General features: G+C 36.8%; 1 long non-coding RNA gene across 1 annotated transcript; it reads left to right on the top strand.

Annotated features, from left to right (window-relative positions):
* Positions 1-4,373: 4,373 nt before the first annotated feature.
* Positions 4,374-53,992, top strand: LOC129060511 (uncharacterized). Its single transcript, XR_008527298.2, has 4 exons — positions 4,374-4,871; positions 13,439-13,494; positions 51,247-51,384; positions 51,630-53,992. It is a non-coding gene; the product is annotated as an uncharacterized LOC129060511 (long non-coding RNA).
* Positions 53,993-72,089: the final 18,097 nt, after the last annotated feature.

The following is a 72,089-nucleotide window of genomic DNA, read 5'->3' on the forward strand; positions in this document are numbered from 1 at the left end:
ATTCCCATGTGTTGTGGGAGGGACCCGTTGGGAGATAATTGAATCATGGGGGTGGTTTCCCCCATATCGTTCTCATGGCAGTAAGTAAGTCTCATGAGATCTGATAGTTTTATAAGGGGTTTCTACTTTCGCTTCTCTCTCATTCTCTCTTGCTGCAGCCATGTAACAGGAAGGGGAACATCACACACTGGGCCTGTTGTGGGGTGTGGGGAGTAGGGAGGGATAGCATTAGGAGATATACCTAACGTTAAATGACGAGTTAATCGGTGCAGCACACCAACATGGCACATGTATACATATGTAACTAACCTGCACATTGTGCACATGTACCCTAAAACTTAAAGTATAAAAAAAAAAAAGAAGTGTCTTTTTCCTTCTGCCATGATTGTGAGGCCTCCCCAGCCATGTGGAACTGTTAGTCTATTTTTCTTCCCCGTGTTAGGTATGTCTTTATCAGCAGCATGAAAACGAACTAGTATACCTGGTAAATATATTTTTTCTTCCTTGTGGTTTTCTTAATATCATCTTCTTTTCTCTAGCTTAGGTTTGGGGCAGCCAAAAGTTATACACTGATTTTCAACTGCACTGGGGGTTGATCCCCCATGTCGTTCAAAGGTCAACTGTAATTAGTGAAAAAGCAAGCCAGGAACAGAACATTGATGGTTGGAATAAAATTAGATCTTGAATTTAGATATTCTGATCCTAAATCCAATGTTCCTTGCAATAATATAATAATGAAAGTTTTAAAATACTCTTGGGAAGATGAAGTAACATGAACCAGACTTACACCTGAAATGATTTAAAAAATCAGACAAAATATATGCAACAATTATTTTCAGGCATTGAACATCACATAGGGAAGAACAGTGATCCCTGCGAGAGGAGAAACACAGAAAGTGAGAGAACAAGGAGAGACCAGAATACTAGATGAAAGAGAGAAGGAGAGAAAGGGGGTGGTAGAGGAGCGAGAGGGGGAGAGAGGCATTTGCAGAGGATTTCTTTCAAGTCTTCAGTTAAGTACTGATAAATGCATGTGAGGCAGCTACCTAAGGAGACAGAAGGTTCACTCAAAAGAGTTAGAGGAAACAATTTACAGAGATCACAAAGCGTGGGAATAGTTCTCTGTCTAATAAATAAATTGTAATTTTGTAATTAGGAGACATTGGGTAGAGTACACAGAAGCATATTGCCTCTCAGCAGTAGAGCAAAATTAGCTATTGAATAAGTCAAGCTTGTTCCCATCCAAAAGAACATGAGAGTAAGCCTCGAACGGATAAAACTGCTTCCAGATAACTTCAAAACACCCCAGAATAAAAATCAAGAATATTTATAGTAACATTAAAAACATACAGGTTACAAAAATGTAAAATTTACAGTGTTTGACATCTGATCCAAAGTTGCCAGCATGCAAAAAAGCGGAAAAATATGACCCATAATGAAGAGAAAAATCAATCAGTAGAAATAGGCACATAAGGAATACAAATAATAGAACTGACAGACATGCATATTAGAACGGTTATACTTATTATGGCATATATGTAAGAAAGGAAAAAAGAGGTTATGCCTGTTTAGTAGAAATATGAATGATATATTGATTCAAATCAAGCTTCTAGAGATAAAAACTACAATGTCAGAGGTAAAAATATAATTCATGGGAATAACAGCATATTAGATACTACAGACAAAAAAAGAGTATGAGCCATATGTCAGGAACAGCAAATATCTAAACATAAACACAAAAAGAAAAGAGACTAAAACAAAGAAAAGGCACTAAAACATCATTCAAAAATAAAGCTGAAGTAAGGAACTTTTTAGTCATAAAAAAGCTGAAAGGATTAACTATCATTAAACCTGCTCTAGAAGAAATGTGGAAGAAAGTTGTTCAGCATAAGGAAAATTATATTAGATGGAAATACGGAGCCACATAAAGAAATGAAAGTTGTCAGAAATGGTAGATATGTGTATGATGGTTAATTCTATGTATCCACTTGACTGGTTCATGGGGTACCCAGATATATAGATAAACATTATTTCTTTGAGAGTATTTCCAGATGAGATTATTATTTAAATTGGTGCACTCCATAAGGTAGACAACCCTCCCCACTGTGGAAGGGCATTATCCAATCTGTGAAGGGTCTGAATAGAACAAAAGGCAGAGGAACAGGGAATTCATCACTCCTATCTGCCTGTTTGAGCTGGGAAGTTGGTCTTCTCCTGCCCTCAGACTGATATAGCATTGCCTCCCCTGGTTCTCATGCTTTTGGATTCAGACTGAACTATGCCACTTGCTTTCCTGGTTCTCTAGCTTGCTGATGGCAGACTATGGAACTTCTTAGTCTCCACAATTGTGTAAGTCAATTCTCCATAATCATATATATTCTATTGGAGAATCTCTCTCTCTTTCATGTATACATATATGGCATATGGATCTGTTGGTCCTATTACACTATTATTGTCTTACTTATTTATACACACATTATAAACCCCATAATCCATTATTTTTCTTATTTTAAACAGTTAATTATCTTTATATCATCTTAAAATAAAAATTTTCTTTTTATACATATCATATCGGTCAGGGCTTTCTGGAAACAAAATCAATAAAATACAGAATCAACATAATCTCTCTCTCATATATAATCTTTCTCATCTCTCTCATGTGTATATATGAGATATTATATGGATTATATTGATTCTCATATATATATGAGAGAGAAAGAGAGAGATTATATTGATTCTGTATTCTACTGATTTTGTTACCAGAAAACCCTGACCAATATAATATTCCTTAAAAAGAATTTTTTAAAAATTCAAGATGCTATAATTAACTGTTTAAAATAAGGATAATAATGGATTATGGGGTTTATAATGTATGTATCAATAAGTATGATAATAATGGCATAATGGGACCAACAGATCCATATGCCTGCTCTGTAGTAACAGACCAATCACACTGAGAAAGCAGGGTTTACAGGAGAGAAAAAGGTTCATGATCACACGGTACCAAACAAGAAGATGGGAGGAAACATTCAAATCCATTTCCTCGAGGAGTTCTGAGCTGGAGTTTTTAAGGAGATTGTGGATGATAAGGGGCTGGAAAATTGGGGCTGTTGACTGGAAATTGTGAAAGGGATGACATTATGTCTGGAATTGATGGGTTCTTGGTCTCACTGACTTCAGGAATGAAGCCACGGACCCTCGCAGTGAGTGTTACAATTCTTAAAGGCGGCGTGTCCGGAGTTTGTTCTTTCTGATGTTCAGATGTGTTCGGAGTTTTTTCCTTTTGGTGGGTTCGTGGTCTCGCTGGCTCAGGAGTGAAACTGCAGACTTCGACAGTGAGTGTCACAGCTCATAAAGGCAGTATGGACCCAAAAAGTGAATAGTAGTAAGATTTATTGCAAAGTGCAAAAGTACACAGCTTCCACGCCCTGCAAGCAAACCCAGCAGGTTACCACTGCTGGCTCAGGCAGCCTGCTTTTATTTCCTTATCTAGCCCCACCCACATCCTGCTGATTGGTCCATTTTACAGAGAGCTGATTGGTCCATTTTACAGAGAACTGATTGGTCCGTTTTGACAGGGTGCTGATTGGCGTGTTTACAATCCCTGAGCTAGACACAAAAGTTCTCCAAGTCCCCACCAGATTATCCAGATACAGAGTGTTGATTGGTGTATTTACAAACCCTGAGCTAGACACAGAGTGCTGATTGGTGCATTTACAATTCTTGAGCTAGATACAGAGTGCCGACTGGTGCATTCACAATCTCTTAGCTAGCCATAAAGATTCTCCAAGTCCCCACCTGATTAGCTAGACACAGAGCGCTGATTGGTGCATTTACGAACCTTGAGCTAGATACAGAGTGCCAATTGGTGCATTCACAATCCCTTAGATTCTCCATTAGATTCCTTAGATTCATCACAATCCGTTAGATTCTCCCTTAGATTCCCTTAGATTCTCACAATCCCTTAGATTCTCCCTTAGAATCCCATAAAGATTTTCCAAGTCCCCACCAGATTAGCTAGATACAGAGTGCTGATTGGTGCATCCACAAACCCTTGAGCTAGACACAGTGTGCTGATTGGTGCACTCACAATCCCTTAGCTAGACACAAAGGTTCTCCAAGTCACCACTAGACTCTGGAGCCCCGCTGGCCTCACCTAGTGGATCTCGCACCAGGGCCGCAGGTGGAGCTGCCCGCCAGTCCTGCCCCATGCGCCCGCACTCCTCAGCCCTTGGGCGGTGAATGGGACCTGGCACTGTGGAGCAGGAGGCGGCGATAGTCGGGGAGACTCAGGCCGCGCAGGAGCCCATGGCGAGGGCGGGAGGGGGTTAGGGATAGGGGGGAGGGCAGCGATGGGGGCGGGGCGGCGGGGGAGGGAGAATCAGGCATGGCGGGCTGCGGGTCCCGAGCTCGGACCCGCGGGGAAAGCAGCTAAGGCCCGGCGAGAAATTCAGCGCAGCGCCGGTAGGCCAGCACTGCTGGGGGACCCCGTGCACCCTCTGCAGCTGCTGGCCCGGGTGCTAATCCCCTCACTGCCCGGGCCGGCAGGGCCGGCAGGCCGCTCCAAGTGCGGGGACCGCCAAGCCCGCGCCCACCCGGAACTCTAGCTGGCCGGCAAGCCCGGGGCAGCCCTGGTTCCCGCCCGTGCGTCTCCCTCCACACCTCCCCGCAAGCTGAGGGAGCCGGCTCCGGCTTCGGCCAGCCTAGAGAAGGGCTCCCACGGTGCAGCGGCGGGCTGAAGGGCTCCTCAAGCGCGGCCAGAATGGGCGTCAAGGCCGAGGAGACACCGAGAGTGAGCGAGGGCTGAGTGCTGCCAACACGCTGTCACCTCTCAACATCACCACGAATGCATGTGGAAACTGCATTGCTTGGTAAGTCAGTTTCTTGAGACCTTCAGACCAGCTGGTGTAAGTGGGATCCTTCAGACCACCTGGTGTAATTTTTTGGGTAGGTAGGACCTGAAAGAATATCTCAAATGGAAAATTTAACATTTTATAATGTTCAAGTTGTTATTTATGGAGCAGTTAAGAGGAATTATAATCTTGTAACAGGGTCTACGTAATTACAGGACAATAGGCAAACAACTATGAGGAAGAGGGTCAGAGGGTAAGCTAACCTAATGATTAATGCTGAATGTGTTGCAAGTTTGATTTGTTTTTATTTTCCCTCTTGCTTCTTCCCTGCTTAAATTTATAAAGTATATAGGGGTGGTTTCAATAGCACCAAGACGGAGAGGGGCATATGGAAGCACAGTCTTAAACGATCTTTTTCAGATAGAGTGGTGTCATATTACTTAAACATAGGCTGTGGTAAGTTAAAGTGTGTACTAAAATATTAAAGCAACCACTAAAAAGAGAAACTAAATTGTTTTAGGTAATAAGCCAATTAAGGAGATTAAATGGACTCCCCAGTAATACTCAAACCAGAAGAGTACATAAATACAGAACATATGGGAAAATGATAAAACAAATACCAAGATTATAAATTTAAATCTAACCATATATAAACAAATTAAATGTAAATGTTTCCTCCCCCAATTAAAAGGCAGAATAACCACACTAGTTAGATTAAAAAGCAAGATCTATGAATATGCTGACTAAAAGAAACCCGATTTAAATATAAAAACACAAATACATTACTCATAGAAGGATGGAAGATTGTCATTTTAACACTGATTAAAATGTAGCTATATGAATATAAGAAAAAGTGGATTTTTCATGAAAGAATATTACCAGCAATAAGGAGAGTCACTTCATAATGATAAAGGAGTTAATTTTTCAAAAAAGCATAAGCATCCTGATCGAGTTTGGATGTTGTCCCCTCAAAATCATGTTGAATTGTGATCCTCAGTGTGGGAGATGGGACCTGGTGGGAAGTGATTGGATCATGGGGTCAGATTTCTCATGAATGGTTTAGCATCATTCATTTGGTGCTGCCCTCCCAATAGTGAGTGAGTTCTCATAAGCTCTGATTGTTTCTCATAAGCTCTGATTGTTTAAAAGTGTGTGTGGCACCTCCTCACCAGTCTCTTATTGCTCCCACTCTCACCATATGAGACACTGGCTCCTCCTTTGCCTTCTACCATAATTGTAAGCTTCCTGTGGCATCAATGGAAGCCACACCGTGCTTCCTGTACAGCCTCTACATGGATGCTGACACCATGCTTCCTGTACAGCCTGCAGAACTATGAACCAATCAAACCTGTTTTCTTTATAAATTATTCAGCTTCAGGTGTTTCTTTATAGTGATGCAAGAATGGCCTATTATACATCGTGAATGTTTAACTAACAATAGATTTTCAAAATGCGTGAAGCAAAAATAGAGAAAGCTCAAACATTATCACTCTATTGTACTTAATTGACATTTATAAAGTACTTTCCCCAACCATGGCATATATTCAATTTCAGTTGAAACATTTATCAGGGTAGTCAAGTTTTGGACCACAAAATAAATCTTAATAAATTCTAGAAGGGCTGAATTTATACAAAATATGTGTTCAGATCTTAATGGAATAAAATTCAAAATAAATAATAAAAAGATAGCTGAAAAACTGCAAATATGTGAAAACTAAGTGGCACAAGTCTAAGCAATTCATGGGCCAAAGAAGAAATCAAAAGGAAAAACTTAAAATCGCTTTGAACTTAATGAAAATGAGAACAGAAGCTATCAAAAATTATCATTTATAGCTAAGGCAGTGCTTATAGTGCAATTTCCACACCGGGGCCTGTCGTGGGGTGGGGGGAGGGAGGAGGGATAGCATTAGGAGATATACCTAATGTAAATGATGAGTTAATGGGTGCAGCACACCAACATGGCACATGTATACATAGGCAACAAACCTGCATGTTGTGCACATGTACTCTAGAACTTAAAGTATAATAAAAAAAAACAATGAAAAATAAATATATAAAGTCAGAAAAGGACTGAAATTAATGATCTCAACTCCACTTTAAAAAAATTAGAAAAAGAAGGGCAAATTAAAACCCCAAATAAGCAGAAGAAAGACAAGAACAGATATAAGAAATCAGAAAAACAAGATAGATACTTAAAGACTAAATGAAGTCTTTGAAAAGAAACCTCTAGCCAAGTTGATTTGGGGAGGAGGGAAGACATGAAACTAATTTCCAGTATCAGGAATGAGAGAAGAGAAATTAGTACAGAGCCTATAGAGTTTAATAGGCTAATAAGGAATATTGTGGATAGCTTTATACTAATATATTACAAATAGAAGAAGTATAAAAATGTCTTGAAAGATACAAACTGCCAAAGCTTCCTCAAAATAATACATAAAATAGATAACTTTATAGTGCTTTTCCTACTAAACAAATTGAATCTGTAAACAAAGAAAATTCCAGGTAAAAGCAGCTTTAGGGGTGACTTCTGTCAAACATTTAAAGATGAAGCCTATAATATGTTAGCAAGTAACTCAGTAAGAAAATTGGAAAAATATGAATAGACATTTAACCATAAAAGATACACAAATTCAAGATAAGCACATTAAAAGATGGGCAGTATCAGTAGACAGCAGGGAAATGCAAATTAAAACAACAATGAGATATAATTACATACTCACTAGAATGGCTAAAATTAGGAACTTGACCAAAAAAATTTGGGCAAGGATGTGGAACCACTTGTCCTTTTATATTTTCTTACTGAGAATGTAGAAAGGCACAACTATCTTAGAAAACATTTATACACAAACTAATAACATGACTTGGCCATTCCACTCCTAGGTACTTACCCAGGAGTAATGAAAGCATGTTTCCACATAAAGATATGTACACAAATGTTCATACAAATTTTATTTGTACTAGCCTCAGTCTGCAAGCAACCCAAATGCTCATCAGTAGATGAATGATTAAATAGTTATATTCTTGTAATGGTATATGAGTCAGCCACAATAAATAATTTACTTTGTTTGTATGCACCAACATCAATGAATCTCAAAATAATTTTTATGAAATAAGCCAGATAAAAAAGAAGATATACTCTATGATTTCATGTATATAAAATTCTACATAATTTAAAGTAATCTATAGAGACCAAAAACAGATTCGAGATTCCCTGGGGATGGTGGTGAGGAGTAAAGAGGGAGGATGAGTGATTTCAAAGATATACATGTAAACTTTTGGGGGTAATAAATATTTTTGTTACTTTGTTGTGATGGTTTTATTGTGTGTGTGTGCGTGTGTGTGTGTGTGTAAAAACTGATTTTAAAAAGCATGCAATAGGCCGGGCGTGGTGGCTCACGCCTGTAATCCCAGCACTTTGGGAGGCCGAGGCGGGTAGATCATGAGGTCAGGAGATCCAGACCACCCTGGCTAATACGGCGAAACCCTGTCTCTATTAAAAAATACAAAAAAATTAGCCAGGCATGGTGGCGGGCACCTAACTCCAGCTACTGAGGAGGCTGAGGCAGGAGAATGGCATGAACCCAGGAGGCGGAGCTTGCAGTGAGCCGAGATTGCGCCACTGCACTCCAGCCTGGGGGACAGAGCAAGACTCTGTCTCAAAAAAAAAAAAAAAAAAAAAAAAAAGCACGCAATATATATGCAGTTAATTTTATGTCCATTAAGCTGTAAAAACTATTCTCGCCGCTTCCTTGATGAGAATATTAGAAAGGATTAATAATACATTTATGAACTAATGGCTGAAGAATGAACACTATATGACTTAAATTGACACGAGACATAAAATATTACTTATCTTACATGATATTTGCACTTGTCAAACTGAGAGTGATTCAAATGTCCGTAAATAGGTGAAAGATTAAACAATGTATGGCATATTTTTACAATGGTATACTATATCGCTGTAATAAAGAATTAACATTGGTTAAATGTAACAACATGGAATGAATCTCACCATTATGACTACCATCCCCAAATGCATAAGAACATTTGAGTAACAGGGTTTTCAAAAATAGTGAATATTTTAATGATGGTATTTTTGCCAGCCTGCTTCCCACGAAAAGGATGCATTCAATGACATCCCAACAAAGAAAGCTAAACAACCTCTGATTATATCAGAGTGGAATCTTAAATATTATTCAGTATAAGTTAGAGTGATATTAGTGTTTGCATTACTAGAACTGTCCTGTTATATTTAAAGTGAAGAAGATTTTTAAAGTTTAATTCAGTACTGAAAGTTTAAGTGAAATCGATGAGTAGTAATCTGACTAATTTGCCACCAAGTTATTTTGAGAATATATGGTAACTTTTAATATAAGATATATCTTAATTATAGGATACTTGAGGTTATTTTAAGTATTAGATATAAAATAGACTAAAAGAAATAATTTTGTGTTTACCTTCATTTTGAGAGGCTGCCACCTATGTATTTGCCTATCTCTGTGTTTTAATATCTTACCAGCGATATGAATGTATAATAACACCAAGATTTTGCAGCTTTAGAAACATTATTATCATTTCAGGCCTAGTTTTAATCACAAATACTTGAGGACAAATTTCGTATCTAGAAGTGTAGCTTTTCCTTTGTTCTTCATTTCCATAATTGTCTTGGCTACATTTAGATTCTTGTTATTACACAGGATCTTTTGAATTCATTTTTCTAAATACATGAAAAGTACTATTGAGATTTTCCTTTAATTCATTAACAGGTAAAATTTTTATCATGCTGTTGAGTATTCCCATTCACTAACTTATTATATTTCATCATTTATTCATGTTCCTTTAATGTCCTTCAATACAATTTTGTATTTCTTTCATATAGCCCTTGCACATTTGTTGCTGCTGTCATTGAAATTATTTCCTATTTCTTTTCCTGTATGTTTCCAGTTAGAGTAAGTATTAAGATAGATTCCTAAATGAGGTCTGGAGGAAGGAATTAAAGTATCAGCCTTTTTGTAACATACACCTGTTGCATTTTACCTGCTACCTCACATAATGGGGAAGTCACCTGTCCTACAAATGCGCCACTTAGATCTTTTTGCAGCATTTTCACCACCTGATCCAGAGGTGCATTCAGTTCGGTCATGATGGACACCAGCTTCCTCTGCTAAGAAGCTTCTATTTTCATGGCTTTGAATTGAAGGGCTGGATTAGAGATTTCAAAGTTAGTTTCTATATCTAAAAATTAATAATGATTTTATCTTAATACTCTCACATAAAATATTAGTCATTTATAATTACATAATTTATTGTGCAGTTAATGTGGCAACTAAAGTAAATATTACAAATGATCTAACTCTGCCATGTTAGCTTTCAGATGTCCCCCACCGTCTAGATCACAGGCGTCAAGACTGAGACACAGGTTTTAGTCCATCCTTATGGGTTCCGGCTTATGTTGTGGTTTCAGGTTGTCCTTGCTGTCCTCTACTTATATCCATTTTCTCTTTCCAAAACTTTTCTTGTAGACTTTAAGCCTCAGTATCAGACTCTGAATTTACACACACAATTTTATCCATCCATCTATCCATCTATCTATCTATCTATCTATCTATCATCATCATCATCTAACTATCTATCATCTATCAGTCTAGGCTTCAGCCATCTACTTATATCCATTTTCCCTTTCCAAAACTTTTCTTGTAGACTTTAAGCCCCAGTATCAGACTCTGCATTTATACTCACAATTTTATACCTCTGTCTACTCTATCTATCTATCTATCTATCTATCTATCTATCTATCATCTATCTGTCTAGGCTTCAGCCACTTTGAGGAAAGTTTCACTTTTTATAATGGGTTCTTGATCTCATTTCTTGGGTTATAAAACTTTTAATTATATATTCACAATGCCACTATCCATGGAATACTGCCTTAACCATTTCAAAGCCCACGTGTTAATTTAGGCTATATTATACAGATAGAAATCCCTAGGACTGTATGGAACAGAGTAGATTCAAATATAGCAACCTAAACTAAATACATTATTGTTATACTTTAAACTTATGTATTTTATTATGTCCCAGCCACTAATGCATTTTACTCTTTGATGGATTTGTGTACTTAAGTGAGTCATTGGCTTTAGTTACTCCACAATTTGTAAGGCCAAAATGTTTATAATAAAATGTGGTTTTTACTTATATTTTAATATTCCTTTATTCCTTGTGCAAAACCTTGAAATTAGCCCTCACTTTCTTCATTGTTTTGCTAGCAGAGTGTATTATACCTTTTGGCTTGCAGTCTTTGCAATTTAACTTAATGCTTAACACGGTAGAACATGCTTCTGCCAGTTCTGCCCCTAGTATCAGTGTAGATTACTGTGTAAATGAAGGAAGAAACCATGTTATGCATTCAATCTGTGTTTCCAATTATTCATCCTATCATAGGAGTCAGTATTTGTTAATGTTGCCAAAGTACAATTAAGGTGACTAAATTAAGTCAGGAGTTTACAAGGGAGTGATTGTTCTTGGCCTCATTCTCTTCCTCCATTCCGTTTTCAAATATTGGGAATGAATAAACAGTTTTAGGCACAGAAATTAACCAACAAATTAGGACTCTTTTGTTGTAAACCTAGCTAAAGTTAAGTTAAAAATTAAGTATTTCCTCATAAGGGGTGTGTCCTATGTGAGTGTGTCTGAATGCAGGTAGGTGTCGTGAAAATGGAGCTTCTGTTCTGGGAGAACCATTTGCTCTGAGGATCTCACCCACTTCTGCCCAGTTTTGTGCCTATCCTGGAAGGTCTCAGCTGTCAGTACCACTTTTCCATCATGAGAACACCAAGGACGACTGAGCACTGCAGAAGGAAATTTCAGTGTGAATCAAGCCTAGAGAAAGGTTAAGCTGTTTGTCATTAATTTGGATTGACTCAGATACAGCTGTAACGTCCCTGGACTAACTAGACTCCTAACTATCCTCCTTCATGCCTTCCTTTGTTAGAGATAGGAACAGAGAAAGCCTGTCTGGAATTTTTTTACTACCCTACCTGATTTTGTTGGTAATCTTGGTAATATTAATAATTTAAAGAGGTAAGTGTTACTATAATATTTTCTTTTTCTTTTAAGACGTGCACTCTGTTACTAGTTATTTTACCTGGCTGAGAGGAGCACACAAAGACAGCATCAGGAGGAATAGACTCAAATTTCAGATTTTCAACTTTATTTAAACATGTCAATTACTGTTACTCTTTCTAATCTTCTGTTTCCTTGGCTGTGATTGAAAGGCTGGATTAGAAATCTCTAAGTCATTTACTATATATAAAAATTAATAATTCTTTAATCTTAATACTCCCATGTAAAATATTCCTCATTTTAAATTATATAATTTATTATGCAATTAATATAGCAACCAAATTAAATATTAGAAATGAACTTTGCCGTATTAGTTTTCGGATGGCCCAACATCCAAAACTATTTTGCCAGCTCTCAAAACTCTTATCTGCTTTCTTCACATTTATCAATGTTATAACAATGAAACACAGCTCAGAGAGAACATTGGTAGCCTGGAGAAGTATAAAAGGGAGATGGGTTGCATTTTCAATTTTATTAAAATTCTTATTTTCCACTAGCTATATGCTTTTTATTCTTGGCCTAATTTCCTTTTGGCTGTGGGCAACTTTTCATGGGTTTTACAACCTCTTCATAAAACACAACCTATTTCATTATCACATTACATACCTCTATAGGCATGTCATATTTTTCTCAATTTGGAGGTAGAGAAATAAAGGCAAGAACAGTTTTCAAGGTTTTGAACTTTTCATTAAAGTGCAATTTATTGGTTTTTGCTCCTAGTCACATGTTAACCAATATGCATGATATAATATTTCAAACATTTTTATTTACTGATTTACATAAATCACTTATATAGGTAAGAACTTTTTAAGATAATTACCAATCAGTACATTATAACATAATTTTAATTTTGTTTTAATTTTTGTAAATTATATATATGAATTGATACTATATTAACATATCAAGGTAAAAAATTCACTCTTTGTTCTCAGCTGTGCCAAACAAACTAGATTTTATAATCTCCAATCGTTGAAACTCCTCTCTACGGGATGAAAAGAAAACTTATACTTGATGAAGTTCTCTGTTTCCTGGGTTAATAAGTTTCTTTTTAGACTAAAGAGTCTACTTAAAGCTTAAGTTAACTCTTTATCAGAGTTGTCTTTATGCAGTTACTTTTTGGTTGTTTGTTTTTTGCTTTTGTTTTTGAGTTGGAGTCTCATTGTGTTGCTCAGGCTGGAGTGCAGTGGCGCCATCTCGGCTCACTGCAACCTCCATCTCCCAGGTTCGAGCTATTATTCCACTTCAGCCTCCCAAGTAGCTGGGATTACAGGCACGCACCACCACGTGCAGCTAATTTTTGTATTTTTTTTGGGGAGAAACGTGGTTTTGCCATTTTGGCCAGGCTTGTCTTGAACTCCTGACCTAAAGTGATCTACCTGTCTTGGCCTCCCAAAGTGCTGGGATTACAGGCATGAGCCACCATGCCTGGCCTATGCAGTTACCTTTATGTTTATCATTCTCTTTAGGTTATGAGTCTTTGGCGTTTCACCCTTTTTACTGCTGCCTTCAGGATCACGACTGGGTAAGTGAGTGGGCCACTGCTTAAGGCTCTTTTGTGGATGGGGAAGGGGTCTGGGGTTAGCATATTGCTCTTGGGATTTTGGATGCTGGCCTTAGAATTTATTTAGACCTTGCCACGAGAGATGAGGTTCCCCTTCCTCACCATCTGTTGACCAAAGGCCTCTCTCTCAGCTTCTAAAGGCTGCCTTCTCATGTGCTCCCTTCATCTTCAAAACAGCACCAGTGTGCCAAGTTCTTCCCACACTTCAAATCTCTGATGCCTTCTGTCTCCTTCCAAGGTGAAAGCTATTGGCTTTTAAGGGCTTTAATCTGACTGGATCAGGCCCACCTGAAAGTTTCCATATCTCAAGTCAACTGATTTGGGAGTTTACACCAGCAAAATCCCTTTAAAGCAGTAACTAAATTAATATTTGAAAAACTGGAATCATGGAAGTGTCATCTTCAGAATTTTAGCTGTCACAATGTGCCTTCTCATCCCCAAAGAATCATGTCCCTCCTGAAACCAAAATACATTTACCCCTTTCCAAGGTTCTCAAAAGTCTTATTTTATGACAGCATTATTTCAGAGTTACAAATCTCATCTGTACCTTATCAGCTCAAAATTCTAATTATCTCATCACCATCTCATCATCTACATCATCAGAATCAGATGTGGATGAGAGGCTAGCTACCTTCCTTTCTGGCTTGGAGAGAGAATTTGTTTCCAAGTTCATTCAGATTGTTGGTGGGACTTAGTTCTTTGTGGTTGTAGGAGTAAGTCCTGCTTTCTTCCTGGCTCTCCACCAGGGCCTGCACTCTGCTCCTAGAGGCCAGTGTCACAGCATCTGTGAAGTCCCTAGTGCTGTATAATCTAAAATATCCATGCTTGTGGAGCGTTTTCCAACACCAACAACCAAGCACGGGGTGTTCAATAATTCTCTGATTTTCCAAGCACGGGGTGTTCAATAATTCAGTCTGATGCCAACACTACCTACCAGGAGTTATCACAGGCCCCACAGCTTAAGGACTCAGTCCCACAAGACTGCTACCAACTTCAGACACCAGTCACAAGTCCTGGGCCTCCCCAACTTCTAAGTGAGCAGCTATAAATCGGGGATTTCCGTGACCTCCTCCTAAGGTTGAATAATTTGCTGGAATGTCTCACAGAACTCAGGAAGTCAGTTTCTGGGTTAATTATAAAGGATACAAGAACAGTCAAATGGAAGAGACGAATAGGATGAGGTATGGTGGAAAGCACACAGAATTTTCATGCCCTCTTTGGGCACACTGCCCTCCCAGCACCTAGGCGTATTCACCAACTGGAGAGCTCTTCAAACCTCATTGTTCAAGAGTTTCATAGGCTTAATCTGCAGCACCCCCTCCTTTTCCCAAAAGTCAGTAGGTGGGGCTGAAAGTTTTAATACCTAGTTAGTTGGTCTTTCTGGTGACTGGTCCCATCTGAAGCTATCTAGGTACTCCCACCCTAAGTCCGTGCATGAGCATAAACACAGGTGTGAACAAGTGAGGCTCATGAAGAATAATAAAAGAGAGTCCTATCACTCAAGAAATTTCAAGGGTTTTAGGAGGTCTGTGCCAGGAGCTGGGAACAGAAATCAAACACATTTCTTATTGCAATAGGCCCTTCAGATTCATGGTTCCACATTTGGTAATTCAACTAACTTTGGATCCCCAATTTTTCCATCTAATTGTTTTGATCCACAGTTGAGACTTGAACGTCTGTGGATTTTGATATCTGCAGGGGGTCCTGGAACCAATTCTCTATAGACCCGAAGGGCTGACCAATGACAGCACAGTATCTCGTCACATTCAGTTTCTGCGGGTTGGGGCAGGACAACTTTAGCAGCCATTTTGGAGTTCTGCCTACTGCAGTTGGGATGCTTTTCAAGGATTTCTGGAGCCTTTTCTGCCCCCTCCCCACCCCTCACTACTCCTGATTAACCAAGCCTCAATTCTGAATATTCGTGGATTTTCCTATAGATATCTACTAGTTCTGAAAAGCAGGAACTCAGTTCAGATTTGTTTATCCCACCTTATTTTTCTTCTTCTTACAATACACTTAAGTCTGACAGTACAGACTTTTCATTTGCTCCCTCTATTTTATTGTGAGTTTTCTTAAAGTGAAACTCTGCAATTATGTTTGCCAAGTTTGGTTCTTATTACGGTTGTCATAGGACAATTTGGTTCTCGGGAGTAAGATGTTCAAATATGACTATACGCTCACTTTGCTCTGATGTGGGTGAGGGAATCTAATCTCTATATCCGAAATACACAGAACATATATACACGAGACAAATGGAGAGCCATATAATTGAATAAATACTGCTATGAGTAGGTAACAGGAATGGAATATAATACCCCAGGGGAAGAAATGGCTACCATCGTTTATCTAGTACAATAGGTGGGAAGGCAGAGAATACGAACACTGATACTACCGGCTGGCAGGTTAATGTGGTCATGGCTTCAACTTTCACAGTGAAGTAGTAAGCAAACTCTGAGAATGAAGAGGATGGAAGAAGTGAAAAAAAGTTTGTTTGAATTAAACTAGAGAGAAATTAGATGAATATATGCAGGAGTTTTTTGCTGTTGGGTATTATATTAATTGTCCTGTAATGCTTTTACATCTGACTTCGTTTAGCTTATTTTTGACATCTTGTGGTAGAACTTTGAGACAATATATTGTTTTCCAAGAGTTTTTTCAAGTGCTTTGGTGTGCTGAAATAGTATTCTATCAGTTCCAGAAATCAGAGTATTCTCTGTGTTAGGTATTTGCTTTTTTTTTTTTTTTTTTTTTTTTTGAGAGAGAGTCTCGCGCTATCGCCCAGGCTGGAGTGCAGTGGCGCGATCTCAGCTCACTGCAAGCTCCGCCCCCTGGGTTCACGCCATTCTCCTGCCTCAGCCTCCCAAGTAGCTGGGACTACAGGCGCCCGCCAGCACGCCCGGCTAATTTTTTGTATTTTTAGTAGAGACGGGGTTTCACCGTGTTAGCCAGGATGGTCTGGATCTCCTGACCTCGTGATCCGCCCCTCGGCCTCCCAAACTGTTGGAATTACAGGCGTGAGCCACCGTGCCCGGCCAGGTATTTGTTTTTATGCTACAACGTACGTAATTTATTTTTTGTTAAGGACTCTTAGTCACTAGGATTAATTTTTGTTTCTAGCATAGCTTTTTCTTAGGATGTCAGAGCTCTTTGTGACTAAACTCTTAAACATTGTACATAAAGAGGAACCAAATATGTCAAAGGCAAATTAATCACCATATTTATTCCAGCAACAGAGTAATACTGTGATGATAATGGACAAGAAGAAAGAATCTTGCTATCATAAAATAATGCTGTATAAAAATTAGTCCAATCATGGAATTCAACTCATGTATATAAAGTAAAAATCAAGGCATTCAAGTAAATGCTGAACTAAAAGATAATGTTCAAAGCATGTCAGATTCCTAAAAACAGACTTTGGAGAACTAAGTGGTTAGGCATTTAGACACTGTACAGAAATGTTTTCTCTGTCTAGTCTTATTAAGAGAAAGACATTTATAAAAAGAATTTTACAGGTATCTTCATGTTTTATTATTCTCACAATGTAGACACTAAATCTAAATGCTTACTATAATTTTATCAGTAAACTCAAAAGCTGTTGTGAAAACACCATAGATCAATAGTTCAAGCTTAGCAGCACCATTTGAGTGAGAGAGTAAATGTCTATATGTATTTGAAGTTTTGTGTTAAGGAAACTACATACTATATAAAATCTCATTAAACAAATAACATTAAATGAAATAAACCGAATTCTTTCCTTAGATATAACGATGTATTCTGTTATTATAAGTAAATAGCAAATTTCTATGCTATAGCCTTCTTTGCTATATGCATTTCTTTTAATTTTCCCTATGAATTCCAAATTTACCAACATGAACAAATATTATCAACTCCAGTACCCTGTCCATAATTGATTTGCAGCTTCATGTTTTTTCCTTCCCCACATCCCTCTCTCTTTCTCTCTGTTTAGAAAATTATTCTTGCTTTTAGGGGCACAAAGTAGTTTAGTACTGAAGGAAAGCCAGAGATAATTAAAGCACAAATACAGATCCAGTGCGATTATAGACTCCAAGGACTTAGACATTTACAACAAGTAAAGAAAATGCAAACTATTTCTAGAAAGTGGTCTAAATTTAAGTACATTAAAAATCGTATGCATATGGCCGGGTACAGTGGCTCACACCTGTAATCCCAGCACTTTGGGAGGCCGAGGCGGGGGGATCACAAGGTCAGGAGATCCAGACCATCCTGGCTAACATGGTGAAACCCCGTCTCTACTAAAAATACAAAAATTAGCCGGGCGTGGTGGCGGGCGCCTGTAGTCCCAGCAACTTGGGAGGCTGAGGCAAGAGAATGGCATGAACCCGGGAGGGGGAGCTTGCAGTGAGCCGAGATTGTGCCACTGCACTCCAGCCTGGGCGACAGAGCGAGACTCCGTCTCAAAAAAACAAAAAAATCTTATGCATATAATAACAAAACAATTCATGCCACCCCAAGTAATATGTACTTCTGCTAGGCAATATTTTGCTAGTGGTGACTCATAAAGCCCAGAGGCAAGGTGTGCAGGCTACATGATTTAATTACAAGTGTTTTAACAATGTTTGATTTTCCTAAAAATATTTTTAATAAATACTGTTCACCTAGTGATCAAATTGCTATTAGAAATATTTCTGTGTGCATGCATTTAATTTTCTCTATCATGTTTGTCAGCTAAAGTTAAGGATGATTAACTTGTATTGAACTAAGTCAGAGGTTTTAAAATTATTTCTTACAGGTTAAATAAAAGTGTGAGCAACCAGTTCTTCAGAAGGAAATACATATTTTAAATATAAACTAGAAAAATTACAAATATATATAAAGAAAATGAATTTTACTGATGACATATGCATTTATTCTTTTTGTTTTGTTTTCTGTATGACTTTGTACACATTCATAATTACACTGTCATTGTTTGCATGCCATCTTGTTACAAGGCTTAGATATTCTTGCAGGTAAACCCCATGTTTATTGCTCTTCATATTTTTTGATGTGGCATACTTATGGTTTTTAGCATGTAATACACGGATTATAAGACCTATGACACGTACTGACCAATGAATGAAAAACATTTGGGATAGATACAAGAACTAAACGTACTTTGAAAAATACATTTATATTGGAATCACAGCCGTAGAAGGTAGGTTGAAACTCAGGGAATGAACTTACCCAAGCTAATAAATTGTCACCATTCTCTATAGAATTAAAATCGACACGGGGTCTTGATGTAATATCTAAAATGCCCAGAATAAAATAAAAATTCCTTAGTCTAAAAAAATCCACGGAAATATTAACTGACATAGAAAGAACAATCAACACATGCCAACACCAAGATGATGCAGATGCTGAAGATTATCTGATAAAGACATTAAAACAACTTTCCCCAAACTGCTTGAATAACAATCATGCATGTTTTTTAAACACATGCTAAAATAGAAAGTCTCATTAAAAAAGCAGAAGATATAAAAATAAACCAAATGGACAGAAAATACAATAATTGGGGGAAAAAACCTAACTGTAAGGACTAAATGGGAGAATTAAGATGACAGACAAAAGAGTGAGTGAATTTGAAAACAGATTAATAAAAATTATCAAACATGAGTAGAGATTTTTTTTGAAAGGCTAGAAAAAAACCAAATAACCAATAAATGCACAAACAGAGCTAGAAGAACCTTTGGGTCAGTAACACAATGTCCAACATCCATGTTGCTGGAGTTCCAGAAAGAGTGTAGGATTCAAAAGTGTTTGATAAAAATGAAGAATGAAAACTTTTCAAATTTGGCAAAGACATAAAACTATAATCAAATAAGCTGAGTAAACTGCAACAGGATAAATTCAAAATGATCTACATTCAGACACGTAATAATCAAACCACTCAAAACAAAGAAAAAAACTTGGAAGCCCCCAATGGAAAATGACACATTACCTATAAAGGAACACAGATTCTAATGAGTAAAAGTCACATTAAAAGCCATGGACACCAGAAGAAAGTGGTACTCCATTTTTAAAATGCTGGCAGAACTGTTAACCCAGAATGCCATAGCCACTGTAAATCAGGAATATGGGTGAAACAAATATTCTCAGATAAAGGAAACTTAAGAGAAGTTGTATCCAGCAGAAGTGGTCTACAGTAATACTAAAGAGAAGTTTCCAGACAAAAAGGAAATGATTTTGGAAGGAAACTTGGAACATCATTAAGGAAGGACACACAACAGAAATGGCAAATATTGCATGCATATAATAGACTATTCTTATCTTGAGTTCTTTAAAGTGCATGTAATGGTTTCAATGTATGTCAATATGATTTATATGACAATTATAGCATATGGGAGGATAGTAAAGGTACCTATATGATGGCAGTGTTATGTATTAAAATTAAAGTTGTAAAATATCAACTATAGGCTATAAGTATGTACTTTATTATCACTAAAGAAACCATTACAGTTATAAAATAGTCAAAATCACAGTATATAAATTAAAAATGGAATATCAAAAATTTTTTTTATATTTAACCATATCCATTTATTTTTGAACATTAGCTAGTGTGAAAAGTTGGTTTGAAAGAAAACAAATAATAACAAAAATACAAGTCAAACAACTTAAGACAGAAAATGATCATGTAAATGGATAAGAACTAAAATATTACAGTTAGAAACATCATGCTTTTAACCTCTTGAATTAATGAATGAAAAAAAAAGGAACAAAAAGACTACAGAGAGAATAAAGAAGAATTAAATGTTAGACTTAAATATATTGAAAATAACATTAAAAGTAAATGGACTAAAACACTTCACAAATGCAGAGCTTGACAGTACGAATTTTATTAAATATTATTCATCAAAACTGTGAAGTTTTCTACCATTAGTTTTCAATATTTTTTGTCCCTTCTCTTTGTCCTCCTCTTCTGGGATTCCTATTTGATATATGTTAGTACACTTGATGTTCTCCCACAGGTCTCTGAGATTCTATGTATTTATTTCAATCCTTTTTTCCTTTTTTTATATTGGATAATTTCTATTGATCTATATTCAAGGTGATTGATTATTTCTTATGCCACTTTAAATCTGCTATTAAGTCCATTTAGTGAATTTTTTATTTTAGTTTTTATGCGTTTCAACTCCAGAATTTCCATTTGCTTCTTTTTAATAGTTTCTATTGCTTTATTGATAATCTCTATTAGTTAAATCATTGTCACTATATATTTCTTTATTCCTTTAAACTTGGCTTCTTTTAATTATTTAAAAATTATTGTTGTAGCTCTTTGTTTTCCTCAACCTCTCTTTATTCACATAACAATATACATTAGAGATTGCTCAACGTATATTTTTTCTTTCTTTTTCTGTGATTTATGTGTAATTCACATAACACAATTAACAATTTTAAAGTGTATAATTCAGTGGCATTTAGGACATTCATAATGTAGTACAACCACCACCTGTGTCTAGTTTCAGAACATTTTTCTTACACCAAAAGGAAACTCCATACCATTAAGCAGTCCTTCCCTGTGTGATACTGTTTTGCATTGATATAAAATAATAACTAAGGCTGTGTAATTTATAAAGAAAAGAGGTTTACTTGGCTCATGGTTCTGCAGGCTTTGCAAGAAGCATGGCACTGGCATCTGCTTCTGGTGAGGGCCTCAAGAAGCTTCCAATGATGGCAGAAGGTGAAGGGGAAACAGGTGCGCCACATGGCAAGAGGGGGAGCGTAGGAGAAAGGAGAAGAGGTGCTATGTTCATTTCAACAACCAGCTCTTGCATGAATGGAGTGAGAACTCACTCATTACCATGAGGGAGGGCACCAAGCCATTTATGAGGGATCCACCTCCGTAACTCAAATACTTCCCACCAGGTCCAACCTCCAATACTGGGGATTAAATTTCAACATGAGATCTGGAGGGGACAAACATCCAAACTATATCACTCCCAGTTATTCACCCTCCAGCTTCTAACAAGTGGGAATTTGCTTTCTGTCTATAGGTTAGCCAATTCTGTACATTTTGCATAAATATTTGGCTTCTTTCACTTAACACAATTTTTAAAAGTTCATTTATATTGTAATATGTAGCATTTCTTAATTTCTTTTCATGGTGTTGTAGCTCTTTTAAAGTTTTGACTGCTAATCTAACATCTCAGCCCACGCAGTGGCAGTTTCTGCATATTTATCTTTTTTCTGGGGCAGGGGTCACATTTTGCTGTTTATTTGGATAGCTCATAAAATCTTGTTGAAATGTGCATTTTAGAAAATATTTTAGCAACTTTGGATCCTTATTTTTTCTTCCTTGAGCGTTACTGTTTTTGTTATTTTGTTTACTTATTAACCTTAAAAGTAATTTGCCTAGACTGGTCTGTGGACTCTGTCTGCTGTGTTGTACAGTCACTGTATTATTGTTTTGTAAAAAAAATTATTATAGTTATCATTTTACTTAGTTTTCTAGAGGTGTTTACTTCTTTGTGGTCAGCCACTGATGCATTATAATTTGTAATGTGCTGAAACATCTTAAGAAATAAGGTTCCACCCTCTGCTGATATATCAAAATGTGGATGTGAAATGCATTTGAATTTCAGGTAATTTTTCAGCTCACCTCAGTATTTAGTTTCGTTTGGTTCTCTCAGACCTTTACTATGTGTGTACATACCTGCACAGAAAGCCCAAGGCTTGTGAAAGATCATGAGGACCCTCAAAAGTTCTGACAATTTCAAGATCTTGTTAAATTTCTGGCCATTCCTCTATTTTACTGTATCACCTACTGGGGAATGCAATCAGGCTAAGGGAGCTGTTGGCTTTCCCCAGTCATTATCTAATGAATTTGCTACTTGTACTGACAATGCCCCTGAGTGTCAGGGCTCTACCTGCCAGTCCAAATTAAGTCATCCCCCTCTGGCTACTTTGCCTCTGTTGTTCATAACCAGCCACCGCCCTGCAGAATCACCATGCTGTCCAAGTTGCTATGGTGATTGTGGAAGCCTCAGGCATAAATGCCCTAGCTACCCACAGGTCTTACCTGAAGTTTAGCAGTTTTGTTAATTTATTTTCTTTTAGTAAATAAATGCTTCTCGTTGTGTTTCTTGCCTTAAGTCGATTCCTATGTACTTGATACAATTATTTTGAACAATTTTGTCCAGTTTGATAACTGTTTTGAGGGGAGAAAATGCACCAAACTTCTTACTTTTTTCAGAGATGAAAGTCATGTCCTCTTTAATGTTATTTTTGTCTAATATTGAGCTTATTCTCATTAGTAACCGCTTCCAATGGTTGTTATTACTATTTTTTTTTTTTTTTTGTCTTGCTCTGTTGCCCAGGCTGGAGTGCAGTGGCACAATCCTGGCTCACTGCAACCTCCACTTCCCAGGTTCAAGCTCAGCTAAGTTTTTTATTTTTAGTAGAGACGAGGTTTCTCCATGTTGGTCAGGCTGGTCTTGAACTCCTGACCTCAGGTGATCCACCTGCCTCAGCCTCCCAAAGTGCTGGCTGGGATTACAGGCATGAGCCAGCATGCTCAACCTACTATTGTTTTTCTTAATGCTATGAATACAGCCAATGTTAATTTGGGCTTATCCTTATCACTACCAATTATTTTCACCATTGCTTATTTTCTGAATTAATTTTTTATTTCTTTTTCAAGTACAGCCTTTAGAAGTTCCCTCAGGGATGTTTTCAGTCAATTCTCAGCAATCCTGAGATGCTTACTTATGGGCTTTTAAATTTTTATTCAAATATAAATACCTCCACTGAAGGTATCTGCTCCCTGTTTACAAAGCCCTGTTACAGAATCATCTTCCTACTGAAGCACCAACATCATTTTTCTTATGCTCTCAGAAAATCCAGAAGGAGTGAATCAACCGGTCTAGATCAGGGTTCATTACCTGGCAAGCTACAGTTAGAATACACTAGGTAGTGAATGTATTTTGTGTGGGAGGCATAGTGTTCGTATTTTTTAAATTTTATCTTTCATTGCTACATAATATTTGTACATATGTATGGGGTACATATGATATTTTGTTACATGTATAGAATGTGTAATGATCAAGTCAGGCTACATAGGACATGCATCACCAGGAGCATTTATCATTTCTATGTGTTGAGAACATTTTAAGTCCTCATTTCTAGCTATTTTGAAATGTACTCCACATTTAATCTATTATTGAACATTGGAATTTATTCTTTCTATCTGAAAGTATGTTGGTACCGATTATTCAACCTATCTTCATCTCTCCTACCAACACAAATCCATATATTTAACAGCCTGTGATAACTATCATTATACTCTTTACCTACATGAGATCATTTTTTTTAGCTTCCACATATAAGTAAATACATGAGATATTTATCTGTGTCTGCATTACTTCACTTAACATAATAACCTCCAGTTCCATCCATGTTGCTGCAAATGACACGATTTCATTCTTATTTGTGGCTGACTATTATTTCATTGTGTAAATATACCACATTTTCTTTATTCATCCACTGATAAATGTTTAGGTTGATTCTATATCTTTGCTATGGTTAATAGTGCTACAGTAAACATAGGGGGCACATGTATCCCTTTGATGTGCTGTATTAGTCCATTCTCACACAGCTATGAAGAAATACCCGAGACTGGGTAATTTATAAAGGGAAGAGGTTTAATTGACTCACAGTTCAGCATTGCTGGGGAGGCCTCAGGAAACTTAAAATCATGGTGGAAGGCAAAGGAGAAGCAGACACCTTCACAGGGTAGCAGGATGGAGTGAGTGCAAGCAGGGGAAAGGCCAGAAGCTTATAAAACCATCAGATCTCCTGAGAACTCACTCACTATTATGAGAACAGCCTGGGGGTTAATAACCCCCATGATTCAATTGCCTCCAACTGGGTCCCTCCCACGGCACATGGGCATTACGTGGATTACAATACAAGATGAGGCTTGGATGAGGACACAGCCAAACCCTATCATATACTGATTTCTTTTCTTTTGGTTAGATACCCAGTAGTGGCATTGCTGGATCATATGGTAGTTCTATTCTCAGTTGTTTGAGAAACTTTCATACTGTTCTCCATAGTGGCTCTGCTAATTTACATTCATACTAACAGTGTATGAGAGTTCCCTTTTCTCTGCATCCCCATCAGCATTTGCATTTTTTTTTGTAATTTGATAATACAATTCTAACTGGGGCAAGATGATATTTTATTGTGGTTTTGATTTACATTTATCTGATGATTAGCAATATTGAGTGTTTTTTCACATACCTGTTGGGCATTCATATGTCTTCTTTTGATAAGTGTGTTTTTAGATCCTTTTCCCACTTTTAAATAAGATTGTGATTTGCTATTGAGTTGTTTACAAACATATATTCTGGATTTTAGGCCCTTGTAAGATGAATAATTGCAACTATTTTCTCCCATTTAACAGATTACCTCTTCAATCCATTGAGTGAGTGTTTCCTTTGTTGTGCAGAAGATCTTTAGTTTAACGTAGTTGCATTAGTTTATTTTTGTTTTTGTTAATTTTTATATATTTAGAGAGATAGTCATCTAGTTTCATTCTTCTGCGTATCCAGTTTTGCCAGAACTGTTTGTTGAAGAGGATTTTCTTTCCCCAGTGTATGTTCTTGGCATCTTTGTGAAATAGCAGTTGATTTGTGAAATAGCAGTAAATATGAGGGTTTATTTCTGGGTTCTTTAATTTGTTCCACTGGTCTGTGTGTCTATTTTTATAACCAATATCCTGCTCTTTTTGTTATTATGGCCTTGTAGTTTCAGGTAGCATGATGCTTGCAGCTTTATTCTTTTGTTCTCATGATTTCTTTGGCTATTCAGGCTCTTTTTTGGTTCTATACAAATCGTAGGATTGCTTTTTCTGTTTGTGTGAAAAATGTCATTGGTATTTTGATAGGAATTGTGTTGAATCTGTAGATGCTTTGGACAGTACGGTTATTTTAACAATATTAATTATTCTAATCTACGCGCATAGGATGTCTTTCCATTTGTGTTCTCTTCAATTTCTTTCATCAGTGTTGTGTACTTTTCCTTGTAGATAGATGTTTTTCACCTTATTAATTAAATTTATTTCTAGGCATTTTATTTCTTGGTACCTATGGTAAATGTGATTGTCTTCTTGATTTCTCTTTCAGCTGGTTTGTTATTAATGTGTAGAAATACTACTGATTTTTATATGTTGATTTTGTATCCTTCATCTAATCTTTTTTTATCAGATCAAAGAGGTTTTGGCTGAATCTTTAGGTTTCCTAAGTATAAGATTATATTGTCTGTAAAGAGTGACAATTTGATCCCATCTTTTCCACTTTGGATGACTTTTGTTTCTTTCTTTATCCTGGTTGTTCTGGCTCGAACTTCAAGTAATATATTGAATAGGAGTGGTGAAAGTGAGCATCCTTGTCTAGTGTCGATGCGGAGAAGAAAGGCTTTCAGCTATACCCATTTTAGTATGTTAGTTGTGGATTTGTCATATATGGCTTTTATTATTTTGAGGTATGTTCCTTCTATGCTTTGTTTAGCATTTTTGTCAGGAAAGAATGTTTTTATCAAATGCTTTTTCTGTATCTATTGAGACGATCATACGGCTTTTTTTCTTTATTCTGTTGATGTTATGTATCATGTTTGTAGATTTCTGTATGTTGAATCATACTTGCATTCCTGGAATATATCCTACTTGATAGGTGTATTATATTTTTGATGTGCTGTTGGATACAGTTTGCTAGTGTTTCATTTAGGATTTTTGCATCTGTGTTCACCAGGGACATTGGCCTGTAGTTTTTTTTTCTTGTGTCCTTGTTTGATTTTGGCATCAGGGTACTATGAGATTCATATAATAAGTTAGAAAGAATTTCCTTCTCTCCAATATTCTGTGATAGTTTAAGGATAATTTGTATTTCTTCTTTACATGTTTGGTAGAATTTGGCAGTGAAGTGATCTAGTCCTTGGCTTTTCTTTGTTGAGAGAGTTTTTATTACTGATTCTATCTTGTTACTCATTATTGGTCTGTTCATGTTTTTAATTCTTCTGATTCAATCTAGTAGGTTGTATGTGTCCAGGAATTTATCCATTTCTTCTAGGTTTTCTAGTTTGTTAGTGTTTAGTTGTTCGTAGTAGTCTTGATGATCTTTGTATTTTTGTGTATCAGCAGTAATGTCTCCTTTTTAACTTCTAATTTTGTGTATTTGGTTCTTCTCTCTTGTTTTCTTGGTTAGTCCACCTAGTGGTTTTTCAATTTTATATATCTTTTTGATAAACCAAGTTTTCATTTTGTTTATTATATGTATTGTTCCTTTTAGTCTCTGTTTAGTTCTGCTCTGATTTTTTTTTATCCCTTCTACAAATTTGGGGTTTGGTTTTTCTTGCTTTTGTAGTCCCTTGAGGTACATTGTTAGGTTGTTTATTTGAAATATTTCTACCTTTTTGATGTAGGCATTTATTGCTATAAATTTCCCTAGTAGCACCACTTTTTTTTCTGTATCTTGTAGGGTTTGTATATTGTTTCCATTTTTGTTTGTTTCAAAAAAAAGTTTTGATTTTTGTTTTAATTTCTTCACTGACCCGGTGATTGTTCAAGAGCATGTTGCTTAATTTCCATGTATTTGTGGAGTTTTCAAAGTTTCTCATGTTACTGATTTCTTGTTGTATGCTATTGTGGTCTGAGAAGATAACTGAGAGGATTTCGATTTTTAAAAAATTGTTGAGACTTATCTTGCGGTCTAACATATGATATCTCTTGGAGGATGTATCATATGCTGATGAGAAGAATGTGTATTCCTGCATCTGTTGGATGAAATGTTCTGTAAATGTCTGTTTAGATCCATTTAGGCTAATGTGCAGTTTGAATCCAATGTTTGCTGATTTTCTGTCTAATCAATCTATTCCAAGGAGTGGAGTTTTGGAATCCTCAACTACTATCTTGCTGGAGTCTATCTATCCTTTTATATCTATGAATATTTGCTTTATATATCTGAGTACTCCATTGTTAGGTGCATTATGTGGTTTGGATGTGTCCTTACGCAAATCTCACCTTGAATTCCCACGTGTTATGAGAGGGACCCTATGGGAGGCACCATGTGGGAGGTAACTGAATCATGAGGGCAGATCTTTCCCATACTGTTCTCATGATAGTGAATAAGTCTCATGAGATCTGATGGTTTTAAAAAGAGGAGATCCCCTGCACGAGCACTGTCTCTCTCTCTCTCTTTGCCTGCTGCCATCCATGTAAGACATAACTTGCTCTTTCTTGCTTTCTACTATGATTGTGAGGCCTCCCCAGCCATGTGGAACTGTAAGTCCATTGAACCTCTATCTTTGGTAAATAGCCCAGTCTTGGGTATGTCTTTGTCAGCAGTGTGAAAACAGACTAATACAGTGCATATATATTTGGAATTGTTAAATCTTCTTGATGAATTGATTCCTTTATTATTATATAAATACTTTCCTGATATCTTTACTATTTTTGACTTAAAGTGTGTTTTATCTAAGTATATGTATTCTTGCTTGCTTTTGCTTTTCGATTGAGTAGATTGTTTTTTTTTTCCATTCCTGTACTTTCAGTCTGTATGTGTCTTTAGAGGTGAAGTGAGTTTGTTGGACACAGCATATAGTTGGGTCATGTAGCATATAAATTTTAAGTGGAAAGTTTAATTCGTTTACTTTCAAGGTAATTTTGATATGTGAGAATGTATTACTGTCATTTTGTTAATTGTTTTCTTGTTGCTTTGTATATTCCTTGTTTCTTTCTTTCTCTCATCGTTTATGGTTATGGTTTGGTAGTAATAACATTTAAGTTCTTCCTCTTCCATATTGGTATGTTTTCTATACCAGTTAGTTTACACTTTCAAATGTTTTCATGACTGTGAGTATCTCTGTTTAGCTTTCAGATATAGGATTCCCTTGAGCATTTTCTGTAAGGACATTCTAGTGGTAAAAAATTCTCTCGGTTTTTGCTTATCTGGGAATCTTTATTTCTCCTTCTCTTATGATAACTTTGCTGGAAATGGTATTCTTGGTTACCAGTTATTTTCTTTCAGCACTTTTAATATATTATCCCATTCTCTCCTGACCTGTCAAGTTTCTGCTGAGAAATCTGTTGTTAGTTTAATAGGATTTTCTTTATATGTGAGTAGATACTTTTCTCTTGCGGATTTTGCAATTCTCCTTGTCTTTGGTCTTTGACAATTAGACAATAATGTGCCAGGGAGAAGTTCCTTTGGGGTTGTATCTATCTGGGGACACCTGAGTGTCCTGTGTCTGGATGTGTAAGTCTCTTACTAGTCTTGAAAATTTCTCAGGTGTTATTTTTTCAGTTTTTTATGCCATTAAACTTCTTTTCCTTTTCTGGGAGACCCCAAATTTAGATATTTTGTTGCTTTGTCATGTACCATATATCATGTAGGCTTGCTTTCTTTTTTTTTTCATTTTTTAAAAATCTGGGTAGGTTATTTCAAAAGACTTGTCTTCAAGTTCTGAAATTCTTTCTTCTGCTTCATCTAGTCTGTTATGGAAATGTGCAGTTGTATTTTACATTTCATTTATGAAATTCTTTAGTTCAAGGATTGTGTTTTATTTATTCTTTTCAATAATATCTATCTTTTCTTGAATTTGTCATTCATAGTCTGAATTTTCTTTCTGATTTCTTTGTATTGCTTATTTGTGTTCTGTTGTCTCTCACTGAAATTCTTTAATATCATTATTTTGAATTATATCTCAGGTATTCAGTACATTTCTTTTTGTTGGAATCTGTTGTTTGAGAATTATTGTGTTCCTTTGGAGGTGTCATTTTTGTTGTTGTTGCTCTTTTATGTTTCTTGTAGCCCTTCATTGATGTCTGTCCTGAGATGTAACAATTACTTCTTCTAATTTTTTGAATTGGCTTTCATTGGAGAGGAGATTTTCTGGTAGATCTATCTGTGGTTTTATTTGTGTAGGGCACGTTAGCTTTGATTTTGGATCCTGGCAGTAGTGTAGTTTTTATATGATTGCTTTGGCTGTAAACAGTATGAGTGGTGTCTGACTTTTTCAGTGATTTAGCATGCAGATGTTAGTGAAGGCTGAAAGGAGCTTTTGCTGGGAATGAGACACCATGTGGGCCAATCTTCAGGACCCCATGGTGGCAGCAATAGGCCAAGTATGCCTATCCTTGAGCCCCAGTCAATATACATGTACACTGGCACTAGCAGGTCCAGGCAGGACTATCCTTGGGCCTCCAAATGCTTGCTTGAGTGCCAGAAGTGGAAGCAGGTGGTCAGGTAGGTTGGGGAGTCCTTGGACCCCTGAGCAGTGTGTGTGATGTGGGCAGTGATAGTAGTGGTAGTGGGACAAATGCTTGGGCTTTCAGGTGGCAGCTGCTGATGTTAGTGGTGGCTGTGACAAGCCAACCATGTCTGTCCTCAAGCCCCCAGGATAAGCCCCCAGATGCCAACAGTGTTGGATAGGATGGGGCAATCTCCAGGCCTCCCGGCAAGTATGCTTGGGTATCAGTAGCAATTATTTCTGGACTTGTTCTTTGGCTCCCTGGTGATCCGCATGTGTGCCCAGTGACCAATTGGGCGGGTTGATCACTGGACTCCCAGGTAGCAGGCTTGGTCACTGTCCTCAGGCTCCCCAATGGCAAACACAGCTGCAGGCTGTGGTGAGCAGGGCAGGGTGATCCCTAGGCCCTGGTGGTGTGCTTGTGTGGTGGTGGCAGCAAAGGTAGTGAGTGTTGAAATGTTGTCTCTAGGGCATATGCATGTATGTGGCAGCTCTGCTGTTGAGGGGGCAACATTGCTGTTAGTGACAATGGCCCCACAAAGATAAGTTTTAGACTCTGGGGATTATGCATTTAGTTTTCCAGTGGTGACAGTGACTACAGGAGATGGTGAATAGAGTCTGTCCCCAGAGTACTTGGACATGGGTGGCATCCCTGTTGCTGGAGGGAGGCAGGGTTGCTGTTGGTGATAGTGGCCCAAGACGTGTGGGTTTCAGACTCTGGGGAGTATGCTTTTTGGTTCTTTTTGTCCTGGAGACAGCCTCTCTATTGCTCGGCACTGCCCTTCTCCTGGCATGCAGGAAACTATGTGGGCTAGAGTGCTAGGGCCCCTACTGCTCTGCTGGGTCTAATCAGCATCTCACCACTATAGCCCTCCAGGTGGAGGTAGGAGGATGTCAGTGGGGCTTCAGGGATGTGGAGATACACAGGCTCTTGGGCCTCATGTCAGGATGCAATCTGCTGGGGTTTGGGCTCTCAAAATGGCCCTTTGCTGCAATTGTATGGGACTCAGGGATGGTGTGGGACCCAGTGTGAGCTCCCTCTCTGGAGCAATACCATCATGCAGACTACAGGGAAATCCCTATGCCAGTCTCAGAGATTACAGGGGTTGAGGGACTCTCCTGCAGCTAGGACTACAGAAGTCTGCAGTGAGAATGTGAACCACTGCGGATCTCTTCTTGCCCTCTCCTTGCACTGGGGAGCCTCTATGGGCTTCCAGCCCATTGCAACTGGGCTGTCCCCATCACCTCCCTCTTCCCAGGTATCTCAAGTATTTCCTGCCTTTTCTCTGCTGAATCCAGTACTGTCTCTTAGATGTTCTATTCAAAGTGTGATTATCTACTCAGTATTTTGGCTCTTCTTTGTGGAGGGGTTGAGTGTCCTGTGCCCCCAGTTAGTCATCTTGGAAGACCTTCAACATTATTTATAAATATATTTAAGTACTTAAAATACTGAAATTTAAAGCACTCTACAGACCTAATAACCAGGCAAATTCATACATTGACATAATTTGCTAGGTGTCTGCAGTAATCAGATTTCATGCCAGTTAGATTAGGCTGGGGTTTCTTAATAGTGATTCAGCTCATACCTTTATGGGGCATTTAGAAAGCATGTAAGAGGGTATGGTGTTAATAATAGTTGAAGATTGGGGATGTTAGATGTTCTGCAATGTAGGCAGCACTTCTGATTAGCAAAATCTTGCTTCTTTAACTGTAGAGATAACTTCTCTACAGTTATCTCTACAAAGGTGAGAAATATATATATGTTTGAGGTGAAAATTTAGCTCCATAGTAAAAATCAACATAAGAAATAGTTTTTGTATTGTTTTTATATACATTTGTAGGAGTGCAAATGTTGTATAAATTGAGAAAAGAGGTACTTTGTTTTGCTTAGTACTAAAATTTGATTACCATTTTGACAAATTATGAAAACAATGACATTCTAATTCACGAATTTTAAATGGCCAATGCAATATGCCTATAACAGACTGTACTTGTAGCTATAGCACTGGGGAGATTACACATAAGTAAAATCATCTGACTATTTCATTATATGTTTTAGTGTACTTATGCTCAAACATTAAAATGATCTACATATTATTTGATTATAAATCAATTTCCTTTTATTTCACCTTTATTATACAGTAACACCACTATAATGAATTAAAAATTTATATGTAAGTAGCTTTTTATCATTTATGAATTCATTTCAGAATAACAACTAGAGTGTTATATTTCTTGTAGTAAAAATGTGCATTATGTTTAAATAGGTTGTGAATCATGGCATAGACCTTCTTATATGTGTTTGTTTCAGTTTGTTTCCCAGATTTCTTACAATTTTGAAGAGGATTTTGTGGATGGGTTGGAGATCAGACTAAAATATTAACAAAGGAATTATAATTTTTCCATTAGGCAGTGGATCCATACATTTAAATGAACTAAGGCCTAACCCACTTTGTATAGGAAGGATGAGAAAAATGACCTTGTTGTTTTTTATTGAAAAACCTACAACCAAAAGCAAACATACAAACAAGACCCCAATTAATTTATCAGTAGCTTATTTTAGTGGAATTACTGATACTAGGGTAGAGGTTAAAAATACCGAATATTAGTCATATTCCTTTCATAGGTCAAGTAGCAAATAGATATATGTAATAATTTCTATACAATTTGAATATAAATTTGATAAAATAAAACATCCAGTTTAGATAAAACTCTAAAACAAAACATCATTAACTTAAACCTCATTTCTTATAAAATTTTTAACCAAATGGATCCTGAAATTAAATGTAAAATTTTAAACTATATGAAACCATTGGAAAAAACAAAATATGGGAAAAGCTTTGGGACCCAGGGTTATGTAATGAAGTTTTAGAAGTAATACTAATTCGTTGAAGAAAAATTGATAAATTGCATATCATCCTGATTTAAAAAAACCCTTTTGGTCTTTGAAAGACTGTAAAGAGGATGAAAAGAAAAGCCACAGAATGGACAAGTCACGATACCAAATGCTGGTAAGGATGCATAGAAACTGGATCGTTCATACATTGCTGGTGAAAATTCCAGCCATGTTGTCAGCCCCTCTAGAAAAACATTAGGCAGATACTTATAAAACGAAATATCTACATAGCCAGGGCCAAGACTAAGGTCAGGTAAGTGAGGCACTCACCTCTGGTAAATGATTTAAGGAAGGGTGCCAAACATCAGTAATTAAGATAAATGGCACTTTAATGCAGTATTTTAAAAAATAAAAATTAATGCAAAAAACCCACGATGAACAAACTTCTAAATTTTAAATGAAGATAGGATTATATGATCCAGCAAATACACTCCTGGAAATTATCCCGGAAAAATGAAAACATGTTCACACAAAACCTGTTCATGAATGTTCACAGCGGCTATGGTCCCAAACTGATATTACAACACAAATGGCCTTCAGAAAGATAAAGGGTTAAACATATTGTGGTACATCTACACAATGGAAACACTATGTAGTAATAAAAAAGGACAAACTGCCAGTGCACATTACAAGTTGGGTGAATTTCAAAGACATTATGCTGAGTGAAGAAAGCCAATCAAGTGTTTGAAGGTTTTGATTTTTTTTTTATAACGAATACCCCTTCAGTGATTAGAAGAGACACAAGATGGAAATAAATATTTTATTAATTACAGGTTCTGGGAGTGAATGACATGCCTGAAGGTCACATGGAGGTTGGTCAATGAAAAAAGAGAGGGAGGGAACCACAGGCCGTGCCTTTACTGGGGCCCAGGACATGATCTCAATAGGTTTCCCGTGGGAAGCTTTAATTGATGGGTTTAAAGCAAGCAGGCACAACTTTTAGGAGGTCACCTATGACTGAGAGGTGGTCATTGTGGCATATCTGCACAGTTCATATGGGGTATGAGGGTTAGCAGGGCCAGTCAAGTAAGTTGTAACTAGCTGTCTCATGGGAAGGTAGTCACTAGGAGGCGGTTGTATAAGACAAATATTTGGACCCACCACACTGGGGACCTGGGGGAGGAGTAGAGCTGGAAACTGTCAAGGGTGACTAGGCCCTGCTTGTGGTTTGAGAAAGTTAAACCTACATTCACAATGGTGGCTGACACAACATAAAATTATACGAATTCACTATATAAAAAGTGACATAGCAGCCAAATTCTGAAGGTTGCCCAAGAAAAGGAAGAAATTTAGTAACAAAAGAGATACCATGTTTTTCTTGCATATATTTGCAAGAATATATTAATTTGTTATTAAAAAATTACTAGTGTATTGGCCCCTCCTCTAGTTCTTAGCATGACAACAGAATCATATGAAGATGTTTTTCCTTCCTAAAGCATATTTACTATTAAAAATTGAGTGCATTAGGCTATTTGAATACAAATTACTGAAATTAAAATAAGACATTGCTTTCAAAAAATTTGTATGCTATGTGATTCCATTTATAGAAAATTCTTGAAATAAAATCATAGAGATGGAGAGAAGTTCAGTAGTTGCTAGGGATAAGAGAGGGTGGCTATAAAGGGGTAGCACATGAGAGCTCCTTTGCAGTGATGGAACAGTGTAATATTTTTATTTTCATGGTGGTTACACAAGCACATACACGTGATAAAATTGTATAGAACTATACACACTCACAAAGAGTGCATGTAAAAACTGGTGAAATGTGAATAAAGTCTGTCGTTTAGTTATCAGCATTGACTCAATGCCAATTTCTGGTTTTGACATAATACTATTAATATAATTATACATGTTGTTAACATTAGGGGAAGCTGGGTGAAGATTAACAGGACTCTATTATTTTTGCAACTTTTAGTGAGTCAATGATTATTTCAAAATAAATAATTTAAAAAGAATAGAAGGATAGTTTCTTAATAAACGTATCTCGACTGGTTACATCATCAATGTGGAAGCACCCCTAAATAGTTCTGCCTAATGTGGATCCTATTTAGTAGACTTTAAAAAGAGCTATTCTATTTTATAAATATACTCTGTATTGCTTCGGATGGTATGTTTCCTTCCACAGTGCTGCGTGTTTTCAGGGCTCTTGTAAAGAACTCTTTCACCTCTGAGTGAATGCACTACATTAACCAAATTTGGAGTCAGAGGAAAGCTCTGCTCACAGCATGCCTCAGCAGCTTTGCCTCACTGGAAGGAACTGTGGGTCGCGCCCGTGAGAGTTGGGTGTTTTGAGTCAGTGTAATGGTGAACACTGAGCGATCAACACAGGAGAAAAGGAGATGACCCCAAATCTGAAAGAGTAAACATGACCAATTACATTTAAAAAGATACTAAAATGCTTGCAAGATAGTGAAGATGTTTGAATTATAAATTGGCATCATTAAGACACACCAAAAGATTTGAAGAAAACTTTCACTATTTTAGTGTCTTTGTTAGAATTATGAAGGCTGCAGAGAAGTTCTTTTTCTTATGCTTTAGTAGCATGTTAAAGGTACTTTCATTCACTGCTGTAGTCATTCATAATTTAGTTCATATTTTAACAACTGCAAGAAAGACATCTTCAGGTGAACTTGCATTGTCTTCAATATGAATTTTAGAAAGTAGTGTTAGCAGCATGAGAATTATACCCAAAATAAAATTTCTTTAAAAATGACAGGTTTATTAAAATAAGGCCAATTATAGCTCTTTGTATAGTTATAACAAAAATAAATGTATTTTATGTATGATTGCATAAATTTCCCCAGGATTGTAAAAGTTTTGCAAATGGCATCTCCTCACTCTAGTTTTCAGATGGTGGTAATTAGAGAAGATAATTATTTAGGAAATTTCTGTGTCATTATGAGTAGAATTAGATAAACAAATCATAGTTTCTTTTTGGGAATAAAGATAGGAGAATTCTAAGGACAATTCTTCTAGCATCAGAAATGGTACTATTATGTCCTGCCACAGTTTTTTAGCCTTCTCCAAAAATTGATCACCCTTCAATGGTTTGCTCAACATTTAATTAGTTAGATGAACTGAGAAACACATTATCTATCACTGAAAGTTTTATTCCTGTTCAAATAAGAAATTTTTTACTATAAATTTTCTGAATAGCTTCTCAGGAGGAATTTTAAGATCGATCTGTCTATCATCTATCAATCAATCTATCTACCTTATCTAATCACACACATTCGCAATCTTCATCTGCCCCTAGTACACCACCACTGCACCATCCTTTCTGTTTCTTTATTTCTCAGGCTGTCAGCTGCTTGGAAATGACAATTTAAAAGGCAGTCATCTGGCCAGTGCATTCTGTATTACATACGTTCGAGTATGATTCAATTTATATTTGCCAGTTGTGCAGGATGTCATGTATGGAAAGCTTATTAACTATATCCCATTTCCAGTATATTCCACTGATACAAATTTGCGTACTGGGAAACTGCTAGTAAATTAATCCTTAATTTTGTCTTCTTTCTGCCCTTGGTTGTTTTTCTTTATTCTGTTTATACTATGAAATTGTTTATTGTGTGGGAAGTAGAGAGAATAAGAGCATGAAGAAGCTGTGTAGATGGCTGCATAGCTGGTTACTTGGCTGTACCAAATTGGTGTTATTTATAGGGACTCTAGAAGTTCAGAATTATACTATGCCAAGCTGCCAGCAAGCCTAATTCTCAAGAAACTCTAAGCAGTCTTGTCTAGCCAGTTACTAAGGATGCAGTTACTAGGAGAGGTGTAGAGCTGGAAACTATCAAGGGTGACTGGGTCCGGTTTCTGGTGTAAGAAAGTTAAACCTATACTCACAATGGGGACTGAGACAACATAAATCATGTGATAAGAAGTTATTGTATCACATCAGAACTATTACTTCCTTCATAGTTCTTCCAGGGGAGACAAAAACCATTGCTTCCGAGCATTCCATCTTTCACTCTGGAATAAGCAAAATAATGACAGAGTAGAAAACTTATGTATTTAAATATATTATATCCAAACCCATTTCTTTTTCACTGAAGGTCCACCATTTCTAATGCTCAACAAGTTTTTTTATCAGAGCCTGAGGTCACCAGAACCCCTGGAATAGTATAATTATAAAAGGTTTAAGAAGTAACAGAGAGCTGGGCATGGTGGCTCTCGCCTGTAATCCCAGCACTTTGGGAGGCCGAGGCGGGCAGATCACGAGGTCAGGAGATCAAGACCATCCTGGCTAACACGGTGAAACCCCATTTCTACTAAAAATACAAAAAATTAGCCAGGCGTGGTGGCGGGCACCTGTGGTCCCAGATACTCAGGAGGCTGAGGCCAGAGAATGGCATGAACCCGGGAGGCGGAGGTTGCAGTGAGCCGAGATTGCGCCACTGCACTCCAGTCTGGATGACAGAGAGAGACTCCATCTCAAAGAAAAAAAAAAAAAGGAAGTAACAGGGGTTGCTATCTGAATTTAACTGTTAATGATGGCAAGAAAGGAGTGCAGGGTGTAAAGAAAAGACTGCCCCAGGGATTATAATTTAGCAACTGAGCAGTTGCCTTATTACTATTTTAAGTGTTTAATGCCACTAAGTTTGAGTCATGTGTGTCTACTCTGAACACGAATTGACTATTTAACAAGCATCTCACTTGATAGATGTATATGTAAAATTAGGCAAAGTGAAAAGAGCTAAGGAATGATTGTTCTAACACTTTCTAATGGTAGAACATCTATAATGGCACTTCATTTTATTTTGTGTTGAAGACATAGTGTAGATAAGAAAGAAGAAAAAGAAAATGTCTTCAAGACATCTTGGATGACTAAACCAATAGTGAGGGTAGAAATTAAATATATATACATGTACATATATTTTTGTATGTTTAATGAATATTCATCATTTATGAAATTAAAAGCAACTGACAGTTTCAGGTTTTAATAGTTTATAACATATTCTTTTGTCAGTATTCAAAACTTTTATCAATTTATATGAGTGTACTTGTGTGTGTGTGTATGTGCCAGGCAGCTGTTAAGCAACTGCAGAATTTTTAGTGATCCCTAAAACATACTTTACATGAGAAAAATGTTTTTCCTTTAGGGGAAGAAATACAATTAAAATCAATTTTATTCCTGCATTCTCCTTGGACTTATAATATTTTAGTTGTCTTCCTTTTTATTAAAAAACCTGAATTTTTATCAGCTGAAAAAATTGGAGCATAGAAATATTTTATGCAATATTTGAATTGCTAATTAAGTGTGGGATTTATTTTAGGACCGTAGTTTCTGAATCAGTGGAAATAACAGCTGTGACTGTTCATGTGGCGCATTTGAGACTCCATACTCTTAGGCAAAACGCGTAGAGTATAAAATAGACTGTCTCTAATATGGGACACTAGAATTCATTATACATTTCTTTTTACACTGAGAAAAACTGACTGAGGTTCTTATCTGCTGTTAATGTTCATCTCAAGACACTTCCCTCCCTGCCACCCCAGCTCTGCTATGTAGGAGAGTTTTATAAAAAGAGCAATCGACTTCCTAAGTATTTTCTTCAACTTTAACCCTGTAGAAACTGATTTAAAACCTGAAAGCAATTCTACAGGAAAATATAAAATTGTTTGTAATGTGATCTGCATTTTAAAATGGTGTGTATTTTTCAGGAAACATCTAGAAAATTATAAGTCTGCCTTACATTTACATAAAACAGGCAGTAAATAGGACAAAGTCATGTAATCTGCAAAAGACATTCATTTGATTCTACTTTTACCACTATGTGTTCATGGGAATACCTTAAACTCTGTCTTAGTTTGGCCTTATCTGCAAAAATAGGAATAATAATAACTAAAATACAGAAGATTTTCTAAGGAATAAATAAGATGATGTCTCTGGACGTGATTTTTAAAAGCTTTATTGTGATAGAAGTTACATACATAAAGTCCATCAGTTTTAAGTTCACAATTCAATGATTATTTATATATTTACAGAATTGTGCAAACACCACCTCAATCTCATGTTTAATTAAACAATTGCTGTGGTTGTCACAATTGTGAGATGGCTCTCCATGCCTACTGGCCCTTGATGATTCAATCAAGCGACTAATCTAGGGACAGCCCTACATCAGCTGACCTTAGGATATGAACATTATCTGAGCAGGCCTCATATGAAAACACAGGTCCTTTAACAGCGCAGTTTTCTCTGGCTGGTGACTGAGGAAGTAGTTAGAGAGATTCCAAGTATGAGAGGGGCTTGACCTGACTGATTTCTCCATTGCTGAAGTGGAGGGGCTCCTGGGACAAGGGACAGGCAGTGGCTTCTATGAGCTGAGAGTGGTCCCTAGCCCATGGCCAGAAAGAAAATGGAGACCTCAGTCCCTAAAATAAGAATTGAAGTTCAAGTACTTTTGTGGGGGAAGATGTGGGGTGTGCCAGCAGAGGATTGGAGGTTTAGTAGCCGCTAACAGGTGCTTTTTCAAATCTAGCTACAACAGGGGGCCCCTGGAACTTAGTTTCTTAGAGGCAACCTGAGGCCAGGGCAAAAGTCTTAGGACCAAGTCTTAGGACTCTCCCATCCAAGAGGAGAGAAGACTGGGGTACTGTTACAACAACTCCAGTAAGCCATTCATTGAGGACTGTTCCCTGACAGTAGTAATAAGCTGGCGCTTCTGGTGTCTCCTGCCCATAAGCAAAGTATTGTTCCAGGGCTTTGAAGAATGAAAACAAACAAACAAACAAACAAACAGTATTTAGAGAGATGCCAGAATTGGCAGTGAGAAGTCAGAAGGGGTACATAAAGGTCTCAGGAATGATGAGATATTGACAGATTCTATTACAGGTGCATTATATTTTTTTCCATTTTCAGTTTTTTAAAAAATGTAAGCTATGTCCTGTAGTTTTGAGCCATTGTTTTCTTTCTCCCACTCTAACTCCTCCTTCTGGTGAGGTGTTCCTGTTAAGTTGTTTTAGGGCTTGGATCCAAGGAAACCGTGTTTGGACATTTGACCAAGAGAAAATCTTGCCTGATTATCAGGCATCCAGTGTATGTTTACTGGACTCTTTTCCTGAAAAATTTATTTTGTTTTCTGGTGTATTCGCTTGTATCTCCAACATTTGCATTGCTTTCTGATTATTCTTGCTTTATTTTTCTCACCATTGTAGGCTTCCTGGTTACTGGATGAATCTGGAATTCTTTGATTCTTTGATGTTAGTTAATATTAACCCATGGTTTGCCATGTTCTATTTTTTTCTCTTGATGCACTTTTCCCACCTCTGATTAGTCTTGGATATATAACGAGTTTCACTTTACCTGCAGCCACTAGAGTAAATGGGTAACAGGAGGGATCTTTGCTTATCAGGCTGGTAACAGGAGGGATCTTTGCTTATCAGGCTCAAACCTTTCTGGTTTGAGGTGTGAAGCAGAATCTTATCAATCGTTTCCTTCCACACATATAACTAGTTGAGTTTCAGACTAGGTGAGCTTCACCGTAAGTATTTTATTTACTGTCAAAATAACTATTAAAATACCCCATTTGGTTTGCATACATATGATAGAGAAATATTTAAAAGAAAGAAAAACAAATGATTCCACTGGAAATATGGTTTTTGTATAATAATCAAAATTCAAATTATGTGTCATTCTAAAGGTGAAAGGTGAAAAACCTGTTGTCTTCAACAAATAGGGAGAGTTTGAAAACAGAGGTATGATAAAGCACATTTATTGTAGCATTGTTTGCAATAGTGAACATAGTAAAAATTGGAAAATTTAAGCTAATATAGACATGGATAATTAAATTTTCTTAACAAACAGAAGATTTATTCATTACAACCTGTTTCAATCTCTAAAAAGTCATGTTTAAATGCAAAATGCATGTTGCACAATGAACATTTGCAAATTCCTCTTCTGGTTCTCAACTGTATTAGTGTGTTCTCTTGCTGCTATAGGGACATACCCGAGACTGAGTAATTTATAAAGGAAAGAGGTTTAATTGACTCACAGTTCCAAAGGGCTGGGGAGGTCTCAGGAAACTTACAATCATAGCAGAAGGGGAAGCAAACATGTCCTTCTTCACAAGGCAGCAGGAGAGAGAAAGATGAGAGCCAAACAAAGGGGGAAGCCCCTTATAGAACCATCAGATCATGTGAAAACTCCCTCATTACCATGAGAATAGCATGCGGGAAACCATCCCCGTGATTCAGTTACCTCCCACTGGGTCCCTCCCACAGCATGTGGGGATTATGAGAACTACAATTCAAGATGAGACTTGGGTGGGGACACAGTCAAACCATATCATCGACCGTGCTTATTAAATTCTTGCTGCCACTTTTTGATTCTTTTCTTGAACTCATCACTCATGGCCTGTCTTAGCTCTGCATTTGCTGTTACCTCTCTCTAGGAGACTTCTCCACAGCTGCTGTGCTGTCTCTTTTCTGTACATTATTCAAATCTTTGTTCATCAGTCTAAATGTTTTAGCATGTCCCACTCCAACACTCTTTATTTCCTTATCTGTCTCTTTTTTTTTTTTTTTTGAGACAGGAACTCTCTCTATTGCCTAGGGTAGAGTGCAGTGGTGTGATAATAGCTCACTGCAGCCTCAAACTCTTGGTCTCAAGAGATCTTCCTGCCTCAGCCACCTGAGTAGCTGAGACTACAGGCACGTACCACCATGTCCAGCTAATTTTCTAATTTTTTGTAGAAACAAGGTCTCTCACTATGTTGTCCAGGCTGCTCTCAAACTTCTGAGCTCAAGTGATCCTCCCACCTTTACTTTCCAAAGTGCTTATCCTTTTTAAAAAGCAATTATCACTTCCTCATAGCATGTTGTAAATTTATGTGTTTTTGTTCCTCAACTATAATATAAGTCTAAAAATGCAAACTTTATATTGTTTTTCACTGTAAATTCAATTCCTGGATTATTGTTTAGCACACAGAAAGTGCCACAAACAAGGTTGTTTAACTAAATGAATGAGTATCTATATTTTAATGTCATTTATAAAAAAATTAAAAGATTATTTCCACATATGAATTCATATGTATGAATGACACAGGCTTCCATAAGAGACTGAAAAATAAAATTCCTCATCGCAAAGAATGAAAGAAATGACATAGGGAGGGGTACTCATGTATTGACTCCCTAACTAATGTGCTTTCAATTTAAAAAATCTGAAGTAGATTTGCCAGATGCCTGGATTGGCTAAAGCAGGGTGATAGGTATTCTTGTGTTCATTTTATTAGTCTTTAGATTTTGGGGTGCTTGGAATAATTCAAAATTAAAGCAATTAAATAAAAGACTTCAAGAGAATCAGAGATTGGCTATGGTAAATTGCTGACTTTTTTTTTCCTCATCTTGCTTTAAATTAACCTTTTTATTGCCTTAGTGATGAAAGAGTACATTTAGTTTTATGTGAAAGTGAGCTATAGTGAAGATACGGGAATAAAAGAAAGGAAAGTGCTTACACAAAATTAAACTGTTGACCTTAAAGCACCAGTAAAGTACATTTTCTGGCAACAGCATTTTCTCTTTTAAAGTGGAAGTCACTACCTATATAGAGAAGTAAAACAGAAAAAAAAAAATGGAAGGTTTTACCCTTTCCCCCCGAAATTGGAAGAGGTATTTTGTAAATTCTGGTGATGGTTAATTAAATAAGCAATATAGTCAGTTTTATTAATTTTTAATTAAGACAGCAGGAAAATGTTACATTATGGTTATATAGTTACGTGTTGCTCAGATTTCATTCAGAAGTCTGTGAAAATTGCTTTAGTCGTAATGTTAAACTAAACAAAATTTCTCCTGATTAAACTTCTATGTTTGCATTTCTTTGCTTTAAGCCTTGTGGAAAACTAAAAAGAAAAAAAACGTTTAGACAATGTCTCTTGGAAATCAGAGACTGAAGCAAAGTTAACATTCTCAGGCTTTAGTGGGGGCAATCCCAGGGCTCTATGTGTGAGGGAAGGAGGGAAAACAATTATAAGCAAATGTGATTTGGGATTTGGTGTATTACCAAGACAAACAGCCTTAGGAGTCACAGAACTAGTTGCTCAGTCATGTGGAATGTCCCCAGGAGAGGGCTCCTGGAACAGTTTGTCCATGGTATGGAGGAAGGAAGAATTTATATGTCAGACACTTACCATATTCTGACTTGCACTGGTCAAAATTTGCACAAAAAGTGTTAACTCCTTTGCACTCACTGGCTTTGCTGTCTGGTCCAGGGGGCAGCAATAGGCAAGCCAGAGCTTCTGGAGTTCCAACTGGGTCCAACCTGGGCCCTGGACTCCTGATGCCTTTGCTGCAGCATGTGCGATGGCGTCCTGTGGCAGTGCGGTCTTCATGACTAGGAGGGCTGAGATACTCTGAGGCATCAGATAATGAGGAGATGGTGAGGAGCAAGAGGATGGATAGTGATGGCCAGGGCTCTTTGAGCAAGAACGTGAAGCTCGGGGGACAGCTGGATCCAAGAAAACCTACCAGGTCACAAAAACTGTGATGGATCTTAAAGAAGTTGAGAGACTTAAAAAATGTTAATGGACAGGATTTACCTTAGCTTAAAACTTAAATATGTGGTAATTTCCCTGTGAAAGCAGACTGTTATTTTGTTTAATTGGGTTACTGCATAATGAAAAAAGAAAAAAAACTAGGAGAGATATTAATCTTGTTGCTGAAACCAAACACTTTAAGCCAAAAAAAAAAAATAGCTTGTCAAATGAATTTTTTAGTGAAGAAGATTTGGATTAGGCTGGGGTTCCATTGTAACTGACCTAGTAGATTACAATTAGTTTCCAGAAGGATTCTGGTAGGGCTGTTTGAAAGACTCATGCAAATTACACTTAATTTCTGCAGTGTGAGGTAAGGAAGCTTCTTTCTGAGGAAATGAATTTCTTTTTTTTTCTTTTTTCTCACAAAGATCTAGAAATCCTTTCTCTACATCCTCTGGAACCACTTCTGGTGTATCTTGGGAAAATATCCAGGACTATCTGCTAAGAGATATCATCCAAATGAACTGACTAAGCCAAAAACTTAAGCTCCGTATTGGCATTTTGTCATTGACAGGCTCCCTGAGATGATCTACTCTATATGTTTTTTTCTACAAAGCTTCAATTGTAATATTTTGTAATGGGGTTAGAATCACATTTTTCAGAATAATTGGAAGAATACCTAGAGAATTTTAAATACAGAAAGGCAAATGGCTGAGTGCATAGGCTTTGGGGTTCTAGTTCCACCTCACTGGCTGAGTGACTTTGTGCAAATTTCCTTCTCTCTTAGCAGTTGAGGAGTAGGAAGAGAATTATATTTAACTCAGATTTATTGTGAAAATTAAATGAGATGATTTATATATAGTGACATACATAAGTCCTTGATATAAGTTGATTTTCTCTACTAAACAATCCTTTCCACAAATTCTTAGTGTCTTGGGTTAATCTTGACCAGGTTTAATCTTTTATTTCATATTACTTTTCACAGAAGCATAGGCTGCCATGACAGGGAGGGAGTTTTGTGTAAATTGGTTCATCCATTATTTTATTAAAACGTTTCCTGAATGTTTCTTATATTACATCATTACATTTTTGATAAGTGGTCATCTAGTCTCTGAATATTTCTTATGGCAATGAGCTCACTAACTTTTATTGCTGCCTATTGGGCAATGTTTCTTTTATTCTACTAAGTACAATTGCTATATGTCTCTAATGTGAATTATATTATAATTTCATGGTCATAGTAGTTAACTACATTATATTTTGGCTGACTTCTTCATGAGCAATTCCCACTGACGTTTGAAAAATAAATTTTTCTTGATGGCAATGATAAAGAGAAAGAAATAAAACTAATTCATATAGTAATTAGTTTTTGATTCTATACCATTAGTATTTTCAAATTTTTAATGCCTGGAGTTGAGAATAGGGCTTCATAATTGTATTATAAGTTCTAATTCTAATTTGCAAATATCCTGCAAAATTTGGGAAATTATTCTTAGATCAACTCTACCACCAACAATAAAAACAGAACCTGCCATATTGAACCTTCGTCAAAAAAGAAACCTTTTTCTTCTGACCTCAAAAGTCCAGAATATATTGCTTTGATTGTTCCTATTCAGTATCTACAATAGGAAGATAAAATATCACCTTCCTTCCCGTATCAAATAGAATTAGGCAAAATAACTTGAAGGAATGCCTCTCTTCACATTATCACATTTTTCAGCTTGCATTACCCATTCAGTATGGAAATGTGTGGTATATTTTTCTTCTAATAGAGGGTAAGCACTGACAGCCCATTGTACTGAAGGCTACGTTATTAATGATTGCTATGAGGGCTGGAGAGAAAGGAAAGGAATCTTTTACATATAAATGAAATAAACTTCCTGCTCTTTCAATCACCAGCAGGTACAGAATTCTCTATCCGGAGGCCTGAAATGTGTAATTGATTCTGATAGGAATTAATTGCAAGAATAGCATACATGCAGAAAATGCTTCAACTTTTCTAATGGTTTATCTCAAAGCCTTGCTTCTGATTATGTATCTTAAAAAATATACCACTCACAGAGGAAGAAAAAGAAAAGAAATGGGACTGAATTCTGAAAGTAACTATAAGGTTTTCTAAGTACCCAGATTAACACAAAGAGAAATTGAAACATTATACTAATGATTGGACTGGTATTGTCAGTAATAAGCAGATCTGCCTATTTACAAATGACAGCCTCTAGCAGCATACTTTAAAGCATATGCATCTTATTTATTACAATTAGAGTAGATTGGGAGGATTATTGTGTGCATAATTATTTTCTTTTCTTATAAAGAATTAATTTAAAAGACCCCTGATATGGTTTAGCTCTGTGTCACCACCCAAATCTCATCAAAAATTGTAATCCTGACGTGTTGAGGAAGGAACCTGGTGGCAGGTGATTGGATCATGGGGTGGTTCCCCCATGCTTTTCTCCTGATAGTGAGTTCTCACAAGCATTGATGGTTTTAAAGTGTGGCCCTTCCTCTCTCTCTCTCTCTTTCTCTCTCTCTCTCTCTCTCCTGCTACCATGTAGGAGACACCTTGCTTCCCCTTTGCCTTCTGCCATGATTGTGTTTCCTGTGGCCTCCCTAGACATGCAGAACTTTGAGTCAGTTGAACTTTTTTGTTTATAAATTACACAGTCTCAGGTAGTATCTTTATAGCAGTGTGAGAATGGACTAATACAGCACCCAAAATGTTATTGGGTAGCGTTTCCGATGCATACATGAGGGAAACTCATGAATAATAATAGCCTTGTTTTCATCTCAGTATCTCCCTCTACTAGTCCTATGAAATCAAAGAAGTTTCTCAACTCGGAGTCACTCTATTATTTTTTTGTGAAATAAAGAGAGCCTACGTGCTGCTTATATCCCTGGGCTTTTGAGATCAGATGACTTCACATATGTTAAAATACTTTGGTGTTGAAAATAAACCTAGATAATGTTAAAAGGATTTTATGTAATTGAATGTTTGACTCAAAGCAGCTAGACTTTTGGAATTTGATCACCTGGAAGTATTATTAAAATTTAAATATTTTAAAATGAATTTTTCTACCAGATTAATATTATATTGCTATAACTAGACAAAATGAGTATTAATATAGCTTGAATATGTGTTCCCACCAAATCTCATGTTGAAATGTAATCTCCAATGTTGGAGGTAGGACCTGCTTGGGCCATAAGGCTACTTGGTGCTGTCCTCATGATAGTGAGTGAGTTGTCATGAGGTCTGGTTGTTTAAATGTGTTGTACCTCCCCCCAGTTCCCTTTATTTCTCCTGCTTTTGTCATGTGATGTACCTGCTCCTACTTCACCTTCTGCCATGAGTAAAAGGCCTCCCGAGAAGTTGAGAAGGTGCAGTGACATTCTTACACAGCCTGCAGAATTATAAGCCAATTAAACTTCTTTTCTTTATAAATTACCCAGCCTAAGTATTTCTTTATATCAATTCTAGAATGGCCTAACACAGAAAATTGGTACCAGATGGAGAGTCTTAATGACAAAGGTATCTGAAAATGTGGAAGTGACTTGGAACTGGGTAACAGATAGAGGTTGGTAGAGTTTTGAGGTCTCAGAAGAAGACAGAAAGATGAGGGGGAAATTTGGAATTTCTTAGAGACTGGTTAAATGGTTGTGACCAAAATGCTGATAGTGACATTGATAGTGACATAGATAGATTATGAGGTCTCAGATGGAAATGAGGAACTTATTGGGAACTAGAGCAAAGGTCACGCATGTTACACCTTAGCAAATAACTTAGCTGCATTTTGTTCATGACCTAGGAATCTGCGGAAGTTTGAACTTCAGAGCAATGATCTAAGGTATCTAGTGGAAGAAATTTCTAAGTCACAGTGTTCAAGATATGGCCTGGCTGCTTCTAACAGCCTATACTCAGAGGCAGGGGCAAAGAAATGGCTTAAAGTTGGAAATTATGCTTACACAGGAAGCAGAGCATAAAAGTTTGGAAAATCTTCAGCCTGACCATATGGTAAAGAAGGAAATGCTTTTTCAGGAGAGGATTTCTAGCAGGCTGCTAGATAAATTTGTATAAATAAAAAGCAGCCCAATCCTGATAGCCAAGACAATGGGAAAAGGCCTGAAAGTCATTTCGGAGATCTTTGAGGCAGCCCCTCCCATCACAGGCCCAGAGATCCAGGAGGACTGAATTGTTTTGGGGCTGAGGACTGAATTGTTTTGGGGCCCAGGCCTGGGGCACTGCTGTCCTGCACCATCCCAGGAGTTTTCTCCTTGCATCCTGGCAACTCTGGCTCCAGCCTCAGGCCAAAGGGGCCCATGTACAGCTCGGGCTGCTGCTTCAGAATGTACAAGCCATAAGCCACATGGTGTTATGCTTTTAGGTGCACAAAGTGAAGGAGTCTTGCCAGTTTCTGCCTAGATTTCAGAGGATGTATAAGAAAGCCTGGGTGCCCAGGCAGAAACCTGCTGTAGGGGCAGAATCCTCACAGAAAACCTCTACTAAGGCATTGTGGAGGAAAAATGTGGGATTGAGGGCACTGCCTAGTAGAGCTGTCAGAAGGAGGCCAGCCCCTTCCAGTACCCAGAATAGTAGATCTACTGGAAGCTTTCACTGTGTGCCTTGAAAAGCCACAGACACTCAACAACCTGTGAGAGCAGCCATGGGTACTGAACCCTGCAGGGACACAGAAGCAAGAGCTGCCCAAGGTCTTGGGAAGCCACCCCTTGAATCAGTGTGCTCTAATGTGGGACATGAAGTTAAAGGAGATTATTTTGGAGCTTTAAGATCAAATGACTGCCCTGATGGCTGTAGGACTTCCTTGGGTCCTGTTGCTCCTTTCTTTTAGCCGATTTCTCCCTTTTGGAATGGAAATGTTTGCCCAATGCCTGTAATCCCATTGGATCTTGAAAATAAATAACTTGTTTAATTTTATGGGCTTATAGGTGAAAGGAGCTCATCTCCAGATGAGACTTTGGTCTTTTGGGAGACTGTTGAGAAGGCATGATTGTATTTTGCAACATGAGAAGGATATGAGATTTAGGGGGCCAGGGATGGAATGATGTTGTTTGAATATGTATCCCCACCAATCTCATGTTGAATTGTAATCCCGAACGCCAGAGGTGGCACCGGGTGGGAGGTGTTTGGGTCATGAGGGCAGATCCTTCATGGCTTGGTGGTGTCGTTGTGATAGTGAGTGAGTTTTTGTGAAATCTGGTTAAGTGTATGGCACCCCCCACTCAACTCCCTCTCTTTCTCCTGCTTTTGTCATGTGATGTGCCTATTCTTGCTTTACCTTCTCCCATGAATAAAAGCTCCCTAAGGCCTCCCCAGAAGCTGAGCAGGTACCAGCGCCATGCTTGCACAGCCTGCAGAACCACGAGCCAATTAAATCTCTTGTCTTTATAAATTACCCAGCCTCAGATATTCCTTTATAGCAATGCTAGAATGGCCTAACACAATTATATCTCTAAGTACATAGCAAGTTATGTATATTAAAATATACCTACATTTTTAGGTTTTATTCATCTGTGACATTTAGTAACTTCTTTTACCACCCACTTTCCTATATGGTGTCTTAAAACAATTTATTTTTATATCGAGTTTATTTAAAATTATTGAAAAGTCTAGAAAAACTGCTTAATATATTGCAAATTGTTCAAGATATACATTACTTGCTTAATTTCCATATCAATCTTATGAGATAAAATATGTTAATAATGTAGTTTATAGATTATGATACCATGGATATCTTTATTCTGGCCAAGAAAAGAAACAGTATATACTATTTGTTAAACATAAGATACACAGAATTTATATAAGATATGGGGAGATAAAATTTAATTTCTACTTTAAAGAAAGAATAAGATATTGTATATAATGTTTGATTTCTTCAGATAATATGTACCATATAATCATAAAAGTATTTGAAAAATAAATTAACATAATGGTATTGGAAAAGGAGTTAAGATATCTAAATATGATTCAATAATGCTGAAACAACAATGGTAAAACAAGAGAATTTTCTGTACAACTCTATGTTGAGAATAAATAAATATGTGATAAATATATGCTGAGAGTATCTTTCAGATATTAAACATAGACAAAATAGTTCTGATTACAGCATGATGAGAAATAAAAAGGGTGGACATGAATATTCCAAGGCAATAGCCTTAGTTTCCTTTTGAGCATTTCTGAAAGGAGAAAGTTCAGAATTAAACACTAATTAACTAATTTTAAGTAAATGAAGAGCATAAGACATAGAATAGATTATCTCCCTCGATCCCCTCTACCTTTATATTCCTATATTTCAGATAGGGGCAATGGTCATTAGTTTACAAGGAGTTAATGCAAAGACTAAAAAAAAAAAGAATGTAAAAAAAGCCATAACCAGAAAATTACTAGAAGATTTTTATTGGCAGGTGACTAGGCTTCTATAATTTTCTTTACAATAAATTTGTGCAAAATTTCTTTCTGCATGCTTGAGGCCAAGAGTGAGAACAATCATCAAATATAGTAAACAGCTCTTACCTAGAAACATTTTGTGTATGTGAAATGTGGATGATAGTGCTGCCTGTCAGAACTTGAATTTGTATCTTAAATTGGGGGACATTTTAATTTTTAGCCTTGAGTAAATATTAATATAACTTGGTAAGAATAGACTAGTTTTACAACAATAAAATAATTATAACAACTATATAACAGTTTCCAGTGATAATTTATCTTTTTGTTACCATTTTTCTTTTTTTTGGCTAGCAAATAGAACTCAATTTTAAATTTCTTTTTCCTGCAATTTTTTCAAGTAACTCAAAGTTTTCTGATATTGTTCAACTAAAGGTAAACATTTTTGTATAATTTCAAAAAACGTTTTCTTTCCAGACACTCTATAAATGGGCTATATCCTCTTATAGTCCCAGGGCAAAATAAAGTATGGGAACTGCTTTGTTGAGTAACTCTGAGACCCATGTAATTACTGCAGAAAACTCTTTAGCCAACCTAGTGTTCTGTCCCTTTAAGAGGATTGCAGAGAGAAGTTGGTTAAACTGGACAGCCAACTGAAGTGGCAGAGTAGACCAGAAGCAAGGGAGGAATAGCAAGATGGGAAAATGGAAGAGGCAGAGAGAATCTCAAGGTCCAGCATTTTTATGTGGTTTGCAAAGTGCTCAGCTTTGATGTCTTCAGTGGAATACCAAAACTATGCCCCAAACTTCTTTTGAAGTTTGGCTCGATAGTTTCACAATTTATTCTTTTGCTGCGCTGATTTCATGCCTCATCGCCTATGTTTTACCTGGACAGTTTAGTAAAACCTTTTTTGTTTTTTGAGACAGTTGATTATCACCACAGTAGTTCCTCCTTATCCATGGTTTCACTTTCTATAATTTCACTTACCCACAGTCAACTGCAGTATAAAACTATTAAGTGGACAATCCTAGGAATAAACAATTCATGAATTTTAAATTGCACACTGCTTTGAGTAGTGAGATGAAATCTCCCACCTGCTGTCTGGGACATGAATCATTCTTTTGTTTGGTGTATCCACACTGAAGATGCTATTCACCCATTGGGCATCAACATTGTCTGTTCCTGACATCCACCCACCAACATCTTCATGGTTGGATAATTCAGGATCACCTAAAGCAGATGATGCTCCTTCCGACATATCATCAGAAGGTCAATAGTAGCCTAACACCATGTCACCTCACTTCATCTCATTATGTAGGCATTGTATCATCTCACCTCATCACAAGAAGAAGGGTGATTACGATACAATAAAATCTTTTGAGAACTCAGTCACATAACATTTATTACAGTATATTGTTATAATTGTTCTATTTTATTATTAGTTTTTGTTGTTAGTCTGTTACTGTGCTTAACTTATAAGTTAAACTTTATCATAAGCATGTATGTATATAATGTTTGTATGTATTTAAAAAGCATAGTGTATATAGGATTCAATTATAGTCATGGTTTCAGGCATGCATTGTGGTTATTGGAACATATCCCCCAGAAAAGGAGGGGGGACTACTGTATAATTTTATGTAATTAATATTTTATTTATTTATTTATTTATTTATTTGTTGTGACAGGGTTTCAGTCTGTAGCCCAGCTCAGAGTACAGTGGCACAACTATAGTTCACTGCAGGCTTGAACTCCTGGGCTCAAGCAGTCCTTTTTCTTCAGCCTTCCAAGTAGCTGAGACTACAGGCACAGACCGCCACACCCAGGTAAGTTTGTTGTTGTTGTTGTTTAAGAAATGAGCTCTCTCTATGATACCCAGGGTGGTCTTGAACTCCTGGCCTTAACAATCCTCCCACCTCAACCTCCCAAAGTTCTGGGATTAACAGATGTGAGCTACCATGACTGGCCCAGTAGTATATTCTTAAATGTTAACTTTGCCCTGGTTTGGAAATTTAGTTCTTTACCTGACCCTGAAGCCCTGGCTTCATCTCTCTTCTCTTTCTGTTAACAGAGAATGAAAGGAATTTGCAATTTAAGAACAATACGCTACCAGCTCTGATCTCTGCTATTATGCCTGTGGCAGGTTCAGATTTACTAAACTGAATACCACTTTAGGCCTAGCAAAGTGCTATAAATGTATCCTGGTGATTTACCTCCTAACTCACGCAACACAATCTGGTGGTGAAGAGCTTGATTTCTGCGCTCAGCTTGATCTGTGTGAATAGTAAGGAGTTCTTAAAATTTTTTATCCTAAAGTGCTTTACAACCCATAATCCTGTGTTTGACCATTTACTCTCATCATCTCTTCACTCCTTTTTGCTTCATATTATTGAATTATAAAAATTACCTTGGCCTGTTGCTTTACAAATGTTTTCAAGTTACATAATGAGCTCTGGTTATTTCTTTTCTGTGCTAGATTATAAATTCCTTGAAAATAGGAACTATTTCCTCTTTTCATTGAATATTACCAAATAGATTCTAGGACAGTTTATGAACTCTTAAACTTTGAATCAATACATTTTCGTTTAGTTAAAGAAATGAACCTCATTACTGTGGTTCCTAAATTACTCACAAGTTTAAATTTAAAAGTTTATTATTTGTGATATGGTTTTCCTTTTAAAAAGAAAAAACTCAAATATGTACATGGAATAAGCAGTTAATGAATTCTCTAGTTCTGCTAAATGTTATATATAACATAAGAGTTATTTCAATTTTAAATACTGATGCTCTCTGTGGGTGTATTGTGATATTCTATCTTGTTTGGCCATTCCAAAGGAGTTAGAACAGTCAGAAGTGTGTTTTTGTGTTTGACTGTCTCCATTGTATTTCATACTTACTTTCAAATACATCTAATTGGAGCGTGCAAGTTTGTACCTTCTTTGATCCTTACTTACCTATGACATTGTGCTAAGTCTTATCTTAAGCCTAGCAGAGTGAATGGCAGGCTGAATAGTGCCACAACAGCTATTTCTTTTCCTTCTGAAATATTGATGATCACAGAGCTTAATGCTGTGCTTAGCCTTGAACTGTGATCACAGCCTCATCCAACTGAAGCTTAATGGGGCTAAGGGCTTATTGACTAATAGGAAAGGCGTGTGTAATAACCCATTGACAGGGTTTAAGTTTCTAAGAATAGTATTACAAAAGCAAATTATTAATATCATTTTGGAAAATTAACCCAGAGAGATGTCCAAGATGACTTCTTTTCCTTTGGAAGAAATGTGGATGTGCAATAATAAAAGAATGCTGCACTCAAACAAATCAGAAATGATTTATGTGCAAACCAAAACAATTAACACTGAAACGAGCAACTTTATTCAAATGCTGGTAAATTTTAGAAGGGAGAGAAAAACCTAAAACAGACAACAGCCAGTCCAGCATAGCTGCCAACACTAAAATGCTGCTCAGCCAGCATCAAACTAGTAGTGAGAAGTGGAGGAGTATATTAAGTTGAGCAAATACTGAAGAAAGTGCCTGCAGAAGGTGAACACAGTTTATTCAACTCTTACTACTCCCTTTTCCTTCCCCACCTACTAATTTACTCTTTTGGATGTTTAACAGATATTTGTTGGATGAATAGTTTAAAAAGCATACTCCTGAGTTGCTCTGTACTTCAGTAACTTTAGTACTAACTGTTGTTTACTTTATTTGGAATAGGATTATATGGAGGTAAAGACAAACTTCCAGTTATAAAATACAGTGTGAAAGAAAACCTTTATTTGTATTATTTAAGCCATATAAAATACTGCACAGACACACATATGCTTTTTTTCTGTTTCTATTTTCACATCTACTTTGTATAACATGAGCATGGCTCACATGTGTTTTCAAGACATCTATCATTTTAGTTTTTTAGACTATTCTGTTTTGATATTTATCCCTGATTCCTATGTTTACTTACATACTGTGGAACATGGAGAACAACTTAAAACAAAGGAAATGCCTTTGCAGGAGATTTCCTTTACCTCGAAGAAGTTTTGTAAGCCTTTTGACAAGGTTAGTGTCAAAGAAGAATTTATCAGTTAGAAAATAATTTTAGTGGACAATATAGAGGCCACTGAAGAGCCTGAAGTAGAGAGTCGGGAGTATTGAATTTTATGACTGAGGTACATACGTGCCATTATAGAGGCTAATTCTGCACTATAGATGTCATGAAAATATATCGCCATTAATCTCCTGACGTGAATTTTACAAAAAGACCTTGGGAAGATGCATGAAAGCACAAAACAGGGAAACGTGCCTCAGTTTTCTTGGATTACAGTTCCCTGGAAGGATTAGAGACTTATTTCACTCGATGGCCTCTTTTAACAGCACATTTGCAAAGGAAAAAAACCAAAAAACAAAAAAAGACAAAAAAATAGAAATTGAAAAAAATTTCTAATACCAATCTTACCATTGTATTAAGTTATCCAATTTTAATGTTGAGAAAGATCTTTTTTTTTAATGGCAGGTTTATTTCTTCATTCCAGTGATGAAATTTATTCTGTCATATCTTAAACAAATGGATAGTTGGCAGCTCAGAGCTGGTGGTAAGAACACACATGTCACTTTGAGTGGGGCAATTTGGAGTTTAAGTCTTAGCTCTGTTGTTTAAACCTTTTTGAGTCTCCCTGTTCTTATGAGTAAGCATTCTGAAAAATGTAATAGAGTAATTAAAGAAATCCTGTAAGGGTACTAGGTTAGCAATACATTGATGTTCTTTTTTAAACTGTCAATTAAAATAGTCTTTTCTTTCGGAAAAAGAAAATAGCTCAGCAAAAGACTGCTGTTCTATACATTTCACTATTTTTTGAAATCCTGTTGTATTATAAAGAATTACTCCTCCTCATTCACTTCATGACTTCTTTTAAATATTAAGAGGCAGCCATTAATCCTTGTTTTATTGTCTCTAGATGAAACACTTGTAGGGGCCAAAGGAAAACTTCCCTTTAGCCCTTGGAAGTTTTGCTGAAAAATCAGAAAACCTGGCTTCATCAATTCAGATTCTATCTACAGATGCAATTTTCCCCCACAAAGACAGCTTTGTAGGGCTACTTCTGTTTGCAGAGCTTCTGAACAGCCATCTCAAAATGTCAAAAAAGTATATTTTATGATAAAAGATTTTGATTTCCTTTACTCACAAACAACCCCTACCCCCAAAACCCACCACTGCCACCACTAACAATAAAAACCGTGTTTCTCAAGCATTCCTCACAGTCTTTAAATCCTTCTAACTCCTCCATATGCATTTAAATAGTAAAATTCACATCCTGACTCAGAGACACAGAAGAATGGAAGAATAATTTTGACATAGAATGCTTCAGAGGTGTCATTTTACAGAAATAGCAAATCATGTGGAGGGTGGGATGCTGAGAGATTGCTGAAAAGTTATCTGGGAACTAGATTGAAACAGGTGTCAAGTACCATGCTAATTTATTTAAGTTTGATTTTTTTTTAATGGAGGTGGTATTGATGTTTTTCTAAAGAGGGAAATGATGTATCTGAATTTGTGTTTTTTGCATGAGCTATGCTAAGGGGTAGAGAGCAGAACAGATTGGAGGTGGAGGTTGTAGGCCACAGAGTAACCACGAGTTAAGAAGTTTCTGCAATAGTCTGTATAAGAGTGATGGGGTCTGACCAGGAGCGTGACAGTGAGCATGGGAGAAGAAGAGGCAAGAGAATTACAAGAGGGAGGAGAGGAGAGGGAAAGTTAATAATTTTCTTATTTGAGCAGGTGAACAACTGGAGATATTTTTAAAATTGTCTTTTTAATTTTTATATGTACATAGTAGGTTAATATATTGTATTAGTACATTCTCATGCTGCTAATAAAGACATATCCAAGACTGGGTAATTTACAAAGGAAAGAGATTTAATGGACTCACAGCTCCTCATAGAGCTGAGGAAGCCTCACAATCATGGCAAAAGGTGAAGGAAGAGCAAAGGCACGTCTTACAGGGCCGCAGGCAAGAGGGCATGGGCAGGGGAACTCCCCTTTATGAAACCATCAGATCTCATGAGACTTATTCACTATCACTCAAACACCACGGGAAAAACGCTCCCTCATGATTCAATTCCTTCCCACCGGGCCCCTCCCATGACCCGTGGGGATTATTACAATTCAAGGTAAGATTTGGGTGGGAACACAGAGCCAAACTATATCATATATTTATGGGAAACATGAGATATTTTGATACAGACATATAGTATCGAATAATAATAATTACATCGGGGTAAATGAGGTATCCACCACCTTAAGCATAAGTCATTTGTGTTATAAACATTCAGATTGTACTCCCTCTGTTATTCTAAAATGTACAACAAATTATTGCTGACTGTAGTCACCTTGTTTTGCTATCAAATGCTAGACCTTGTTCATTCTATGTAACTGTATTTTTATACCCATTAACCATTCCCACTTTCCTCCCCCCACTCCCCACTACCCTTCCTACCCTCTGGTAACTGACATTCTACTTTCTATCTTAATGGGGGATTCTAATTACAATTGCATTAGGGTGATTAGAGACTAGGGGAAGAGTAGGGTGGGTAAGTGAGCAGAGGGTGGTAACATAACTTAGAGACAGTTTCTGTTTGAAATGCCTATGGAACATCATGGCACAACATTTTTTATCAAATGCTTTACTGAAATAATGAAAACTATATCTATTCAATTTTTATTAATTTATTTGGAAATATTTTAATTTCAATATTTACTTCATTTGAGGAAAAAATATCACGTAGCATTTATCATGTATTCTGGAGTTCAGATAAAAGGTCAGAGAAGCAGTGTTGATGGAGCTAGGAGTCCCTAAGGGTCCAGTCTCTTGTGATACTTCCTCCTAGATGCATTTGGTTCTCACAGAAACAAAAATGTCTAAGGTACAGATATTAAAGCATATTCACACATTATATCATTACTTATTTCTACATGGCTAAATCAATATTATTTTCTGTGTCTTTGTGATGATAATAAATTATCAACATTTGAATAATAAATTTTGAAGCATATTGGCATATATATTCATATATAATCCTTGCAAAATCTTTTGAACAAATCAAAACAAGGCAAGAAAATGCCATTGCTTGTTAAACAAAATATAGAAATAGATAAAAGAAAGGCTAGATACATTTTCTAGGTTACTGAAATATATATATACATGTATATATGTGTATATATGTATATATATGTATATATGTATATATGTGTATATATGTATATATGTGTATATATGTGTATATATGTATATACACATATATACACACACACACACACATATATATACACACATATATATATGCAAAACTTGAATATGCACCTGGTTCTCCAGATTAAATTTAGTGCTATTCTTAAATTATGAAAAGGAAGAGTTAATAGATGCACAGAACTTTGAAAGGGAAAACAAAAATCTCCACCATAATAATCAGCAAGATTCTTATACTGCCACGATCACTGCAGATGGCAACGTGGAGTGAGAAGACCACAGCAGCTAGGTGGAGCTGGGTTCTGATGGAAACAATCACAGGAGAAAATCATCACCATAGCATTGGTGAGACTTACCAATTCCTGGTAAATTTTACTGCTGAATTACAATATTATGAAGATGTCTCATACTAAGGACTTTTTCTAAGGACTCATGGGAGGCAAAAGTGTATTTAGTTAGAATTGACAATTGATGAACCAATTTACAATGCAGACATAATTACAGGACAACACATTCAGGGTTAAGGTCCCAATGTGTAAAGAGGAAAATAGAGATTATAAATAAGGCACTCTGGCTGACAGAATAGACAGACTAACAGAACAGACTAGAGAGGCCAGAATAGACTCACATAAATACAATCAAATAATCTTTGACAATGAAGAAAAGACAGTATAATGGAAAAAATAGAATCTTTTCAACAAATGGTGCAAAACAACTGGACATCCACATCCCAAAATAAAAATTAAAATCTAGACACAGATCCTATACCTTCACAAAAATTAACTCAAAATGGATCATAAACCTAAATATAAAACAAAAAGCTATAAAACTCCTAGAAGATAGCATAGAACAACAATCTAGATTACTTGGGTATAGTGATGGCATTTTTAGATTCAACACCAAAGATCTGATAATCCATAAAAAACATAATTGAGATGGTTTCATTTAAAATAAGTACTTCTGCTCTGCAAAAGATACTATCAAGAGAAAGAGAAGACAAGTCACAGCTTTGGAGAAGATATTTGCAAAAGACTTATCTGATGAAGGACTATTATCCCAAATATATAAAGAGCTCTTAAGACTCAGCAATAAAATATATTTAAAAATAGGCAAAATATCTGAGTAGAGCCCTCACCAAAGAAGATGTCCAGAAGGCATATAAGCATATAAAAGGATGTTCAATATCATATGTCGTTAGGAAAATGCAAATTAAAGCAACAATTACACACCTCTTAGAATGCCCAAAATCCAAAACATTGACAACACCAAGAGTTCACAAGGATCTAAAGCAACAAGAACTCTTTCGTTGCTGGTGGAAATGCAAAATGGTACAGCCACTTTGGAAGACAATTTGGCAGTTTCTTACAAAACTAAACACACTGTTACTATACAACCAACCAGTCAGTCTCCTTCGTATTTACTCAAATGAATTAAAAACTTATTTTTATACAAAAACCTGCACATTAATGTTTATAGCAGCTTTATTTATAATTGCCCAAACTCGGAAGCAACCAAGATGTCCTTCAGCAGATGAATGAATAACTAAACTGGTACATCTTAACAAAGGACTACTATTCAGGATTAAAAAGAAATAAAAAGACATGGAAGATACAAATGCATATTACTAGGTGAAAGAAGCCAATTTGAAAAGGCTCCATACTGTAGGATTCCAGCTATATCACATTCGGAGAAGATCAAATTATGTAGAGAGTAAAAGGATCATTGGCTGCTAGGGAAAGGACGGATAGGTGGAGTGAGGGGATTTTTAGGGCAGTGAAATTATTTTGCATGATACTACAATAATGGACACATGTCATTATATATTTGTCAAAATCCATAAAATATATACCAGGAGTGAATCCAAATGTAACCGTGGGTTTGAGTGATGATACAGTTTGGATATTTGTCCCCTCCAAATCTCATGTTGAAATATGATCCCCAATGCTGGAGGTGGGGTGCATCATGGGGTGAATCCCTCATGAAGGGCTTGGTGCCATCCCTGAGGTAATGAGTGAGTTCTCTATTTATTCATGTGAGAGCTGGTTGTTTAAAAGAGCCTGTCCACTCTCTTGCTCACTCTCTTGTCATGTGACATGCCTGCTCCCTCTTCACCTCCCATCACGATTGTAAGCTTCCCGAAGCCCTCACTAAAAGCAGAAGCTGACTCTGTGCTTCTTGTACAGCCTGCAGAACTGTAAGCCACAGTAAACTTTTCTTCATAAATTACCTAGCCTCAGGTATTCATTTACAGCAACACAAAACAGACTAACAGAAGTGATAATGATATGTCAGTGAAGGTTCACCAGTTATAACAAATGGACCACTCTGGTGCAAGATGCTGATAGAGGAGTGAGTTGTGCCTTTGTGGGGGCAGGCTGTATGTGGAACATCTCTGTACCTTCCTTTCAATTTTGCTGTGAACTTAAAACTGCTCTAAAAAATAATATCTATCTGAAAAAATAAGGCACTCTGGATTATTTGCTGAAACCAGTGAAGCCTCTTATCTTAAAACTTTGTGATGGGATTACTGAAAAATTAAGTATTTCTCCTCCCTCAATCTACACTCCTTCATTCAAGCAGTTGGTTAGCCATTTGCCTCTGGACTAGGGAAAGGAATTCAGTAACATGGAAATTAGAAATATTCTGCAAATATTATTGTCTTTTGTTCCAAAAGCCTAAGCCCCAAGAAGAAATGGTATTTGGAATTGGGGCAGAGAAAAATTGCTTTTAGAAATTTTAGAAACACGTTTTAGAAACACGTTTTAGAAACACGAGGTGGAAAAATTGGCTAGAAAAAACAAAGTCCCTTCCCCACCTTCCCTTAGTCTCTTCTCTAATATGATTGGAAACAGACGCAGTAAAGAGAAAGTGATGAGAAAAGGAAACGGAGCGGACAGACACAGTGGTATGCTGGATCCAGCTTAAACCAACTCTCATGAGCTAAATTTGCACATTTGTGGGTTCAATTACTTTATATTGGGAGCTTGAAAATGACTATGGTCTATGGTGGGAGTATTTACACCACAGAAATTGAAAAAGGCTACAAATGAGAGCTCTGTGTGTGTGTGTGTGTGTGTGTGTGTGTGTGTGTTGGTTTACTAGTAACATCCTCTTGTTTTTAGTGAGGTGGTTTATTTCTACACATTCTTTCCAGCAGCCCACTGAGGAACTAACAAGACCAATATGACTTTGAAGAGTATTTCAGCTGTGTTCCCATGCCCAGCATGGTGTAGGATGCAGCATGAAAAGGTGCTGGACTCGAAGCCATGTTTAGGTGGTGGTTTATGTTCATGTTGGCTTAGGATGGATAACTTGACCTGCTGGCCTCCTATCCCTTCGTGCCTTGAGAGTATATATGCTACTCCAGACCCTGACAAAACCTGACATTAGATATCAGGACAAACATTTTCTCCTCCAAAGACTAAGATTATTGTCATACTAACCCAGTGAAATAGTGGTTCAAAATTAAGTTGAAATAATAGAACAGAACCTTAAATTTAGTTCACATCCAAGTCTGTTAACTGAGAGGCATGCCTGCTATGCCTCCTACTAGTTTATAGATTAAGGAAATTTAGAGAAGCAATTTTTAGATAAATTTTAAAAAAACTATTGTATGTTAATTGTAGAATAACCATAGAGAATTGTAGTAAAAATATTATCTGAACTCTAACAGATGTATTCAGTGATTATAGCTGTAGATTTGGAGTATTAAGAGCTTGTTTCGGGTGAGTCCAAGGGCACATACAACTATATTTTTAAAGTTAACATGAATATTGATTTATTGATGCTACATAATAATATAGAAAATTATGAAGGTTAAGTTATCTCCAATGTAGAGAGGCATGCTTTCTCCATCTCTTCTTAAAGCCGTCCCTTTCTAATATGTGTGGCATATCTCTGGGACTATACAGAAGTATACTCCATTTCAGGTAAAGTTATGCATCTGAATTTCAACCAATAAATATCAAATGATTGAAAGATGAAGAATGAATGGACAAACCATCTCTAACTCCAAAAAGACTAGTGAGAGGGCTGTTACAGACTCAATAAAGTCAAATTAGAAGAATGTGAGAAAAGAATGGACTCTCACTAAAAAACGATGAGCATATAAAGTAATGCATATGTTAATTAACTTGATTTAACCATTCCACCACGTATACATATTTCAAAACAACATGTTGTACATGATAAATATATACAATTTTGTTTGTCAGTAGAAAAATAGATAAATAAGAAATTTTAATAGAGAATAGACTCACATAGTTATAACTTTTGTGGTTAGAACACTTAATATCCACACTGCTAGCATTTTTTAATAATATATCATTGTTAACTATAGTCATCATGCTGCACAATAAGCCTCTAGAACTTATTCTTCCTATCTAACTGTAATTATGTGTATTTTGACCAATATCTCTCCCTGACCCTTAACCACCCCAGGCTCTAGTAGCCACCATTCTATAATCTAATTCTGTAAGATGAACTTTTTTAGATTCTACAAATGAGTGAGATTATGCAGTATTTTTCTTACACTTGAAAACATTGTTGTATATGATAAACATATATCATTTTATATGTTAATTAAAATAAATTTGAAAAAAGAATAGATGCTACAGAAATATTTAAGTGATATTTGTCTCTCAGCATGTTTTTTGAACTTTCAATAATGCTATGGTTTGGATGTTTGTCCCCTTCAAAACTCGTGTTGAAATTTGATCCCTAAGATTGGAGGTGGGGCTTTGTGGGTGGTGTTTGGGTCATGGCGGTGAATAGATTAAGGCCCTCGTTTGGGGGTGAGTGAGTTCTAACTCTATGGTTCCCAAGAGAGCTGGTTGTTAAAAAGAGCCTGACATCCTCCCCACCCCCACCACCTCTTGAGTCCTCTCTTGTCACGTGATCTCTGCACATGCTAACTCCCTTTCAATTTCCACCACCAACAAGCCTGAGGTCCTCACCAGATGCATAATCTCGAACTTTTCCAGACATCAGAATCATGAGTCAAATAAACCTTATTTCTTTACAAATTACCCAGTTTCAGGCATCCTTTTATAACAATACAAAACAAACTAAGACAAATCACATATTAATAATAAGATACCCAGAGATTTTTCTTCTTTAAAAGAATAAAACTGTCTTATTCACTGTGTAGTTTCTGCATTTAAGAGTAACATGTCAGGTGCCTTTCCACCAGGATGCCTATTTAAACCTCAATGGTATAAGAATCATAAGCAACTGAATGAAAGACCTTCACTCCAAGAAGGGATCTACCTTTTACCTTTCATCAGGTCACTATCTAACATTAGATATCTCTCCTTTTAACAAGCAAAAATATCCAGCTTTATTTAGGCCTCATAGAAAAAAAGATTTAAAGTCAGCTAATGAAATGTGAAATTATATATTTTTGTTAAAGGGGCAGTAGAGAAAAGGAGTAGGATAAAAGCCAGATGCTGGTTTGTGACCTCTAAACATATTCTGAGCAAATGAATATCCCAATTACAAGTAATATTACTGTCATGGATTATATGTGAAATTATAGCAGATAAACTTTCAGATATTCATATTTCTGTATGTGTGCTATGTGACTTTTTGTGTCTATAGAGCATGCATGCACACATGCACCGTTGTCTTGGAATAAGTTACAAAGCCAAGCATAGGTTCTTGTAGAAGGATTCCCTACACTGATTCTCCTCAGAAAGGCAAATGGTTGTAGAATACTAAAAACCGTATGCAAAACGGAAAGGAAAGAAGCCTTCTAATGATATTTAAATTGTAATTATAAATAGAAAATCGATTTCCTAAAGTGATCTGGTGGGTTTTAAACATATTTATTCACTCTCAGTGACTTTTACATTGAATGTTCTCAGTTTATAAATCAAAAGATCATTTTTAGTTGCCAGTATTGTAAATTCCACCTGCAATCTATTAATCAAGCTATGTTCCTTTTCTCTGACATCATCAGCAGTAATAAAGATTCTGCAAATGGAACTCAGCTGACAGTTTTGTAGTTGATGTATGAGACAAAAAGAATCCAGCTTGTTTTTTCATAACTGCATTGGTTCAGCAGGAGGTAATGGTGTTAAAAACTTGCTTTCTATTACTGAGGTAAGTAGATATTGGGCCAAGACACCTAGGGAGAGAAAAGAGTGTTGAGTGAATCTTGGCAAAATTCACCATCTGGCATCAGCTATCCTTACCGTTTGCTTCAGTTTATGTGGTCCCCTGACCATTAAGTTGTATTTTGTTTCATTATAATAAAAGTGCAGATGGAAAGGCTGATAGGCAAAACAAAATCACAGGATTCCTCTCCAATGTGTAGATTCATAACTCTTTATAATGGATTGTCACTTCTTTATTGTAATTGTATAATCAACCGACACAAAATGTTCATTACATGGCTCAGGAGAGTGGCCCAACCCAAATTCCCATGGAATGTCTAAAAGGCAAGAATGTGTTATAAAAGAAAGGCAGGTAAAATGTGTACAGTTTTGGAAAATAGAATCACAGACTATTTTTAGGAAGCATCCAATTCAACCTCTAAATTACAGATATAAATAAAATAAGACTGTTAGATGTCCCAAATTCAAAAGCTGGGTAGTGAGAACGTATCTGAATCTGAATTTTAAGACTTTTTTCCAATATTAATTTCATCACACATTGTTTTCATGTAAACCTGAATTTTAATCCTTACTGCACCATTTATTAGCTTTGCACTGTGAGCAATGTTTTTTTTTTCCTCAGAGTTAATTTCCTCCTGTCTCAAATGAAAATAGCAATATATAAATATAAAATTCATAAGGCTATGTTGAGGGTTACATAAGACTGCTTATTCAAAGTGCCAAGAATAATTCCTAAGACACCTTAGGTGCCAAATGAAGGTACTATAATTAGTATACATCACCATTGTGATGGTTAATTTTATGTGTCAACTTGGCACGGCTATATTGCCCAGTTCTTCGGTCAAACACCAATCTAGATGTTACTCTGAAGATGTTTTGTAGAAGTAATTAACAATTACAATCAGTTGACTTTAAGCAAAAGGGATTACCCCTGACAATGTGGGTGAGCCTCATCCACTCAGTTGAAAACTTTAAAAGACAATTCTGAAATTTCCAGGAGAGGAAGCATTTCTGTCTCAAGACTGTTACTTAGTCATCTTTTCTGAGTTCATAGTCCAATACCCTGCCCTCCAGATTTTGGATGTGAATTTGCTAGCCAACTCCTGAATCACATGAACCAACTCCTTAAGATAAATCTTAATTCTTCTCTTCTCTCTCTCCCCCTACCCCCAATTATTTGTTTCTCTGAAGAACCTTGACTGATACAATTACAAAAATAATTTTTAAAAGAAGGAAGCTAACGTCCCCTCACCCCAACATTTTATTAATCTGAGTACAATGTCTGACTCTGTACTCCCCCGACATGCTTTGATGATTTTAACCTTACTTCAATATACAAAATATCAGAGTTTTATCAGGCATGGCCATTGCCGATCTTAACTGATGCTCTTCATTTGCAGATCAATAAACAATATCACCACTCTTCTTAGAGAAAGAATTTCTCAGAGAGAGAACTCAGCCAGGTCTCCTAACTAGTTATTCAGTAGGTTACCACTTTCAAAACATACCGTTTATTGCTTAGATTACTTAATGACTTGAAGTGGCAATTTGAGTATATACTATGTAGAATGCATCTTCTATATTTTAGCAAATGGGATGACATAATATTTTCATACCCTTTAAACATCTGGATTATTTTGAACTCATGATAAACAGGAATAATTTTAAATAAGAATAGATAATTTAAAGAATGAAAAGCAACTGCACTGGTTACCATTGTCACAGTTGTTTTTATCTCTCTTGCCTCTGTTATTGTCTTTCCTGAGAAAAAAAATGCTGACCACTAATGCTATTTCTGGATACTGACATTTGTGATAGTGAAGAGATTTACAAAAATGAGTTGTTTTCACTTTATATTTATCTTTTAAAATATTGTAGTCGTTTATCCTCATGGACTTACTTTAAAATATGGCATATTTAGGAGTTGGAGATATTTTAGATTGGGGTACAGCATGAATTTGAGTTAGTAATCTTTACAAAGAAAAAAAGGCTATATTAAATTTACAAATAGTTTGAAACCTGTGCTCCACTACAGTCAGAGAATTGCCTCATCCATCCATGAGCAGAACCCTTTCTGAGGCTGCCAAAATTTATCTAGGATGAGAGGCATTTATCCAGAAGAGAGGCATCCCTTCTCTTGACCTTTGAGTTAGTGTCAGAGGAGGCCTAGAAGAGAACCGGAACTTTCACTACCACCCCAGCCTAATTGTAAGGAGGCCATATCTCCTTCTGTCCCTTTCTTCTCTCTTCCCTGTCCCCTGTGTTTCAGTAGACGCCAAGTGAGGACAGTAATGTGAAGTATTCCTACTCTTCCCAGCCAAGGGTGTATCAGCAGAAACCAAGTGGGAGCCTGTACTTCTATTCCCATCTAGAAGGAAGGAGATGGCATGACTCCCTCCTTCAGTAGAAGTGTCAGAAGAAGCCAGCTAACACCAGCTTAAGATTCTCATAGCATAAAGCCCCTGATTATTAAGATGATAGGGCTATGGTCATACAGCGGGTGTTGGAAAGAGTATCATTGTCCAAGCAATTCACGTGCAGCATCCCCAGCCTCGGAAAGGCATGGCAAGCAGGGTTTCAATAACTTTCAGAGATGAAGTCTTCATCCCACCTCAGGGAAGACACTGTGGCCAGCCCCAGGTAGGTACAGCTGAGGATAAGGAACATTTATGTCCAAACATCCAGGCATCAGTCTGAAATCACCCATCATACCAAGAACCAAGAATATCTCAGCTGGAATGGAAAAAGCTAGTCAATAGACACCAGCACTGAGATGACAGTAATGTTTAAATTATTTGACAAAGAAGTTAAAGCAGCAGTTATAAGATGCTTCAATGAGCAATTATGAATATGCTTGAAACAAATGAGAACAATAGCAAGTCTTGGCAAAAATAAAAATAGTCATGATAAAGTAGAAAATAAAAATGAAAAATAACCAAATGAAAATTTTATTACTGAAAAAATGCAATAACTGAAATTTTCATAAACGTAATGGATGGATTCAGAAGCAGAATGGAGGGGACAAAATCAAAATAGGAGAGTAGAAATTACCCAATCCTAACAACCACATGAAAGTGACTGAAAATAAAAAAGAAAAGAAAACGCCGGGCGCAGTGGCTCACGCCTGTAATCCCAGCACTTTGGGAGGCCGAGGAGGGCGGATCACGAGGTCAGGAGATCAAGACCATCCTGGCCAACATGGTGAAACCCTGTCTCTACTAAACATACAAAAATTAGCTGGGTGTGGTTGTGGGCGCCTGTAATCCCAGCTACTTGAAAGGCTAAGGCAGGAGAATCGCTTGAACTTGGAGGCTGCAGTGAGCCAAGATCACACCACTGCACTCCAGCCTGGTGACAGAGTGAGACTCAATCTCAAAAAAGAAGAAAAGAAAAGAAAGGATCTTCAGGGACCTGTGGGAAAATGAAAAATATCATCAGAGTCTAGAAGGAGAGGAGAAAAAGGGCAGGGCTGCAAAAACACTCAATGAAGTAATGGTTTCTCAAAAGACATAAACTTAAAGATTCGAGGAGCCAAGCAAACTTCAAATAAGATAAATCCTAAGAAATACACATCAGGATCCATCATAGTCAAACTGCTGAAAACAAAAGCTAAAGAAGAAATCTAGAATATATAAAGAACATTCAAAACTCAACAGGAAACAAAACAAAAAATCCAATTAGAAAATGGACAAAGGCACAAAGAGACACTTCTCCAAACTCTTGAAAGCAGCAAGATGGAAATAACACCTTACTTATAAGAAAAAAAATTAAAATTACTGATGAGTTTTCATCCCAAACTATAGAGGCCAGAAAGAAGTGACACACTATTTTCTTCAACTTTATCCTGGACACTTCAAAGTGCCATAGGAACATCAGGCAAGGAGGGCAATAACAGCTGAACAGGTGCTATTGACCCTGATTATTAGAATGATAGACCTATGGTTATACAGTGGGTGCAGGAAAGAAGATAATTGTCCAAACAATTCAGGTGCAGCATCACCAGCCTGAGAAAGGCATGACAAGCAGGGGGTCAGTAACTCTCAGAGATAAGGTCTTTTTCCCACCTCAGGGAAGACACCATGGCCAGCCCCAGGTAGGTACAGCTGAGGGTAAGGAACGTGCATCTACAAAGCTGTAGGTTAGGTCAGGGGTGGATATGCTTATCAAGGTGAAAAGAAAGTCATAGGAATTAGATGAAGAAGGGAAGTAAGGGTTAGAATGATGGATTTCCAAAGCTTGAGACTAGACTAGATTTTAGTTTTTGTAATGATTGTTTGTTGTTTTTTCTCTGCTATGTTCTGGTCATACAGGGTTGAAAGAACAGGTTCTATACTGAATGATGAACTAAGAAATAGTTCTACCAGTAAAGTGAAAGGGGGCAATGCAGGAGGAATGGCAAAGATCACAACGAAGAGAGTAGTGCCTGGAAGCAGAAAGAAGGCTGCACTGAGAGGAGGAGTCACATATATTGGCAGGTGGTCTCTCTCTGTCTCTGTCAGGGACTGTGAACCCTCCCATTTGCCATTAATTGCCTTTGCTGCTTAGGTTTGTTTGTGAATTTGGGGTCTTGGTGAAAACATACATAATTTAACTCCAGTATTTTTCTATTCAGACTTAGGAACTGATTCAATTATGGTCAGGTTCTATGATGAACAATAATTATTGAAACCAATCCATTAGTGTAAAAAAGAAAAGGAAGGAGGAAAGAAAAGGAAAGAGATAAGAAGAAAGTGGAGAACAACAAGAGGAGAGAGGGAAAAGAGAGGAATGGAGAAAGAAATAGAGGGAAGGAAAGAAAGAGGAAAAAATCTGAGAGAGTAAAGATATAGAAAAAAAATTTCCATATAGAGGAACTGAGATAATGTATTAGTGTGTTCTCACACTGCTGATAAAGACATACCTGAGACTGGGTAATTTATAAAGGAAAAGAGATTTAATGGACTCACAGTTCCATGTGGCTGGGGAGGCCTCACAATCATGGCAGAAGGCAAAAGGCACATCTTACGTGGCAGCAGACAAGAGAGAATGAAAAACTAAGTGAAAGGGGAAACCCCTTATAAAATCATCAGATCTCATAAGACTTATTCACTACCACAAGAACAGTATGGGGAAAACAGCCCCCATGATTCAGTTATCTCCAGCTGGGTCCATCCCACAACAAGGAATTATGGGAGCTACAATTCAAAATGAAATTTGGGTAGAGACACAGCCAAACCATATCAGATGACAAGTATTTTTATCATTGAATCCTTAAACATCTATTTCTGTGAACATTTAATACCCAATCTGAATAATCAGAAAAAAGCACAATCCTACTACATATACCAGCATCTCAGGGATATTGTGGGTTTGGTTCCAGGCCACCATAAATAAAACAAACAGCACAATAAGGTGAATCACACATTTTTTTTTATTTCCCTGTACATATAAAAGTTATGTTTACAAGATACTGTAAGTGTGCAATAGCATTACATCTAAATATATATATATGTATATATAGTAGTTTTAAAATACTTTATTGCTAATAAATGCAAAGAATAATCAGAGCCTTCAACAAGTCATAATGTTTTGGCTGGTGGAGGGATGATCTTGCCCTGACATGGATGGCTGGCTGCTCACTAATCAGATTGGAGTGACTATGGCAAATAAGATAACAATAAAGTTTTCTGCATAAATTGAGTCTTCATTTCGTGAAAGATTTATCTGTAGTATGTGATGCTATTTGATAGCATTTTACTCATAGTAGAACTTATTTCAAAATTGGGGTCAATCCTCTTAAACCCTGCTGGTGCTTTATTAATTAGATTTATGTAATATTTTAAATCTTTTGTTGTCATTTCGACAGTGTTCATAGCATCTTCATCAAAAGTAGATTCCATCTCAGTAAACCACTTTCTTTGCTCATCCATAAGAAGCAACTCCTCACTGTGAAAGTTTGATCATGAGATTGTGGCATTCAGTCATACCTTCAGACTCCACTTCTAATTCTTGTCATTAATGAGGATTGGAATCAACTTCTTTCAACCTCCTATTGATGTTGATATTCTGACCTCCTCCCATTAATCACAAATGTTCCTAATGGAATCTAGAAAGATTTATCCTTCCCAGAAGTTTTCAATTTACTTTGCCTGGATCCATCAGAAGAATCGCTGTTGATGGAGCTATAGCCTTATCAATGTATTTCTTAAATAATAAGATATGAAAATCAAAATTACTCCTTGGTCTGTGTGCTGTGGAATAGATGTTGTGTTAACAGGCATGAAAACAACATTAATATTCTTGTACATCTCCATCAGAGCTCTTGGGTGAATAGGTGTCTTGTCAATGAGCAGTAATATTTCAAAAGGAATCTTCTTTTTGAGCATGAGGTCTCAACAGTGGGCTTAAAATATTTGATCCAATTATAGAGCATAGGCAGAGTAGATTGACCATGAATCTTAAGGTCACGAGAATTTTCAGAATGGTAAATGAGCACTGGGTCTTCAACTTAAAGTCACCAGCTGCATTATGCCCTAATGAGAGTCTGCTTGTCTTTGACGATTCAAAGCCAGGCATTGACTTCTCTTCTCTAGCTATGAAAGTCCTAGATGGCATTATTTTTTAAATAGAAGGCTCTTTTGCCTACATTGAAATCTATTGTTTCGTGTAGCCACCTTTATCAGTGATCTTACTAGATATTCTGGATAACTTGCTGCAGCTTCTTCACCAGCACTTGATGCTTTACCTTGCACTTTTATGTTATAGAGATGGCTTCTTACCTTAAATCTTATGAATCGACTTCTACTAGCTTCAGACTTTTCCTGTGCAGCTTTCTCAGCTCTCTCAGCCTTCATAGAATTGAAAAGAGGGGCTTTCTCTGGATTAGCCTTTGGATTAAGGGAACGATTTGGCTGATTTGATCTTCTATCCAGACCATTAAAACTTTCTCCATATCAGCAGTAAGGTTATTTCACTGTTAGGCAAAAAAGGCCTAGTTTTTGGCCTGTCTCAGCTTTCAAGGTACTTTCCTCACTAAGCTTAATCATTTCTGGTTTTTTTTTTTTTAGCTTTTTTTTTTATTATATTGTAAGTTCTAGGGTACATGTGCACAACGTGCAGGTTTGTTACATATGTATACATGTGCCATATTGGTGTGCTGCACCCATTAACTTGTCATTTAACATTAGGTATATCTCCTAATGCTATCCGTCCCCCCTCCTCCCACCCCACAACAGGCCCCGGTGTGTGATGTTTCCCTTCCTGTGTCCATGTGTTCTCATTGTTCAATTCTCACCTATGAGTGAGAACATGTGGTGTTTGGTTTTTTGTCCTTGCAATAGTTTGCTGAGAATGATGGTTTCCAATTTCATCCATGTCCCTACAAAGGACATGAACTCATCCTTTTTTATGGCTGCATAGTATTCCATGGTGTATATGTGCCACATTTTCTTAATCCAGTCTATCATTGTTGGACATTTGGGTTGGTTCCAAGTCTTTGCTATTGTGAATAGTGCCACAATAAACGTATGTGTGCATGTGTCTTTATAGCAGCATGATTTATAGTCCTTTGGATATATACCCAGTAATGGGATGGCTGGGTCAAATGGTATTTCTAGTTCTAGATCCCTGAGGAATCGCCACACTGACTTCCACAATGGTTGAACTAGTTTACAGTCCCACCAGCAGTGTAATGAACTCAAACAAATTTACAAGAAAAAAACAATCCCATCAAAAAGTGGGCAAAGGACATGAACAGACACTTCTCAAAAGAAGACATTTATGCAGCCAAAAAACACAAGAAAAAATGCTCACCATCACTGGCCATCAGAGAAATGCAAATCAAAACCACAATGACGTACCATCTCACACCAGTTAGAATGGCAATCACTAAAAAGTCAGGAATCATTTCTAGTTTTTGATTCAAAGTGAGAGAAGTGTGATTCTTCCTTTCACTTGAGCACTTAGAGGCTGTTGTAGTGTTATTAGTTGGCCTAATTTCAATATTGTTGCATCTCAGAGAATAGGAAGTCCTGAGGAGAAGGAGAGATGAGGGAATGACTGATTGGTGGAGCAGTCCAACCCACACAACATTTATCCATTAATTTTGCTATTTTATATGGGTGCAGTTTGGGCACCCCAAAGCAATTACAATGGTAACATCAAAGATCACTGGTCACAGATTATCATAACAGATATAATATTAATGGAAAAGTATAAAATATGGTGAGAATAACCAACATGTAATACACAGACCTGACACAAATGCAGGCTATTGGAAAAATGGCACCGTTAGACTTGCTGGAGGCAGGGTTGTCATAAACCTTCAATTTGTAAAATACACAGTATCTGTGAAGTGCAATAAAACTAAGCTCAATAAAATGAGGTGTGCCCATAGATCATTTCATAAAGATTTCTGAGTGAATACTGTGGCTAAACTTACATAGAGAAAACAATCTTGGCTTTGACATCCATCTGACCTACTATCCAGCTGCCAGAGAGAAACTAGATATTATTATACATTGATTATTAGACATTGATGATTACAAAGGTTAAGGAGGTATGCGTTACTTAGTTCTACCAAGAGTCTTTCACATCTACAAGGAGAGATTATGCCGTGTTGCTAATTTTGAAGTCTTTCCCCAAAGAAAATGAAGCTAATATAAAATAAACTGAGAAAATACTTAGACAGAATTTTCTGTACAGTTAACAGACATGTTACATTCTGTAATGATGGGACCTTGACAAAAACGTTTTAGAGGCGTGGAAAGGTTGAGGAAGAGTTCACTGTATGTCTAATCATTGCCTAATTTGAATCTAGAAGCACTCGAAGGCAAAGATAACATGACAAGCAGCTGAAGGTCAGGAGGCCAAGTGCATGTGCCAAACACACCTTCACTTACAAAGGATCTTCCCTCCAGGAATGGGAAGAAGCAGTATGATGTGCCCATGTACAAACTCCATGTAATGAGGTCAGAAAAGGTTGATGCTCTATTGGAGACTGTCCTCAGAAAACATGCTTCCCCCTGGCAAGCTGACATTTCCTCCCAGCTTTTTAGCAGGAGAATGAAAAGAGGCAAGCATTTTCAGGAGTGTTGGGATGGAGGATTGTGGAGGGGTTAGAAAAATCGGGGTAGGATGGGTGCAAAAGGCAGTTCTAGAGGGTGAAAATAACTGCAGCCTGCCTGGGAGAAAGAG

Source organism: Pongo abelii, chromosome 6 (genome assembly GCF_028885655.2).
Source record: "Pongo abelii isolate AG06213 chromosome 6, NHGRI_mPonAbe1-v2.0_pri, whole genome shotgun sequence".
In the NCBI taxonomy this organism is placed as follows: Eukaryota; Metazoa; Chordata; class Mammalia; order Primates; family Hominidae; genus Pongo; species Pongo abelii.